This window comes from Nelumbo lutea, chromosome 2 (assembly GCF_056320005.1).
Source record: "Nelumbo lutea isolate HS-2025 chromosome 2, American lotus-T2T, whole genome shotgun sequence".
In the NCBI taxonomy this organism is placed as follows: Eukaryota; Viridiplantae; Streptophyta; class Magnoliopsida; order Proteales; family Nelumbonaceae; genus Nelumbo; species Nelumbo lutea.
The window spans coordinates 113,138,906-113,210,994 of record NC_142685.1 but is presented as its reverse complement, the minus strand read 5'-3'; the positions used below and the strand labels follow the sequence as shown (position 1 = coordinate 113,210,994).

Below are 72,089 nucleotides of genomic sequence, written 5' to 3'. Positions count from 1 at the left end.
GTTCATAGTTTCTTATACATCATACATAAGAAAGCGATTACATTTTTTTTCTTCATTACTCTTTATATTTCCCTATTCCATGGTTCACTTTATGGTATGGTAGGTAGGGGTGCTTCTTGGTTAGGTTTACCAAGGTTCATATTTTAACACGATCGGGCGTATCGAAGCAATTTTTTAAAAGTTCGATATATTTTAAACATTGGGCCTTACCTAAACCCATGGTTTAAGGTCAAATTAGAAACCTTAGGGTTAAAGGTTGAAAAATATGAACTTGGTCCAAAATCAAAGTTGCACAAATGGGCCTTAATCATTCTAAAGATTTCGTGGTTGGTAGGAGTGCAACTTGGGTTAGCCCAAGTTAACATATTTACACTAGTTCAGGCCGGGACCTTTGGGCCTGGCCCTTTTAAAATTTGATAAACTCAATCCAGACTCGCCCAAATTGCACCTCTAGTGGTTGGACTGTAGAGTATTTTGGAGGCCCAATGGGCCATAAACATTTGTAAGGCCCCAAATCAAAGTTGGGATCTCTTATAAATCATGTGAATAGAAAAAACCTGGGTAACCTGTAACCGTTAGATTGAAGGAGCCTTATTGATGCACTGTGCTATCTCATGCAGGGTGAAGAGGGTTTTGATTTTGTGTTCGTGGACGCTGACAAGGAAAACTACATCAAATATCACGAAATACTGATACAATTGGTGAAGGTAGGAGGAATTATTGCATACGACAACACCCTGTGGTTTGGCTCAGTTGCATTTGCAGAAGATGATGAGATGCCAGAAGTCTTGAGAATGCACAGGGAGTCCATGTTGAAGTTAAACAACTACTTGGTTTCTGATCCTCGAATTGAACTATCCCATCTTTCTATTGGTGACGGCCTTACATTATGCAGGCGTTTGTATTAATCGGTGCAAGATGGAGAGAGAGAGAGAGATGAGTTAGATTTCTTTTTCAGTGTCATGGAACTGAAGCTAAGGCATTTAGCAGCAATGATAAAATAAAGATTTATTTTGTATGAAATCCATTACATTTCTATTATTTAACTTTCATGGGATTTATTAAGCGAAAATTAAATAATAGAAATGGTCATTTACTAAAATACACCTTATAATTTCATGGATTTACTAAAATATACCATATAGTTAGCATTTTACTACACCACTTATAATTTGCAATGAATTTAATCAAACTTTCATTAGTTGACAGTGGAAAATGATAGTGTTGATCTTAATTTTCATTTAAATAAATTTAATCAAAAGAAAATAAAAATAAAAATACCATTTTTGCCCTTAATAAGGCATAGGCAACCACTCTATTTGCTATATTTGGTCAATTTTGTTTTTTGTACAAAAAAAGTGTTCAGGGTATTTTTGGAATAAAAAATTATGGGCCTAATGGCAAAACAAACACTCCTTAATGAAAGGTTGATTAAGTAAATAAGTTGTAAAATATATGAGATGTTTTAGTCAAATGAAAACTATAAGATAGGTTTAAGTAAATATGTAAAACTATAAGGTGTGTTCTAGTAAATGACCCTAATGTTGCATTTGGAATCAGTGTAAAATGTCATTAGTGTAAATAATACACTCATGACATTTTACACTGAACCAGAAAGTGACCGTTGCTTTTTTGAAAATAGTGATGGGTGGAGGAGTGTAAAGATTTACATTGATAAAATCAATGTAGTTTTTACATCGACTACCGATGTAAAACTTTAGAGGCGATGAGGTTTTACATCTATTATCAACGTAAAACTACACTCCATCCAAATGCATGCAAAAAACTGAACTACAATGTAGTTTTATGTCGATAATAATTACACCCTCTTTCTAAACGCATATAAAACCGAATCGATGTAAAACTTACATTGGTTCTTGATTTACATCGCATCTAAATGCAACATAATAGAAACACATAAGAGTAAACAATTGTTTTATATTTTCAACTTTTGAAATAATTAATAATTATTCATATTTTATATACTACTTTTAATAAATTTTTTATAATACAAAAATAACAATAATTAATTTCAATTATGTTTATTCATCTAACAAATGAAATCGACCAACCCGATCAACTCAACTCGAGTTGGTCGGTTTTCTAGTATTTTAGGTCGGCTTTGGTTCAAAGATTTCCTAATTCAACCAAGTTAGATCAGTTTCACTTTGGTCATTTGTAAATCAACCAAAATCGGACAGCCTAACCATGGATATATATTAGTATTTGTATTTTAAATATAATTTTTAATATGAAAAATTAGAAAATTTTCCATATTTCTTAGTCTAAAATGTTGTATATCATAAATCTAATTTATTTATTTATTTATTTATTAATTGCACTATAATTTTTAAAATTAAATTAAAATTTTAAGTTTAAATCTTTTGAATCGACTAAATAAACCAAAAAATCAACCCAAACTGATACAGCTTGAATGGGTCAATTTTTACAAAAGGTCAGTAGATTTTAACCGACCAACTCCCTAACTTGACTAGGTCAATTTGGTTGACCAAATAGCCTATGATCGAACCGGACCAACTTATGAACACGGATAATTTCAGCAAAATTAATACTCTCATCTCTAATAAATAGCAATAGTTTAATCTCCAATAATTATTAAAAATTTATAGTGAAAATACACAATTATCAAAAATATATTTATAATGAAAAAAGTACAATAATTACAAAATACAATAAGTACTAAAAATATATTAACTTATTCAATAAATAGTATAATCTCAAATAACAGTTTAATCTTTAATAAATATTAATCAATAAGTTATAAAAAATGCAATAAATACAATAAGTACAATAAATAAAATTTAAAAATTTCAATAATAGTAGCTTAATTTCCAATAATTATTGAATTTTTTTTGTTAAATAAAAAAACAAAATAAATTTATGCATAATCATTGAAAATACATTTATGACAAAAACCAACAAATAATTACTGAAATACAATAAATATTAACTTTAGCATATACAATTATATAATAAATACAGATTAAGAGTTTAAAATTATTATTAATAAATATTAATTTTTATGAAAGTTATTTTTTCGAATTATTACTTGATATAAGTGAAAATAGTTATTATAATATTATGTAAAATATTAAATTATTATTAATTTCAATATTATGTTATAATTATTTTTCTACTTTGAAGATTTTTTTTTAATTTATTACATAATTTTGTTATTTTAACTATTTAAGATATAGTTATGCTAAGTTTTTAGGTATTTAAATATTTAAATAATCTATAAAATATTTAATTTTTTTTTGTTATTTGAATTTTATTTTTTAAGGCTATTACATATTATTAAATATTTGAAAAACATTTAGATTGATAATCTGGAAAAACATAATTTAAATTTTTATTTCATAATTTCGTGATAAATTTTGTAAAAATACAAAATTAATTTTTTTTTATGTTTTTAATAAATATTTTAAAGTTATTATATAATTTGTTAGCATATTTAAATAATTCTAAAATTTTTTAACCCAAACTTTCTTTAGATAGATATAGATAAAACGTAGGGGAGAGGAAAAATAGGAATTAGAGATTCTTTAGGAGAGAAACAATCTACTAAATTAGAGATAATTTTGGAGATAAATAGGAATTAGAGATAATTTAGAAGATAAATAGGTATTAGAGATAATTTTGCAGAAAGTAGGGGATAGTGGGGGAGGTAGTTTAGGAGAAATGATTATTTAGCTTATTAGGAAAGTGCATCTCATTGGTTGTTTAAAAAATGACATGGAATAAAAAAATAAGAAATTCAAAAAAATGAGAAAATTTATTCAATGCCTTGTTTTAATATATACTTGCACGAGACTTATTAAGCGAAAGCTAAGTAATAAAAGGGCTATTTACTAAAATACCCCTTATAATTTCATGGATTTACTAAAATCTACCCTATAGTTAGTATTTTACTTAAACACCACTTATAATTTGCAATGGATTTAATCAATCTACTATTAGATGATAGTGGAAAATGACAACGTTGATCCTAATGTTCATTTAAATAAATTTAATCAAAAGAAAATAAAAAATAAAAATACCATTTTTGCCCTTAATAAGACATAGGCAACTACTTTATTAGCTATATTTGGTCAATTTTGTTTTCTATACAAAAAAAAAATAATGATATTTTTGAAATAAAAAATCATGGACCTAATGGCGAAACAAACACTCATCAATGAAATGTTGATTAAGTAATAAGTTGTAAAAATATATGGGATGTTTTATAAAAATGAAAACTATAACGTAACATTTAAGTAAATATGTAAAACTATAAGGTGTGTCCTAGTAAATGACCTTAATAGAAATACATAAGAGTATACACTTGTTTTATGTTTTCAACTTTTTAAATAATTAATAATTATTCATATTTTCTATACTACTTTTAATAAACATTTTGTAATGCAAAAATAACAATAATTAATTTTTGTTATGTTTATTCATCAAACTAATGAAATTGACCAACCCGATCAACTCGATCCGAGTTGGTTAGTTTTATGGTATTTTAGGTTGGTTTTGGTTCAAAAACTTCCCAATTGGATGAAGTTGGATCAACTTCACTTTGGCCATTTGTAAACCGACCAAAATTGAATGACCTAACCATGGATATATATTAATATTTTATATTTTAAATATAATTCTTAATATGGAAAAGTAGGAAATTTCCCATATTTCTTAGTCTAAAATGTTTAATATCATATTTCATAGTCTAAAATGTTGTCAAAATGGGCTATCCATTTGGTTCGAATGGTTGGATCGTTCAACCCAGGAATCGGACCTGTAACTGCTTCAATGTTCGGTTTGTTTTAAAAACCTTGACCATAAATACAACAAGTACAATAAATTATATTTAAAATTTTCAATAATAGTAGTTTAATCTCTAATAATTATTGAAAGTTTTCTATTAAATAACAAAACAAAATAAATTTGTACATAATCATTAAAAATACAATTATCACAAAAAATAATAAATTATTACTGAAATACAATAAATATTAAATTTAGTATATATAATTATATAATACATACAAATTAAGAGTAAAATTATTATTAATAAATATTATTTTTTTTGAAAATTATTTTCCCAAATTATTACTTGATATAAGTGAAATTAGTTATTTACAATATTATATAAAAATATTAAATTATTATTAATTTCAATATTATGTTATAATTATTTTTCTACTTCTTAGATTTTTTTTAATTTATTACATATTTTCTTTATTTAACTATTTACAACCAATTGAGCACCGAAAATCAACCCAAACCAATACAACCTGATTTAGTTGGTTTTCACTAATGGTCAGTAGATTTTGGGTAACCAATTCCCCAACCTAACTAGGTTGATTTGGTTGGCCAAATATCCTACAACCAAACTAAACCAGGACGTGATCAACACCCCTAATTGAAAATATATTTATAATAAAAACTATACACAATTACTGAAAATACTATAATTATTAATTTTAGTATATTTAATATATAATAAATATAGATTAAGATTTTAAATCTTTATTAATGAATATTAATTTTTGAAAGTTATTTTTCAAGAATTATTAATTGATGTAAGTGAAATTGGATATTTAAAATATTATTTAGTTATTTAAATAATATCCTTATTTAAACTCTATAATTTTAATTATTTATTGAATTTAATAATCAATAAAAATATATTTTATTCTATTATTACATAATTTTCTTATTAATTTTGTAAAAATATTAAATTAATATTAATTTGAATATTATGTTATGATTTTTTTTTCATTTTAAGATTTTTCTATTTTATTTCATAATTTCGTTACTTTAACTATTTAAAATATAGTTATGTTAAATACATTATTAAAAATATTTAAATAATATATAAAATATTTAAAAATAATACATATTATTTGAATTTAAAATATTTAGTTATTGAAATATTGAAATAATTAAATATTTTTTATATTATAATTTATATATTTCTAGTATTTTATTATTTACGATATATAGTTATAGAAATATTGAAATAATATGTTATTTTTAAATTTTATATTTATAATGTTTGAATAACATTTAATTTGAATAGTATGGAAAGTGATAATTTATATTGTTAGTACATAATTTCGTGATGAATTTTGTACAAACATAAAACTATTAATAATATTAATATTATTAAATATATTATAATTATTTTGTGTGTTTTGAAGAAATATTTTAAAGTTTATACTATTATTACATAATTGCATTATTAATTTTGTATAAACATTAAATTATTATTAATTTGAATATTATGTTATGATTTTTTTTAAGATTTTATTTTTTATTTTATTGCATAATTTCGTTATTTTAACTATTTAAAATGCAGTTATGTTAAATATTTCATTATTTAAAATATTTAAATAATATATAAAATATTTAAAATACTCATTATTTGAATTTAAGATATTTAGTTACTGAAATATTTAAATAATTAAATATTTTTTCTATATAATTATTTATCTATTTTTAGTATTTTATTTTTTAAGATATTTAGTTACTATTATTTGAATAACTTTTAATTTGAATAATCTGGAAAATCATAATTTATATTGTGAGTACATAAATTCGTGTTTAATTTTGTAGAAATATAAAACCATTAATCATATTTTAATTATTATGTAATTAATTAGTTAAAAACTAATTATCAAAAAATAATTTATTTATTTTAAATAAATTACTATTAATTTAAATAAATCATTCATTAACAGAAAATAATAACTAACCAGTGGAGGGGCCCTGCTTCATAGGGGCTGGAATAGAATCATTGACCCGTTGACCCATTGACTCGGTCCTTGGCCAAAAACCGTTGAATCGATCAATGACCCATTGGCCTGAGTAGTTGAACCATTGGCCCGTTGACCCATTCAATGGCTTTTGTCCATTTTTTTTTATCTTTTTAATTGGGAACCATCCACGCAAGTGGTTCCATTTTATTCAAATCTCGATCCCTAGCCAAAAATCATTAAATCAGTCAATGACCCATTGACACGGGCGGTTGAACTGTTGACCTGTTCAATGATTTTTGGTCATTTTTCTAATGTTTTTAATTTTTATTGTCAAAACGGGTCATCTGTTTGAACTAAACAGTCGAATTGTTGACCCAAAACCGGTGGCCATAACAGTTCTATTTTCAGGTTGTATGATTCACATGCTCGAATGACATAACACGTATGGTACGGCTTAATGAACCTCATATACTCAATTTTTTGCCTGTAATTTTTGTTGTCAGAATGGGTCATTTATTTATTTATTTTTTATTCTTTTAATTAGGAACTGTCAAGGCAACCAGTTCCATTTTACCCCAATCCTGGTCCCTGGCCAAAAATCGTTGAATCGGTCAATGACCCATTGACCTGAGTGGTCGAACCGTCAATCCATTGACATGTTCAATGTTTTTTGGCTGTTTATATATATATATATATTATTTTTGTTGTTAGAACATGTCATTTGTTCGAATAGGACGATCGAACTATCGACCCAAAAACCAGTGGCCAAAACAGTTCCATTTTCGTGTCGTATGAGTCACATGGTCGAATGACATAACATGTATGATATTACTCAATGGACCTAACATTGTCAATTTTTTGCCTGTAATTTTTGTTGTCAGAATGGGTTGTCCATTCGAACCGGACGATCGAATTGTCGACCTGAAAACCGGAGGCCAGAACAATTTCGTAATTTTTTTCTTGTGATTTTTTGTTGTTAGAACGGGCCATCTATTCGAACTGAATGGTTGAAATCTTGACCCAAAAACCGGTGGCCTAAACGGTTTCGTTTTCGAGTCATATGAGTCACACGCTCGAAACATAAGACGTATGATTCTACTTAATGCACCTCACAAACTCAATTTTTTCCTATAATTTTTGTTGTCAAAACAGACCGTCTGTTCGAACCGGATGATCAAACTTTCGACCCGAAAACTGGTGGCCAGAATGGTTCCATAATTTTTATTGTTAGAATGGGCCATCCGTTTGAATCGGACAGTCGAACCATCGGTTGTCAGAACATTATTAACAACATTAATCAATAATAGTAAGTAATTATACTATTTAATTAAATAATCATTGATGATAGTTTTAATAATATTATTTATTTCTTTTTAATATAACAGTAAATATTAAATTTATGAATAGGATTTAATAACAATATTTATTAAAATAATAATTACCAAAATTAAATTAAATTAACAGTATTTATTAGTGATAGTCAGTAATTATAATATTTTATTAAATAATCAATAAGAATACTTTTAATAACATTTTTAATTATTTTTAATATAACAATAATTACTAAATTCATTAAAAGTATTTATTAATAACAATATTTATAATTTTAATTTAAAATAAAATTAAAGTAGATATCTATTTATTAAAAATATTTATAATAATAGTAATTATTAATTATAATCACTAATTATATATTTATTAAATTACTGTAATAATCAGTAATTTATAATAACAGTAATAATCATTAATTATTAAATTACTGTAATAATTAGTAATTACTGTTTTTTTGTATGACAGTAATTACTGGGTTGCTTTCAAATGGGAATCTACTCGCACGAATAGATTCCATTTATTACATGGAGAGAGCACCCCTATCCAATATTATCCTATTAATATATATACTAGCGCGGTGGCCCCTGCGTTGTAGGGGCTAATGAGTATAGAAAAATAAATCTTAAAATATGAGACTTTTTTCTTTGGAAGGGCTACGAGAAGAGTTGGTTGAAAGGTAAAATTATAATGATTGTTGGGTCATTTTGAAGACACCCCATCCTCGTAGTTTACTATAACAAATACTTCTTGTAGTTCAGTTTGAAATAGTCAACAAATTAACCAATATGAGTAATGTTTAAATAAGCAAATTGAACTAAATATTAATTAAGGTGGTGTTCGGTTTCATGGAACATCCATCATATATTGAGTTTTGGTATGCACCATGATTGCTTAGGGCGTTCGGTTGGTTCATGGTGTGGACCAATTCACACTATCTCGTGGATTGGTCCACACCACAGGCCAATTTATCATCCGTGGGTTTATCTCATGGATTAAACCACACCATGCTGTTGTATGGGATGAGGAGTTATCCCTTACTTTGCATCTAATATTTACCGTTGCATATATCATGCTATTTGAATTTGCATGAAAAAGTCAAGGTTTTTAAAACCAACCCGGAGAATGATCCGATCAGGAGTCCAATTCTCGGGTCGAATGGTCCGACTGTTGAAACAAAAAGATCAGCCTATTCTGACAGAAATAATAAAAAGCAGTCAAAATTGTTGAATGGTTCAAACAGTTCAATCGCCCAGGTCAGCGGTTTGCTGACGAAATCAATCTTTTTTGGCCAAAATCCTGTTTTGGCGAAAAATGGAACTAGTCACCTAACTAGTTCTTGGTTTTTTTTGGTCCTACTGTCCGATTTGGTCCAGTTTTGAAAACCATGGAAAAGTATTAACATTTAATTGGATAAATATATATTTTATTATTTGTTATTTTATAAGGTTTCCAAAACCGACTCGAAGAATGAACCAGTTAAGGGTTTGGTTCCCAGGTTGAACGGTCGAACCTGTTCTGACAGAAAAAATAAAAAAAATAATAAAAGATCGACATCTTTGAATGGTTCAAACAATTCGAACGGTTCAACTGCCAGGGCCAATGGTTTGCTGACCAAATCAATGTTTTTTAGTGAAAATCAAGTTTTGGCGAAAAATGGAACTGGTCACCTGACTGGTTCTCGACTTTTCCGGTATGCCCGTCTGGTTCAGTCCGGTTTTGAAAACCATGGAAAAAGTAATAACATTTAATTGAATAAATGTATATTTTATTATTTATTATTTTACAAGGTTTTTAAAACCAACTCGGAGAATGAAACAGTCAGGGGTCTGGTTCTCACGTCGAACGGTTGGCTTGTTTTGACCAAAACCATTGAACAGTTTGAACGGTTCGAATGGTTCAACCACTCGGGTAAGCGGTTTGTTGACTAAATCAACATTTTTTTTGGCCAAAATCCAGTTTTGGCAAAAAACGAAACTGGCCACCTGATAGGTTCCCGGTTTTTCCAGTCCGATTGTCCGGTCTAGTTTTGAAAACCATGGAAAAAGTAATAACATTTAATTGGATAAATGTATATTTTATTATTTATTGGTTTACAAGGTTTTTAAAATCGACCCGGAAAACGAACTAGTCAGGGGTCCGATTACCGGGTCAAATGGTTGGCCTGTTCTAACAGAAAAATAATAAATAATAAAAACTAAAAAATGAGCAAAATCATTGAACCGTTCAAATGACAAGACCTCTGGTTCATTATAGGATAGACCTAGGACCAAATTCCATTACCACTAGAGTTGGGGGTTAAGGGGATAGAAAATTGACTGTTATGTAGTTCTATCTGTTGTATTTACCCAAGGGAATTTGAGCAACTTAAAGGGTTTTTGAGAACATGGTTGGTTTTGTTTTTAAAAATAAAAACATGCCCTTAAAAAAATCATATTATCAAACACGCCCTTAAAAAAATCAAAGAGACCATTACTGAGAAATATGACATCAGGTTTTTGTTTTTCTTCATTTTCTTTCTTTCTTTTATGTAGTATAAATTATTATCACCCTCAAAATCAATGACAATGCTACAAGCAAAGGTGGGGCCAGAAAATTTCTACTTAGGGTAATGAGAAAGTTATATATATATATATTAGGGGTGATTATTATTGGGTTATGATTATTATTGAGCACATGTCCATTGTAAGCTTAAGGGGTAATAATTTGTAGTTTATCTTTTTTCACTCCTTGCACAGTCAGGTAAATGATTTCTTAATCTAATGGGCTTTATAGGCAATATCCCTGGATACAAATATAGAGGTTGGGGACATGTGGCACAATACTAACTGTTAGTGATGCATTAGTGGAGATTCTGGAGAAACATCTGTTAAGCATGTTGTAGCCTTTGGAGTAAAGTTGTGAATCACAGCCCCCGATGTATTATTGATGTGAACGATATGATGTTAAGGAGTTATAAAATACACCCAAAGGTTGTGATTTCAGAATTTGTTTTTAATTATTTGATAAATCCAAAAGGATGTTACACAAGTAGTGATGACAAATTTTCTAATTTCTCCCAATCGTATGGGTTCCCCATGGGGGATTGGGTGAGGATGAGAATGATTTTCCCCATGGGGGATAGGGTGAGGATGAGAGAGCACTCCCCATCCCTTACGGCGTCTGATCTCCATCCCATGAGGATCCCCACTTCTATATGTTTGTATGTATATATGTATATTAATATTTTTAAAAAATATGATTGAATATATTTTTATCTTTTCTTAATAGAATTATAAATTATAAATATTTTATTTTTAATTTTTAATTGAAAAAATAAAAATAAAATAATTGACATTATGAAAAAATATGAGGAGTGGAAATCCCGATGGGGCGGGGAGTGACTCCTGGCATTCCTGTACAAAGGCAGGGAGTAACACGTTTGCAAGAATGAAGAAGGCAAATTACATTAAGATAGCGCATAGCGGATTTCCCATGCCAGTCTTATCTCTAACTGCCACTATGGGCCCTATGCAATTAAGGCATGAATTATTGGTCAATTTGGAAGAAGTATAAATGTAAATAAGTACAGTGCAAAAATATATAAAATATAAAGTTTTATAGTATACTCTTTCCAAACTGAGCCTTAGATTCACTTTGAAAATTCAAAAATACAAATGCAAATATGAGCTGGAAGCGGGCCGTATGCATTTAAGGCGTGACTTATTGATTCCACATAAAGCATGCATTGAGCAGGCTTTATAAATTCAAACTTTCTTCTTCATCTATGCATTTGCCTTCATTTTGCCTTGCATTTCATCAATATTTCTCTCCAAAGTACTAAGCCATGGGATCAGACGGCATTTCGAGCAGCATCCTCCAAAGCGAAGCTCTCTCCAAGGTCTTCAATTATTGTATTCTTTTACGAGAATCATGGGTGTTGATGAGTAAAATTAAAACCTCTCAAGATAGATTTAATCACCTTGCACTATTATCAAAAGGTCGTAATTAATATGCCTTTTTCATGTTGCAGTATATCTTAGAAACAAGTGTTTATCCAAGGGAGCATGAGCAACTTAAAGAAATTAGAGAGGCCACAGCTGAGAAGTATGGCTTCATGTAAGTTTACTCTTTGTTCTTCTTCCTTTTTCTTAATTTGTTCCTTTTAGTAATGAGGTTGCTTTAATTTGGAGGTAAATAATTAATTAACAAGATGGTTTAAGTAATCTTCAACTGTTTATTGGGAAACATGTACATGATATAGGAGCATAATGAGCTTGGCGCCAGATGAAGCACAGTTCCTATCAATGCTTTTAAAGGTTATGAGTGCCAAGAAGACATTAGAGATCGGAGTGTTTACTGGCTATTCTCTTCTCACCACTGCTCTTGCACTGCCAGAAGACGCCAAGGTTGGTTACTCTCATCCTACACCCCCAATACTATTTTGTTTTTGGTTGGCAGATGGGAGTTTAGAAAGAATTTACAAGGGTTGCACGCAACCACGGTTGCAGAATATATATATTTTTTTGGTTTTAGCCTTGGGTTAGAACCGCGAATTACACAGTCCGGATCAGATGGGGACACACTATGGGCCATTCGTTCGGTTCGAATGATCGAACTGTTCGACTCAGAAATCGAACCCTTAATCGATTTGTTGTCTGATTCGATTTTAAAAACCTTGATTGAGATTATATGTTTATGTAATATTAATTATTAGTTGTTTATACTCTACACTATTTACTTAGTTAAATTTAACAATAGAATATGTGAAACTTTTCTTTGTAGGCAACAGCAATTGATGTTGATAAGAAAGCCTTTGAGGTAGGGTTGCCATTTATCCGGAAGGCTAGCGTGGAGCACAAGATCAACTTTATTGAGTCTGATGCCATGGTGGTAATAAAGGAAATGCTGAGCAATGTGAGCTCATAGTTCCTTATACATCATACATAAGAAAGCAATAATATTTGTTTTCTTCAGTATTCTTCACATTTCCCTATTCCATGCATGATTCACTTTATGATAGGTAGGGGTGAAAAATCAAATCAAACATTAATAGTCTAAGTTAAGATTAGGGTTGAAAAATCAAAGTTTTTATTTTGCAGGGTGAAGATGGTTTCGATTTTGTATTAGTGGATGCTGACAAAGAAAACTTCATCAAGTATCATGAAATACTGATACAACTGGTGAAGGTAGGAGGAATTATTGCATACGACAACACACTGTGGTTTGGCTCAGTTGCGCATGCAGACGGTGATGAGATGTCAGAAGTTATGAGGAAGTACAGGGACTCCATGTTAAAGTTAAACAGCTACTTGGTTTCTGATTCTCGCATTGAACTATCCCATCTTTCCGTTGGCGATGGCCTTGCTTTATGCAGGCGTTTGTATTAATCTTCACTAGTTTGAGTGCAAGATGATGAGTGAGGAGAGAGAGAAATGGATGGATTATTAGCTTAATTAGAATTGTTGCATGGAAGCTTGGACGTGGAGCTTAAGCAAGTAGCAGTATTATAAAATAAATATTTTTCTTCAGGCAATAAGTAGTTAATGGTCATTTTGTACGAATTCCACTCCTGAGCTCTTAAAATCAACATCACAAGGGTGATCTTGTACCGCTCAATGCATTAAAGGCTTAAATTTCACTTGCAGTGCTGAAACCATTGACAGCCTATAGAGAGAGATCCTTGAATAAATGGTAATGCTCGGGATCTCCTATCCATACCTACCCACATGCATTGGGAACATCTAGCGGTGGCAATTGGACGGGTTGGGTTGTGTTTGGATTGGGTTGAGCTTCAATCTAATTCATCTAACCCGTTGACCTATTAGTGAAATTAAATGAATTGGGTTCAACCCAAACCTACTTTAACCCAATCTAATCCACCTAAACTCATTAATCTTATATTTATGTATATAAAACAAAAAACTAGCTCCCTCTTGACAAATAAGTTGGTCATAGCTTAGTGGTAATATTAGTTGTTATTTACATAAGTGGTGAAGAAAATTAATAACAACTTAAGGAATTAATACTTGTATCTTTAGTGGTTAACCCAATGGTTATTCACAACCCAACCCATTTAAATTGACCCAATGGGTGATCAACCCATTTCCAACCCGCCAAGTAAATGGGTAAATTGAGTGGATTGGGTGGATTTAGCGGGTTGGGTGAAAAATTGCTACCCCTAAGAACATCTCCCCATTCATGACAGCATACAAGTGGAAGAAATGTTCATAAGTATGGTTATAATGTCCTATGAGTAGGCATGAGTAAGAGATCCCAAGTGTTTCTTTTCATATTCAGAGTATATCGTTTTTTTTTTCCTATAAGTGGGAAATGAAATACAACCAATGTGGGGACGCTTTTTCCCTAGATGTTGCACAGGTTGTTAGTGCATGCCTTCTAACTATAGGTCTTCTACCTTTCCTCATGAATGTAACCGATTGTTAGTGCATGCCTTCTAACTATAGGTCTTCTAGCTTTCCTCATGAATGTAACCGGTTGTTAGTGCATGCCTTCTAACTATAGGTCTTCTAGCTTTCCTCAATAATGGGCTTTATATTCCGTGGGGGATCCATATTCTTTTAAACTATCAACAAAAAAAATAAAAAAACAGTGTTTAATTATCTAAGGTTGCGTTCGGTAGAGGTGTAAATGCGAACCGCAGTACACTTTACACTCCGGTTGATATTTGCAGGCATTTGGTAGAGGTGTTAATATACCGGTGTAAAAGTCCATTCTTGTCAGAAAATTCATTGAAAATCAGTGAAAATTTTACATCACTAAAATCGATGTAAAACTTTACCGATCTGCCCAGCGGTTAAAGGGTAAAGTGTAAAACTCAAACCCGCGATCTGTCCGTTGCCCCTTATGTCGGGGCAAGGTTCTTTCGAGACAGGGTCATCTATTCATTATCTTCCTCTGATGAGAATAGAGAGGCGGCGACAACAGTGGTTGACCGTCGGAGGAAGATGATGGTGGGGCGTAGCCCTTTCTGCCGTGGTTGACCGTCGACGACAGTAGTGGTTGCCAGGGCAAGAACCGGTTGGCCATGCTCTGTACCCATCTCCTCTAAGGTTTAACTCCTCTTCACCTGAATATCCTCAGTATCTCTCCTCTACCATTGCCATGGTTCTCCAATTGACTACTGTGAGTGGCCATGTCATCGCCTTAGCTTTCTCGCCATTCATGGGGTTCCCAAGTGCCGTGGCAAGTCAGTACCTAGGACTGTTCAATGAAACCAACAATGGAGACTTTCTTCGATGGCGTTTTTGCCATAGATCTAGATACAATTCTTAGCCTCGAATTTGCTGATATAAATGATAATCATGTTGGGATCGATGTGAACAACCTTAAGTCGATTGAATCAACTCCAACGACTTATTATTCAAGCAAAGAAGGGATCAACAAGAGCTTGCACCTCATAAGCGGAGATCCAATGCAAGTTTGGATAGAGTAAGATGGTGTAGAGAAGCAACTCAATATAACATTAGCTCCACTTTATTACCCCAAACTTGAGATTCCCCTACTGTCGACCTCACTTGATCTTTCTTCTATTTTCATGGACTCTGTTTCTTGGCCGGCCAGCAAGGACTGCAAGGACTTTTACCTCAGTGATTTACCAAACGTGAATAGTGTTAAATGGGACAAACATCTGGTTCCCATTTTACACTCTCATGAACCCATCGATGTAATAATCCAAAGTGTAAATTTAGATTTACACCGTGATCAAATGTAGCCTAAGGGAATATATGCAACTTAAGCTTTGGAATTTTGAAGAGGGAAGTAGGTCAATGGAATTGTGGTTTCCATTGACTATTTCACCCATGTTCTTATTTAAAAAATGTGTAGGATCCACAACAAAATTGATTTTCTGGATATCACTTACTCGAGTAAGTGAGATACCCTTTCTAGACTTTGATTAGTTTTTTTTTTTTTTTTTCTCCACAAAACCGAGCTGGCATTACTATTTACAAAAGAGTTTTTATGCCTAACTTGTTTTGCAAGATCATGGGCTGGCATTACTGAGTTCAGGTTTACATACAGAATTGTAATATTTTCAAAAAAAGAGTGATGTTCATATATATGATCATATAAAGCCTATAGGTCCCATGTAATATGCCTGTTTGTTCTTTTCAACTTCATTAGAACCTCCTTGGAGTCCGAGAGCAAAAAACTTGCTTTAATACCCATACAAAAAAACTTTCGTAAACCTCTAATCACTGCCTAGAGCTCAACTGCTGCTGGTGATCTTGCCAAGCGTGGTTGTCCTTTTGACATGATAAGAGGAGACCTATGAGAGAAGATATATATAATAGTGGATGTAGTTTGTGTGGTGGCATTCCAAGAACCATCCACTAAGATGATCAGGAGGTCTGTAAGGAGAGCTTCTTGCAAATTCCAATCTGATTGCAGATTTGGTGGATTCGAAATTCTGAGTTCGATTTCTTTATAACTGTAACAATTTTCATCATTTCTCAGAATTTGGCGAGGGTCTGTATTCACTTTATTAAAAATTTGATCATTTCTTGCGTCCTATAAACTTTTGAAAGTGATACATATCTTTGCAATATAGTTATACATTAGAACTTTATTCTGCAAGTGAGAATCATGTTGCCACCACCATTGGATTAGATCCTCTTGGCCACAGTTCAGAAAAATTTCTGGAACAAGACCAACCTGGGCCTGCATCCAAACAGCCCTTGAGAGAGGGCATTGCAAAAAGTGGTACTCTTGGGTCTCTAGAGATTCCTTACCCACGTAAATAAAAACAAAATCGAAATGGTAAATACTCCCAAAATATACACTTAGCCCGGTAAATTAAACAAAAAAGAATATGGGCAAGTGCATTTATCGAGGTAAGTGCACTTACCTAGGAAAGTAGGTTCAAATTTATTCTTTTTTTTTCTTCAATTAATTTTCTTTCTTTCGGAGGGTTGCTAGTGAACTTGACAGTTTGATCCTTGGCTACAAGCCAAGTGGACAATTTATGATTAGGGATGAGCGTTGTTGGGTTAAAACTGAAAAGCGAACGAAAAATTTTGGTCTCAGTTTTTTGGTTATTTCATTTCGATTATTTCTGTTTTATAAAATATCGGTTTCAGTTTCGATTTCGATTTTTAGGTTTGAAAATTTGGTTGGACAAAAAACCAAATTAACCAAACTTTATTATCTATATAATATATAAATTAACATATAAGACATATATAATATATTATATATTAAAATATATAATTTATTATATATTGTAAAATGTATATATTTTTAATATATAATACTTATCTAATATGTACAATATATATTAAAATATATATAATGATGAAATTCAGTTTAAACCGAAATAACAAAAAGCCAAACTGGAAATTTTGGTTTTAGTTGTTTCATTTTTTTTATTATTATTTCAGTTTTGATTCGGTTTCATTTAAAATTTTGATTTATTCGGTTTGGTTTTTAATTGAATAAATTCACTCCTATTTATGATCAATTCAGCCATTTGGTTACATGACCCTTGACTGCAAACCATTCAAAATTTGAAAGAATAAGAGAAAAATATAAAAAAGCATAATCAGGCATGTTAAAGCATATATCTCTTGTTATTGTTTCAATTTTTAATATTAATGTTATTTACATTTTTTGTTCTTTTCTGTATTTTCTTCTTTTTCTTTGTCGTGTTTTTAATTTCTATTTTCCTATAATTTGTTGTTGCATTCTTTTTCCTTCATTTTTTACTTTTATTTTCTATAGTTTCCTATATTTTCTTTATTTTCATTTTTTGTTGTATTTTATCAATTTCTTTTATAATGGCCCATAAAATGACATAAAAGGCAATTAAGGGTTTATGAAGCATTTAAACACCCAAAGACAATTAGTCACATCAAATGAGAATCTCAATTGCAAATATGGTAGAGTCTCAACAATAAAGTGTTTGAGAAATGCAATCTCAACAATAGTGTTTGGAACCACCCCTACCTAACACTATGAAGATCAATGTAGATGGAGCTATAGGAACTCATAAGGCAGGAATACGAATCATGATCACACGAGTAAATGAGCAATTCCTATGCCAAATTGCACTTCAATGGAGGCTGAAGCTCTTGCTTTTTATTACGGATTGCAGTTTGCTGTTGAATTATCTTCGCAACATGTTTTAGGAGACGACACTTTAAATGTCACAACTCACAAAGTTTTTATTGGTGTGCTCTATCAGTTTTTTCAACCCGTAGTTGATCCATCCGGTTGAACCATTTGAACTATCACCCAATCATAATTTTAGGTCTACTTTTAGTAAAACTTAGAGGACAGTCAAAAACTGTTGCCTTGGTAAAAAACAATCCAATCCGGATGGTCGTTGGACCGTTGATCCATTCGACTCGGTGATTAGGTCGCTGTACACAAAATGTGTATGCAAAATTTGAGAGGCCATAACTTTGCATTCTAATGTTTATTTGAGATGATTTTTTTTTTATTTTGGGTAACCTTTTGAAATATACCTGTCCCAAGGATCCATAAGCGTCTTGTCCTACTATTTTCGTGGAAAAACCCCTTTTGGTATCAAATTGCAAATTTTAATATTTTATAAATAAAAAATTTTAAATTGAATAAAAAGCATAAATTAAATATAAAATAATACATACATTAGAACATAATTATACATTGTTTTATTAATAAAATACATGTACCGGCTAGCCTCATTTAAAGGTCATTAATTCATATTGTAAGGGTGTTATGAAATTGTTTATTATATCAATAAAAAAAAAAAACAGAAGTAAGAAAGTACCTTACAATTGGCATAAGTGTCAATTAATATGAGTTTTATTTCACTACTACTTATACATATTTTAGCTTTTTTCATAATAAATGTTAGGAAAATGTTAGGAATGGCAATTTCTATCCTACCAAGTGAAAAACTACCCTTAGCTGTCACACGTAGGTGTGGGTACAAGAACAAAAAGTCAACTATATATGAAAGTCAACTTTATTTTTTCCATGGTAGATACACCACTCATCCTAACATTCACAAATTTTCAACAAAATAAGGAGCCGTGGAGGAATGGGGTTGTCACCTATTCGGATTTTCTGAATGCTTTACCTATTTAGTGGGTTGTGGAAACAATTAAGTTCATGGGTTTTGATGGTGCGCAATCCGGTCACTCCTATTTGGCGCTTGTGTGGCTCCTGAAAAGTACCTGAGATGGAGAAGATGAAAAATCCCCGGGGGCTTGCCCAGTGGGAACACTCCGATGCTTAAGTTAGAATTCTGTGAAATATGCAAAGAGAGGATGAAGGCTAAGAGTGCAGATAGCGCGAGTATGTGGAACTTACCTCTGTTCCTTGAGATTGGACTTCTTATAACAGAATTCGGTTGCATCAGGCCCACTAGCCTCTGATAGGGCTGGTATAACCGCCACTGTCATCCTGCCGCAGCCGTTACTAGCAGCGCTGAGGTGGCACGAGCGGGGCCGTCATTGCATGGTACGTGCCTGTCAGGTGTAAGGCACCCTCTAAAGGTGGCAGGCATGACACTGTTTGACGAGGGTCATCTGTTTTAAATTTTCGTTGTCTAAACGTGTCATCTGTTCAAACTAAATAGTTGAACCGTTGACCCAAAAACCGGTGGCCATAACGGTTCTGTTTTCAGGTAATATGAGTCACATGCTCGAATGACATAAAACGTATGGTACTACTTTATGAACCTCATACACTCAATTTTTTGCTTGTAATTTTTCTTGTTTGAATGGGTTGTCTATTTTTTTATTCTTTTAATTGGGAATTGTCCAGGCAACTAGTTCCATTTTACCCCAATCCTGGTCCCTGGCCAAAAACCGGTCAACGGCCCATTCACCTGAGTGGTCGAACCGTCAACCCGTTGACCTGTTCAATGGTTTTTGGCTGTCTTTTTTATTTATTTATATATATATATATATATGTTTTTTTTTAATTTTTGTTCTCAGAACAGGTCATTCGGTTGAATAGGACGATCGAATCGTCGACCCGAAAACCAGTGGCCAAAACAGTTCCATTTTCGTGTCGTATGAGTCACACGGTCGAATGACATAACATATATGATATTACTCAATGGACCTCACACTGTCAATTTTTTTCCTGTAATTTTTGTTGTCATAATGAATTGTCCATTCGAACCGGATGGTTGAACTGTAGACCTAAAAACTGGTGGCCAGAACAGTTCCATAATTTTTTTCTTGTGATTTTTTATTGTTAGAACGGGCCACCTGTTCGAACCGAATGGTCGAATTGTCGACCCAAAAACCGGTGGCCAAAACGGTTTCATTTTTGGGTCATATGAGTCGCACGCTCGAATTACATAGCACATAAGATACTACTTAGTGCACCTCACAAACTCAATTTTTTCCTATAATTTTTGTTGTCAAAACAGACCGTCTGTTCGAACCGAATGATCAAACTATCGACCCAAAAACCGGTGGCCAGAATGGTTCCGTGATTTTTATTGTTAGAACGGGCCATCCGTTTGAACCGAACGGTCGAACCGTCAGTTGTCAAAATGTTATTAACAACATTTATCAATAATAGTAAGTAATCATACTATTTAATTAAATAATCATTGATGATGGTTTTAATAATAATATTCAGTTATTTTTAATATAACAATAAATATTAAATTTATGAATAGGATTTAATAACAATATTCATTAAATTAATAATTACCAAAATTAAATTAAATTAACAGTATTGATTAGTAATAGTCGGTGTGGCCCTCTGTTAAGGGATATTATTGGCATGCTTCTAGCATTTGTCACATTTTCTGATGAACTTGATGGCATCTGCCTTCATTGTTGGCCAATAATATCCCTGTCATAGTGCTTTTTGTGCGGGAGCTCTGCCCCCCAAATGTCCGCTGCACAGACCCTCATGAGTATCGCGGAGTACGAACTCGGCTTCGGTAGGTCGCAGGCAACACAGGTAGGGGAGCGTGTAGGATCTCCAGTACAACCGTTCGTCTATTATGACGTATTTGGCTTCCTGGCGCTCTACCCTTCTGGCCGCATTGTGTTCTGCGGGGAGGGTCCCGTGTAGCAAGAAGCTCATGAGCGGGTCAATCCAGCTCGGCACTGCTTGAACGATAGGAGCGGCCTCCTCTGCCCCCCCCCCCCCGACAATGCTAGGCCAAGGCAAGTTCTCTATGTACATTGTTCTCATAGTGATATCGTTGGTGCTGGCTAACTGGGACACGGCGTCGGCCTCAGCTTTCTCCGACCTCAGGATTTGCCTGATGAAGTGTAACTGGAAGTTGAGCAGGGCCTCTCTTACTTTGGCTAAGTAAGCAACCATGGTTGGTTCACGAGCTTCGTAATCTCCTGTGACTTTGTTGACTACGAGTTGGGAGTCGCTGCAGATGACGATGTGCTTGGCTTTTTCTTCCCTGGCTAAGGCTAGTCCAGTTATCTACACTTCGTATTCCACTTCATTGTTGGATGTTGGGAACTCGAAGCGTAGTGCGTACTCCAATTTCGTGCTGCTTGGGCTGTGTAGGACTATTTCGGCTCTGCTGGTTTTAGGAGCCATCTACGTGAAAGATCCAAGGCTCCTCATCCCAGTTCATGCTTGGCCTAACTAGGAGAGATGCCACACCGGTTGCTACTTCACGGGGCCGAGATTCAACTGGCTCGGGAGCTCCAGGCTCGCCCGAACTGGGGGCCTCGTGCTCAACCGGCATAGGAACTTCGGAGCTGAAAGTGCACTCGACAATGAAATATGCTAAGTCTTGGGCCTTAATAGCAGTTCGCGGCTTATATTGAAGATCGTACTCGCTGAGATCAACGGCCCATTTCGTCAGTCGACCAGAGACCTCGAGCTTAAGTAAGACTTGCCTCAAAGGTTTGTCGGTGAGGACGATAACAGTATGAGCCTGGAAGTACGGATGGAGCTTTCGAGCTACGATGACCAGTGCGTAGGTTAGCTTCTCTATCTCTGGATATCTCATCTATGCTCCCTACAATACTTTATTAACATAATAGATGGGTCATTGGACCCGATCTACTTCCTTTATTAGTACTGAGCTGACCACCTCGTCACTTGCCGAGAGGTACAGCTCTAAAATATCGCCCTCTTCAGGCCGGGTTAAGATTGGCACACTAGCGAGGTATTTCTTGAGCTTAGCAAATGCGAGCTAGCAGTCTTGGGTCCATTCGAACCCTTTGCTTTTAATTGCATTAAAGAAAGGCAGACAGCGGTTCGCCGACTTGAACATAAAGCGGTTCAGGGCGGCTACGCGACCATTCAACATCTGAACCTCCTTCAACTTTCGAGGTGGTCTCATATCTAAGAAGACCTTAATCTTATCCGGGTTGGCCTCAATGCTGCACCGGTTAACGATCTATCCTAGAAATTTGCCCGAGGTAACACTGAAGATACACTTGTTTGGATTCAATTTCATGTTAAATCGTCTCAGAATTTGGAAGACATAATGTAAGTCTGGTATTAATTCGTGTGTGAATTGAGTTTTGACGACAATGTCGTCTACATAACACTCTATTTTTCTGCCAATTAATGGCTCAAACAATTTATTTACAAGCCTTTGAAAGGTTGCCCCATCGTTTTTCAACCCGAAGGGCATAACCTTGTAACAATATAGATCGAACTTTGTGATGAAGGTAGTCTTTTCTTCGTCCGTCGGGTCAATCCTGATTTGGTTATAGCTCGAATAGGTGTCTAAGAAACTCAGCAACTCGTGCCCTGAGGTCGCATCCACCAGGCGGTCGATCCTGGGGAGTGGGAAACAGTCTTTTGAGCAGGCTCGGTTTAGGTCGGTGTAGTCGACGCACATGCCCCACTTGTCGTTATCCTTCTTTACCAGCACGGGGTTGGCTACCCAGCTCGGGTAATGAACTTCTCTTATGAAGTCGGCTGCAAGGAGCTTTGCGACCTCCTCGTTGACTACTTTCCATCACTCCGGGGCTAAGTTGCATTTCTTCTGTCTAACGGGCCTAACTACAGGATCAGTATTGAGCTTGTGAGTTATAAGATTAGGGTCTATACCGGGCATCTCTGTCGTGGACCATGCAAAAACATCTAAGTTTTGAAATAGGAAACTTACCAGTTCGGATCGTAGAGGTTCCTGGACGGAAGCACCGGAATGTCCGAGCTGGGTCTGCTACTGAAGTCAGAACAGCGACTGTTTCTTCCGTCGGTGCAGCTCATTCCTCGCTTTGCTCCGTAGGCCGCTCCAATTCGAGGTCGTCGGCCACCTTGGTCTTCCCTTTTAGGGCGGTGACATAGCACTTGCAAGACTCGAGTTGGTCGCCTCGTGCTACCTCCACACCGAAGTCTGTAGGGAACTTCGTTGCCAAATGATAAGTGGAGACCACCGCCCGTAGGACATGGGTGATCGGCCGGCCTATTATGGCATTGTATGGGGAGGGGGTCGCGACCACCAGGAAGTCATGGTTGAGTCTGACCACGCAGGGCCATGTGCCAACTTCCACAGGTATTGTTACTTTCCCAAGGGGCCTGACTTCTTCTCCGCTGAAGCCCACCATGTGAGTGTTCGTGGGCCGCAAGTCACTTCCCTACAACTAAAGCTGGTCGAACGTGGCTTTGAAGAGGATATCTATTGAGCTACCTGAGTCAACGAGGACGCATCTAACCTCGACATCATTGATCCTTAGTTTTATGACAAGTGCGTCGTTGTGGGGGTAGTGGACCCCTCGCGCATTGTCATCCGTGAAGAAGATTGGTTCTTTTGTCTTCAGCCGCTTCAGAGGATTTTGTTCTTCCTTGGCAGCTTCGCGAACTGACGTCCGAGCAGCTGCTGAGGTACAACCTACAACGATTGAGCCTCCCACTATCATGTGGATGGTGCCCCGAACCGACCTGTCTTCCGGAGGCTGCCTCTATGACTGTACGGTCGGCCTGCTGCTGGACTCGGGAGCGTCTTTACCATGCTCCCCTTGTCGACCTGCCTTATTATTATTATTATTATTATTATGTACAAAGTTCCTTAAATATCCATGACAGATGAGCTCCTCTATCTCGTCGTAGAGGTTCTTACAGTTCTCGGTATTATGACCATGGTCTCTGTGAAAAATACAATACAAATTCTTATTTCTTTCATTGGGATTCCCCCTCAGGCGGGGTGGCCACTTCACGTACGGGGCGTCATTGATTGCCATCAGGATTTCGGCCCACTTCGCGTTCTGTGGGGTGTAATTAGTTCGGTCCGCTACAGGAGCTCAGAACGGCTGACCTAGCTTTGCCCCCCTGGCAACTCGGCACACTCTCACCCTTCTGGTTGATTTCTTCTTCCCTGGCTATGAACCTGTCTGCAAGCTTGAGAAATTCAGTTATGGTCTCCGGCTGGTTGACTACCATGTGCCACTTGAATTCTTTGTGCGTCACGCCCTTCTTGGCTACTGCAAGGCGCACTGCAGGGTCTAGGCGCGGTATCTGCATGCATGCATCGTTGAACCGCTTGATATAGCCCCGGATGGACTCTCCCTCTCTTGACTATGTTGAGAAGACTTTCCTCAGTTCGCGGGCATCGCTTGCTGGTGACGAAGTGGGACGTGAAGGCTTGCGCGAATTGCGCCCATCTTTTTATCGATCCAGGTGCAAGGTTTCGGTACCATGTGCGGGCCACTCCTCTGAAAGTGGTGGAGAAAGCCACGCACATGCAAGACTCACTGGCCCTCACCAGGTGCATCCGCGACTGGAAGGCGTCTACATGGTCATTTGGGTCGAACGACCCCTCATACTTGTCGAGAGGGGCGAGCTTGAAGTCCTTAGGCATTGAAACAGCTAGGAGCTCAGGAGATAGGGGGGAAGGAACAGAAAGAAGGGGAGCTTTAACTTCACCCAAGCTTACCTCTTCCCAACCTCTGAGCTTGGGCAGGTTGTGGGTGGTAGATCGGCAAGCTCGACTGCGGCGTCTTTGCTTCTTGGCGGGCTCCGCATTGGTACTACTCACCTCCGTTCTGTCAGAAATGGTTTGCGCAGGAAGTAGCTCTGGCCACTCGTGATGGCTGTGGACAGAGGGATCCTGCTTGGAGTCTGCGGCCAGGATCTCGAACCGGTTCTCTAGAAGCGGGGTTTCAAACTTTGATTGCCGAGGTGATGTAGACCTGGCAAGCTGGGGTCCTCCCCACCTGACTTCCCGCGGCGAGACCGGAGTGGCCGGTCTTTCTTGTCTGCCGCGGGAGGAGGTTTGGCTCTTAGGGGGGTTTTGGGAAGCTTCTCCTTGACGAGAAGGATGTTCATCCTGGAGGCAAGACATAGCTCGCTGCGAAGCTGGGTGCCGAGGAGGGAGCTGAGGCTGAGGTAGTTGAGGGAATTGCTGTTGATAGTGGTACTGGGAGACATGTTGAAGCACTTGCTACTGGTAAAGCTGGTGTTGCTGGAGCTGCTGCACTTGGGCTTGCATGGCCCGCATGCACTGCATCAAATCGTTGAGCTGGTTCTGACTAGTCGCCAGAGGGGCGGCAATCGGTTCAACAAAGGTCGTTTCAACAGAGGGGGGAAGGGGAACACCCACAAACGCCACTGCTCACGGCACGTTCAGGCTAGGGACTCCATCCACCGAGAGGGGAATGGTGAACTGCCCAATGCAGACCGTGGGAACTTGGGGTTGTTCCCTGGTGTTATCCATCTCCATGCTACGCCTGGCATTGTTTGAAGAAGCCATGAACACTGATTTTTCAGAGAAGAAAGAATTGTGAAGGTTTAGATGAAGGATTTTAGAAGCGGTTCCCACAGACGACGCCAAATGATGGTGCGCAATCCGGTCACTCCTAGTTGGTGCTTGTGTGGCTCCTGAAAGGTACCTGAGATGGAGAAGATGAAGAATCCCTGAGGGCTTGCCCGGCGGGAACACTCCGACACTTAAGTTAGAATTCTGTGAAAGATGCAAAGAGAGGATGAAGGCTAAGAGTGCAGATAGTGCGAGTATGTGGAAGTTACCTCTGTTCCTTGAGATTGGGCTTCTTATAACAGAATTCGGTTGCATCAGGCCCACTAGCCTCTGATAGGGCAGGTATAACCGCACTGTCATCCTGTCGCAGTCGTTACAGGCAGGGCTGAGGTGGCATGCGCGGGGCCGTTCATTGCAGGATATGTGCCTGTCGGGTGTAAGGCACCCTCTAAAGGTGGCAGGCACGACACTGTCTGACGAGGGACATGGCTGTTGTCCCCATATTTGTGGGGTACGATGGTCGGGCAAGAGATCTTCCTACGATATGCCGAACTGCTCTTTCGCGAGTTACCCTGTGCCGAGCTATCCCACAAGTGGCAAGCTGCCCGTGGCAAGCTACACCGAGCTGTCTGGCTTGAGGTGTCTTTACCTCGAGGTATCTAGAGGCGGATCGAGGTGTTCCTGTTTGGGAGTGGCCCAAAATCCACTAAGAGGAGCTCAGGCATTAGGAAAGGTCTGGGGGCCCCGAGCTCGGAGGTAGATCGGAACGCCTTAGCCTCGGGGAGGAGGTGCAGGTCAGGTGGCTCTCAGCGAGTAGCCTATCCCGTCGAGTTGCTAGGCTAAACTCGATGGACCCTTCCCTCCGAGTTGCAGTTGCGCTTGCTATGATGTCATGCTGAATTATTGCTTAATCAAGGTCACGCCCACATATACCCATGCTACGAGTTCAGGCCAAATCATCATCGACCCCATGTATTTTATTCATGGCAGCCCCATGTAGTTTATTACCCGCAAAACAGGCAAGTGTTCGGCTACACCTTGCTCCCGTGTAGGAATGAGCTTGTCATACCCATGCCAATAGCCAGGAAGAGAAGGTGGAGACAGTTGGCCGCACAATTATTAATTGCTCATAGTACTGTGACTTCTGCCTTCCCATACAAAATCGAATTGGCGCCTCACAGCACCTCTCACCCATCATGAACATCTCCCCGTGACAAATACGAGAGATGTTCTCGATATACATGTGGTACGCTTGTGGGCCCCAGTCTGATCTCAATGGCTGTATGCATTTAGCCATGAATTATTGGTTCCACGACCCGTAACACAGCAGTCAGATCCACGCAACCAGTGATAATAATGAATTATCAAACCCAAGAAATCAATCTAAATTGAATCTCAGATTTGGTTGATAAAACCACCGGTGAGTGGGATAGGCAGAAAATTCAGGATAATTTTCTAGGCATAGTTACCAGGAAAATGTAATTTGAGTTAAATTTAAGATTTCATTTCAACATAATCGGTCCTTGCACCCATCTTGCATAGCCACATGTCAAGAATATCTCTCCTAATCTGTTTTCATTCATGGGGAGAGATGTTCCCAATGTACGACTTCAGGTGTTGTGGATTAGGTGTAGGTGTGAAAAGCTCCCAATTAGGGGTGCAACTCGGGCGGGTCCAATCCGAGTTCGAACCGGTCCAACTCGAATTTTTTATAGATTGGACTTGAATTGTCGGTCCTTTGGCTGGGCTCAGGTCCAAGAATTTGGATTTTTTTATATTTTTGGGTTGGACCTGGGCCTAGCCCTTAGTTCAAACCCAGCCTAAACCCAACTCAACTATAAATATAAATATATATATATATATATATATATATATATATATATATATATATACACGTGCATATAAAAATGTATATATACATGTATAATTCTAGAGTGGGTACATTGACCCACTCAAGCCCGGCCTGGTGTCAAACCCAACCTGAGTGCATTAAATTATGTTGTAGGTTGGGCTCCCATTAGGAAGATTGGGCTTGACCTTGGGCTTGGGCCTTAAGCCCAAATCATAGGATTGGGCTTAGGTTGACCATAAACTTGGCCTAAGCCGTCTGACTTGCAGCTCTACGCTGAATGCAGGACTTCAAGTGCTGTGAGGCAAGTGTGAGGCCCATTTAGTGCATTTCAGACAAAAAAAATGTTTTTGTCATGATTAACTCTGGCAAGTGTGAGGCCCATTCAGTGCATTTCAGACAAAAAAATGTTTTTTGTCATGATTAACTCTGAAATTCGAGAAAGGAGGGGTTTCTTGAAAAGTCAAATTGATGTTTCTTGAATCACCCTTATCATGGCACATTGAAATTTGGAAAAACTTATTACTTTTCTTATAGTTGTCATCATAAATATATTATAATATTAAGTTGAATCACTTTATACGCCCAATCAGCTTGCATACCACAATGCACACCTACTATAATGGTGCATTGGTGCTTAGTGCCCTAGCAGTTTTTTTTATGTGATATTGCGCCATAAGAAACAATATTTCGAACAAAAAAAGAAAAAAAAAACAATATTTCGAGCGATGGGATCTGCAAACAACAAAAGCTGTCCCAACTTACTGCCAACTTGACCTGTGTCCACACATCTCACCACGAGACCACAACCCCACCATATCTATGATGTGTGCACACAAATTATGTTGTAACGAGTTGGAAGTATGTTGGACTAAAACCCACCACATCCCACCGTTGCTTGGCACCAAAAAAAAAAAAGGCCTGGGTTGGGGTGACAAATGGGTGGGTTGGGTTGAATATCAACCCACCCATATTGATCCACCAACCCATCACCAGTGCTTCTTAAAGGGTCATAACCCACCCATATTGACCTTTACCCACCCTCACCCATTCTAATCCACCTACCATCACCTATAAATACAGAAATGGGTCAAATCAACCCATATACCAAAAGAAAAAACTTTTAAGAAAATAAACTCTCTCGAGTCTACCACGTGCTATAAATGGGTCAAATCAGCCCATATACCCAAAAATAACATTTTTGAGAGAATCATCGCCCAAGGCCGCCACGTGACAAATATGACTCGGCCGACCCGTATACCCGAAAATAACATTTTTAAGAGAATAATCTCTACCAAGCCTACCATGTGGCAAAAATGGGTCGAGTCAACCTGCATACTCGAAAACGCAAAAAATATGTAGAAAAAATACCAAAACATTTGTATAAAATAAAAATTTTTTTCAAAAAATACTAGAAAAAATATAGAAAATACCAGACAATTTGCAAAAATATAGAAAAATTTACCAGAAATTGCAAAAATTTTGTAGAAATAAAAATATAAATAATATATATAATGATTTTTAATTTAAATATTTGTACAAAAAATATAAATAATGAAATAATTATTTTAATACTTGAAATGAAAATTTGCACATGAATATTAATAAAGGAAATAATTTTAATTTGAATTATTATAATAAAAATATAACTAATATCATATGAAAATTATTTTAATTTGAATTAAATAATATTGCATTTATTATGTACTACATATTTGAGAATATAATATAAATTGAACCTATCAATTTCACTAATCTACATTTATATAGAAAAATATTTTTTTTTATTTTATAAAATCTATAGCAATAAAAATATTAATAATTGAATCATTATTTTAGTAATTAAAATTTATGAATTTTCATATGATATACATATTCAAAATTTTAATAGGTTTGATATGTTTTAAGTTAATATTATTTGTTTTTATAAATTATTAATTGACATTTTAATTTACATTTTATAATAACATATTTATTGTTTACAAAAATTAAAATATTTTTTATCAAACATTTGAGAATTAATTTTTTAGTTGATTTTTTTTGTTAATGTTAAAAATTAAAAATAGAAAAATAGAAAGTTGATATAATAATTCAAATGTAATAGTTGCAGATGTTTTGTGCCTTGGACTTTAATAGAAAAGAAAGTAATAATGGATTTGTACATGTATTAATTTATAAAAATCCATATAAATTTGTCTTGGACTCTTGATTGATGGATTACGAATAAAATTGTATAATATCTATACATCCATATATATTAATTGTAATTTATTTTTTCACATCAACCATTAAAATATACAATACCTATGTATTTATACATTATTTATAGTTATTTTGACATTAAACTTATTATTAATAATATATTTATGGAATTTGTATACATTTTCCTACCATGTCCAAGCACTTCCATTTTTTTTTGTGTATATTCATGCATTTTCCAAATGCATTTGTATCCAAATTGTCTGATATAATACCTAATACTGAAATTTTGATCCTTACTTGTGAATAGGAGATCCAAACTGCTTCATTTCATATTCCAACTGCTTCTTTTCATATTCATAATATATCTTTCTTCGTTCTTTTGATAGATTGGAAATAAATTACAACCAAAGTGTGGATGATCTTTCCCTAAATGTTGCACACAGAAATATAAAATAAAGAAAATCACTTAATAGAAGAGCAACATCAAAGATCCCTATTGAGTGGCCGAACTAGGCTAACCAGTCAACTGCAAGTTGGCTTCCTCATGCACGTGCCCGAATGTAAGTCAGTGGATGTCTTCTACAGGTCTCGTAGCTTTCCTCAATAATGGGCTTTATATTCCATAGGGTTTCCATATCCTTGTAAACTATAAAACATGAGCCTAGCTAGAGTTTACTTCAACTGATATCCTCCCTCTTATGAGCAAACATTGTCGCAATTTTAATTGTTTCTAAAATTGTCTAACCCTACACTAAATTGGTCGAGCATCTTTGTATTAAAAACAAGTGTTTAACTACCCAAGGGAATACAAGCAGGCCACTTCTTTTTTGGGATTTTGAATAGGGGAAAGTTGATTAATGGGATTGTGGTTTCTGTTGATTAATTTATCCATGTTCTTATTTCAAATATGTGTAGGACCCATGGAAAATATAATTTTTGGGAGTACCACTTAATCACTTACCCCAATAAGTGATACCCTTCTTAGACATGGGTAAATTGAGTTCCCTAAGACTGTATTTGGTTTGAAGGAAAAAGTAGGGAAAGGGAGGGAAACGCAGGAAAACCTATACAAGATTTGTAAAGGTTTTCTTACATTTCCCTTCCTTTCCCTACTTCTTCTATCAAATCAAACATAGCCTAAGTAGAGGGTAAATAAAAAAATAAAATAAAATGATCAAAAGTTCCCCCATAAGATACATTTACCCAAGTAAATTAATCAAAAGAAGACATGGATAAATGTACTTACTCGAAAAAGTTGTAAAAAAGTAAGCATGACTTAAAGAAAGAAATTAGAGAGGTCACTAATGAGAAATATGGCATCAGGTAAATATATTCTTTTTTTGTTCATTTTATTTTCTTTCTTTCAGATGATTGCTTTGGAGGTGAGCTTGACAGTTTTGATCCTTAGCTACAAGCCAAATGGGCAATTTATGATCAATTCAGCCACTTGGTTACATGATCTCAGCTCTTAAATTCAACCTCTTAGTTATCAAATTACAAGGATGATCTTGTATAACAGTCGTTGATTTTAAGAAGGAAGGTTCTGAATTTCAACAGCATCAAATAGCTAGGCACTGTTGTCACCGTTAAAATCAAAGACAATGCTACAAACCTACAAGTACACATGTCCTATGCCGAATTAAATAACAACTTCAACAAGATAAAGAAAAAAGAAGAAGGTTTTAAAAGGTTAAAGGCAAAGATGAGGCGGATGGGACGTGGAAACATTCGCAAGCACCAAAAAAATCTTCTGTAATTTATGTTCATGCATAGGTAATAATCTTAAAACCACCAAAATTCTTGTCATATCATCTTATAAATTCCAAGGTTTCTATTTTATTGGAAAGTAGAATTCAAAAAACTTAGGGTCCATTTGATTTGTGCGGGTAGGGGTCTGGAATTTGATTTGTAATGGTTCATTTTCATTTCAACTGTTTGGTCGGACCGGGCAGAATCAAAATCAAATTCCCATTCTTGGTGGAATGACATTCCCAATACGAGGGAATGATCATTCCTTTCCCCTTCCCTAAGAATGAGAATCTATTCCAGTCAATTCTGATTTCATTTCCAATTCCCACCGTAAACCAAGCGGAGTAAAGGTTTGGATGGCCCAATGAGCCCTAATCTTTCAAACCTGTAGAGCATGATATATTGTAAAGGGTCCAAGTCAAAATTCCTATTTATCTATATCTATACTACCTATAAAAGGAGCCAATACCCTTTTTTTCTGTAATTTTTATTGGACATTTTTTACTATTTTGTCTAAGTATACAACGGGTATAAAGAGGACATATATATCATTTACTCTCATTTCAGAAACTACCCATTTATAATCGTTCAAAAACTGACAGGGTATTGGAACCATGTATTATAATTGTTTAAAAACTGCCCATTTAATATTTTAATTAATTTTTAGATAAATAAATTATAAAGAATGACCATAAATTATAAATAATTATGTCTTAAAGACCTGAATCAAACTTAGGATCCCTTATTCATTCATTATTGTAAGTTCTAACACATGCAAGGTGAAGGTGGTTTCGATTTTGCACCAGTGAACGCTGACAAGATAAACTATATCAAATATCACGAAGTACGAAGTACTGATAGAGTTGGTGAAGATTGGAGGAATTATTGCATTCGACAACACATTGTGGCTTGGCTAGTTGCACTTGCAGAAAATGACGATCAGATGACGGAATTATTGAGGATGAATAGGGACTCCATGTTGAAGTTAAACAGCCACTTGCTTCTGATTCTCGCATTGAACTATCCCATCTTTCTATTGGAGATGGCTTTACTTTATGCAGGCGTTTGTATTAATCAGTTCTAGTTTATTTAATATATATATATATATATATATTAAATAAAAGGAGATAAAGTAAAGGTTTATCGTAATGTATCCATGCCAATGTATCCACATGTGAATGCCTTTCAATAAAATTATTTCAATTATCGTAAGTCTTATTAAATGATATATGTGATACAGCCCTAATTAATTTATCAAACAACAGGGAGCATTGATCAAAATAAACTCTTGATCGTAAAATCTGCATATCAAGAATCTCCATACCAAGAAATCTGGTTGAGGTTTTCATTTGATCCAGTGATCTAAAGGCTGTGTTTGGTTTGAGCAGGGGTGGAGCTAGTATTTTTTTTTTAAGGGGCCCAAAAATTAGTAAATATGGATGAGGGGGCCAAAAGATAGTAAACATGGATAAGGAACCAAAATATAGGTGAGACTTAAATGGGTATTGTGGGGACTTCCAATGCATAGGGGGATCATGGCTCCCCTCTATCATCCCCTAGTTTAGTCCCTTGGTTTGAAAGAAAAAGTAGGGAAAGGAAGAGAAAGGTAAGAAACCCTGTACAAACCTAGTATAGGTTTCACTATCTTTTCTTCCAAACCAAACACAACCTCAAGTTAAAGATTTGATTTGTTTTTAAGGGATATGAATTAACAATATGGTTATAAGGAGGAAATTAACTTGATTTTAGAGTAGGGTCTGTTTGGTTTTCAAGAATAGGGATCTGGGTCATTCGGATTCCAATTGTTTGGTTGGACAGAATTAGAATCCTATTTCCATTTCTTCTGATGGAATTGCATTCTCTCACTTGAAGGAGTGGTCATTCCCTCCCCCTCCCTTGGGAACAAGATCCTATTCCATCTTATTCTAATTTCAATTCTAATTCCGATTCTTGTCTAAACCAAACAGAATAGGGGAATAGATCATTCCAGTTTCAATTCCAAGGGATTTTGATTTTAATTCCAACTGTAACCAAACATATCTTTAAAAGTTTGGTCTATGCCACTCTTTATCTGATTGGGAGGCAATTTACATGCTCCACAGAGAAGTTTTCTTATTTGAGGGATTTGCATTAGCTTATAAATTAGCACATGAAACCAAAAAGACTTTGGCTTTCCCAGTTCAATAGCCTCCGCCATCTACAAGGCTCTCTCATGCTAGACGTTACTCCAAACACTGTTGCTTTTATATAAAGTGCCTGCTTGGGAGGTTTTAAGCTAGCAGTCAAGTGGCCATCAGCTATGTTGGGTCAAAACTCCATAAAATCAGAACTAGTTGTCTCTCAGCCCGAAATAGTGCTTTCATCTAAAGCTTTTTTTAGAGAGCAAGGATTAGCTGAACGCAATAGATGTTCAATGGGATATGGAACCAATTATAAGGTTCCACGCCAGTAATAAAATACATGGGACCCGCACCTTTCATAGTGGGGCCCATGAATTTATTACTGGCACGAACCTTATCATTGGTTCCATGGCCTGCTGAACAGGCATCGCATTCAGCTAATCCGAATTGTCATTTAGAACCTATTTGGCAGGGCTTCAGCTTTGGTTGAGTTGTTTTCATTGAGTGGCTTTTAAGAAGCTATTAAAATTAGTTTCATTGGAAAACGGTTCCTAAGTTGAATGAATGCATGTTGTGGCTTTTCGGGTTTTGCAACAAACACAACTTTTGTGTGGGGCCCACTTTGCAAAGCCTGAAGCCATAGTGACTTCTCCAAATTAGTTCCATCAAAGTTCCAAACCTCCCAAATGGGCTTGAATTTCATAAACTAACATATAAAGGAGAGAAAGCCAAGACATCAAAGGCTCTCAAATGTATGTCATTCATTAGAAACTTAAACCTACTAGTAACTATGCATATGCTTTGCACATGACAATTTCAGACGATGATAATGATAGCAATAATATATCCAAAATTTTTTATAAATTTTATGTATTTTTTTTATTATTAATCATATGCAAATTGCAAAATCCAAATCTGAACACCTCACCCAAATATGTGATAATCGGATTGAATTGTAAAATTTCAAGTATCATTGACAAGCCTACCTGCTTAGTTAGACTCTTCTTTTTGTAATGTTTTATCTTTTTGGTGTATCTTTTGCTCATTTATCAAAAAAAAATGTAAGGTTTAAATAGAGGGAATTGGAGTATTTTAGTCAAAAGAAAATTCCATAATCTTATTTATATTTTTAATAATAGTGTAAATATAGAATTATAGATGTGCTCAACTTTTTCTATAACTTTTTTTGTGTTTCTGTGTATAAAAATAATTCCGATATGTCATCTTACTTTTTGTTTAATATGATATTATACATGTGTTTGAATATTTTTTTACAAAAGTTATTTATTTACTTTTTGTATTTTATATTTTATTATTTATTAACAACATTAAATGTTAACACATTTAACCCAAAAGTTGAACTAGTGATCTTTGCCAAATAGTAAAATAATTCAATTCCAAATTATTTATTTCATTTTCATTATCAATAAAAATAATTCATGTTTATTAGACATTTTTTAAGTTGATTAATAGAAATATCATAAATGTGTTAATTTTTTTATTTATTTCTATTTAAAAATTTTTATTACCTAACTATGACTTCATAAGTTGATATATATATATATATATATAGGGGGAGTTTATATTGTTAAAAATATTGGCATTGATCTAATTAGTAGCATTTATTAGTGAAAAATAATTTAAATATAGGATTTAATAAGAGAAAATGAGAGTTAATACCTTAAGTATAAGAATGAGGTGGGAAGTAATAATTAAAACTACATTTTCAACCCTTACGATTAGAGATTGACTAAATGCACAAATATGGGAATTTTAGGAGCCATTAAAGATGTAATAAATAACTTTTATACCATTTCTCAAACAAAGAAATAGAGGGTAATCTTAGTCCAAAAAAATTTCACTCTACATCCACACTTTTATATATGGTATAGATATGGATTAACCAATTAATCAAGTAGTCATAAGGATGAACATGGGTTGGGTCGGACCATATGATACCAAAGAAATATATCATAATTACCAAAATATTATTTTTATAATCAAAATTCTTTATAATTACATTGGATTTGGAATTTTAAGTAAACCTATTGTTCCATTTTATGGTACTAGTAAACATGTACGTGACAATATCTCCAAGACAAAACTATTTACAATTCATGGACAATTTTTTAACAGTTATAAGTGGACAATTTATTAACTGTTACAAGTGACAGTTTTTGGAGTGAAAGTAAAGGACATATATGCCATTTTTTATGCCCGTTGTATGTTACTTATATAAGGGGTAAAAATGTCTAATGAAAAATCCAAAAAATGGGGCTATTCGCTCTTTTATTAATAGTATAGATATATGGTTTATTTAATTTTATAAATTTATGCTAAATTTCTATACATTTACTAATATTTTAATTGAATCAGATCCAATTTGGATATCCAGATATATAAATAAATTGAACTTAAATCTATGTTTTTATATGGATATCAAATCGAATTCAGATCTGGGTTGGGATTGATTATACTCCATATCCCATTTGCTGCCTTAGGCCTAGCCTAAGATGTACATAATATATTCAGCATGTGGATCAGGCCGGATTGAAGGTTATTCCTGAGCCCTGACCCAATCCTGAGATTTAGGAAGTCCAACATTAAGCCCAATCTGCACAAACTTGACCTAGCCCCAAAATAAAATCAAAACCCTCGGGTTGGGCTTGGACTGGTCAGGTGGGGTTATTGAGTCAAAAGTACTGAATGCATGTTTGTATTTTGGGCTTCGGTTATCTAAGAGTTAGCCTCGGGGCCCGGGCCTAGCCCAAAAAATAAAAATCCTGGTATCTTGGGCGCAAACCCAACCCGGGACTGAAGATCTAAGGTCAATACATGTAAAATTTAACGACTTATTCACTTTGGTTGTATTTGATTTCATTGCCGTTTTCTAACAAAATGGTGCCACGTTGGAATCACATTTGATTTTAAGAAACGAAATATCAAAAAAACGCATGCATATGTTGTATGTGTTTTTGTTCCATGCCACGTTGGAGCCGCAGATATTGCTTCTGTTGTTTTGGTTGGACTTTCATGGGCATTTTAAGTAATACCCCCATAAAGTTATCCTCCAACTCAACTTACCATGTTCAACTAAGAATTTTATTTCAATAAACATTGGGGCATTGGGAGAAATCAGAATTTGAAGTTACTCTCAATACATCATGCATATAAATCTAAGTACTTCTATTTTTTAATATTTATTTGATAAACATTGAAACTAAATAGTGGCTTAATGCATAATAAACTCAACGCCTAAGTGGCCTTGATGCACAATAAACTAATGCCAACGCCTACTACAGGGGCAGAGCTAGAATTTTTTGTTGAGGGGCCAAAACTTAAAAAACATGGATAGGGGGGCCAAAAGCTAGAAAAAATGGGTAAGGGATTCAATATAAGTGAAATTTAAATGGGTTTTATGGGAATTTTGAAGGCATAAGGGGGCCATGGCTCCCCTCCGCCACCCCCTAGCCGAATGGCTCTGCCCCTGACCTACAAAACCAAACATAGCCGTTGTAGTTACGTTAGCCATTTTCTCAAAAAAATAAAAATAAAAAAAAAAAGACATTTGACCATTTTCACAAAAAACGGCCCATCTCAAAAACCAGTGTTTTCAACGCTTGTTTTTTTCGCAAAACCTTTTCTGGTATGATGACCAATGTAGATCCTACACGACAACGCCCAATGTATAAACGTTTTCTCAAAATCTCAAAAAACACAATACCCTTTTTCAAAAAAAAAATTCAATGAAACCAAACACCTCCTAAGAGTTCAGTAAACAACTTTGGTCGTTATGACTAGCGAGGAAGCCCTAAGGGAAAAATAGAAAAATGCCATTTTAAATACAATAATAAATTAGGTTATATTTTTAAATAAAATAACTATAGTGAGTTCCAATCTGCTTTAGGGTTTTCAATAAGTCATGACTAAGTAGAACTAATTATTTAATTAGGATCAAATCGTAGACCTGATTATATTGAAAACAATAGTTAAAATAATACAAATTTATTTATATGTTAATAAGTTACACATCTTTAACTAATATTATCAAATTTACTATTTCAAACAAGAAAGAAAAAATTATATATTTCATAAAATATTTGGTTTCGGACTCAAATCAATTCTGGACAGACGAGAATCAATCCGATAATTAATCAAGACAAAACCACATAACCAAAACCGTTATAAACATGTTCAGACAATTTAGCTCCATTAGGATAGACCCAACCCATTGGTTCAACCCTATTTTTCTTAAATAAATTAGTATTTATATAATAATTTGTTAAATTGAATAAAATAAATAAATAAATAAAATTTTATTGGGATGGGACTAGTATAGGCTATCTCAAACTAGACTCGACCCGTTGACAGTCCTACATATGGGCTCAAGGGGAGAGAATAATTTGTTAGTAAATAATTTCTAAATAAATAAATAAATAAGTGGTTATTAAAATCTTTATCTCAATGTCACATCTCCTTTATTTTACTAATTTATTTTATTAAAATAAATAATTTATTTAATTTTACTAAATAAATAAATGTTTAGATAATAATAATAATAATAATAAAATTAATTAATTAATAAATAAATAATTGAGATAAAGAATAGGACGAGAGAGAATCAAGAAAGAAGAGGGATGGCATTTTATTTATAGGATGGCATAATTTTAAATAATTGCATGTGGCACTCATGTAATTTTCGAATGCCATAGAGTCAATTACATAATGAGGTTTGCCTTATATGTAGGGATGGCAATTTCGTGGAAAATTTCAGGTATTCGACCCGTCTTTGACCCTAATAGGACCCGTTTATCAAAACCCTATAGGGTTTGGGACAAGTTTGGGATTTGACCTTAGGATATTCGATACTTGATACCCTAGATGCATGAACATGAACCTATTATATTATATGTCATGCACAAATTTATAAATTTTAAGTATTAAGATAATTATTCTATTATTAATATTTATTTGTATAAATTTATTGGGATTAAAATCACCATTTGATGTAAATTTGGATTTGATAGATTGTTCATTTTATTTAGTTATAAAATGCTAATTTTAATTTTTTTTTTTAATTTTTAGTTGGAATTGTTAACCATATATATGGATTGATTGTTTTGATGAACACAAAAGTTAATAAAATCTATTTTATTTCATTAAATAACACAAAAGGCGAGATGGCTTAGTGGCTTAAAGTAGTGTTAAGAGATTTGACGCTATCATTATTTGATCCGGGTTTAAGTGACACTATAAGCATTAAGAAATTTTTTTAAGTAGAAAACATTTGGTCAAAGGGTTTAATAGGTGGGATGGGTTTAACAGGTTTAGAACGAGATGGGTTTAGAAAATTAAGAGGAAAAATTAAGCAAATTTGAGACAGGTTTGAAATCAGGAATACATAAATAGGTTTAAAAATGAATAGTGCAATTTGCATGGATACCCTACCCATTTGAGAGGAAGGAGAAACTCTGTCAATAATTTAAAACATACTTGTGAAAAGAAAATCACGTCTCAACCTTCAAATGCCATCGTATACATATTCCCAATGCTTTTGTATATAGTTATAATTGGGCCAAGCCCAAAACATGGTAATTACGCCCAACTAGTGGCATCACGATCAGTGCCAGCTTTCCATTCGATAAATCCCCGCCTTCACGTGATTTTTCAATGTTGTTATAAAATGCCCCTGCTATTTTTCATAATTACGGGTGTATAAAAGTGGTTTCTTGTAACTTAAGAGCTAAGATGCTGCATTTCAACAACACCGAAGACCGAACAGCTAAGCATTTACACAGCGCTACAAGTACACGTGTCCTACCCCAATGAACGTGGTGCTCCTGGAAGTTATTTGTGATTACCCATATCACCCCAGGAACATACAATATTTCAATTTTACTAGTGGCTAGAGGAGGGGGATTCAGAGAAGTGGAGAAGGGTATTTTTGTCATTCTGCATGCACATGTGTAGGGCCCACCATCTTTTGGCGCCAAAAGCAGATGGAGGGATTGGCTGGAAGGGAGGGGACCAGTCTCATTATGTGATTTTTCTCTTGTCTGTTTTTTGGGTGAGAGAGAGAGAGAGAGAGAGAAGGGAATTTCACTTGAGCGACGGAAATAGTAGAGATTAGAGAGTTCGATCGAGAGAGAGAGGGAAGAGATGAGGGAGATCATAAGCATTCATATAGGACAAGCAGGGATTCAGGTCGGGAATTCTTGCTGGGAATTGTATTGCCTCGAGCATGAAATTCAACCAGATGGGATGATGCCTAGGTTTGTACATTATGTGATTTATTTTGGAAGCTTTCTTCTTTTATGAGTTTTGTTCCTGAATTGGATTTATTAGGTTCGTCATTGTAATTTTTGTTGCATTTTATGGTTTTTCTTGTTTGAGTACATTCTGGTCTTCAATATTATATTAGAAAATGTAAGTCAATTGGATCAAAATCATGCCTAAGTATGTATATGTTTATATCTCCGTTTCTTGTGATTTTTGTTGGATTTCTGTAAGTGAATTCATTAGATTTCTTTTCTGGTTATGGATTTGTTGGATTAATTGAAAAGCATGTTGTTTGATCTACATTATACTTTATGCACCATTCGATCTGTTATTTTCATGAATCTGTGTGGTTTATGTTCTCAAATTTGGAATCCATTTGCGAATTTAGAGGAAATTCGTTCCAACCTGATGGGCGAAGTACATTAGGCGAGTTTTAGACGGTTAGCTGCCTAAGTTGTCTTGGGAAAGAACCACATCTCCCGTATCCGTATGTCTATGGGTAGCAGAAAAATATTCTCATAGCAAGGTTACAAAATTGAAGATACATGCCAACCGATAAAAAGAGGAAACACTAGTACACAGACAAATGAGCAAACATCAAACAAGCAGCATGGGAAACACCATAGTTTACATGGAAAACTCATCAGTGAGAAGGAAAAAAACTATAGGGCAAATCTAGAAAATTTGCACTATAATCCAAATAGAAGTAATACAATTTTGATGGTTTCTCAAGCTTTTCCCCAAAACCTGAGGTATTACAACGAAATGGAGAAAAATATAGGGTTACCTCTTTGATGTATTACAACAACACAAGCGCTCACCACAAGAACCTTCACGAGAAAGAAGCCAACTACACCAGAACCCGGAGCTGCTACATGGTCAGAAATGGCATTCAAATGCTGAAAATGGTGAAACACAATCTCCTTTAAGCACCAAGTAAACCAAAACCGTTAATTTACAACAACACAAGCGCTCACCACATACACATAGTTTCCATTTTTAAATTTCTGTAATGCCATATCAAGTATTGGACTTATTTCAAGACAATAGAGGAGATACATTGTGGTTAGATGTTTTGATTGTTCTATTTGGCAATATCTTTGTAATGACTTTTTGCTTTTTTATTTCTAGGAGTGGAATTTTCTACCAAATGAAATGTGCTTAAAAATTTTCCTACTTTTAGTTGTTGTAGTTTTAGCATTTGTTTGAACCATGAAGGTATGAAATATAATTCTCTGTATAAGCCCATGGATATTGCAATGGCAGTTTACTCCAAAAGCCTGAGGAGTAGGGATGGCAACGGGGCAGATTCAGGGAGGGTTTTGCAAATTCTAGACCCTACCCACACACCTCCCTAGGCCTCTCAACCTCCACCCTCCCTAAAACCCGTACCTGTTTGATTTTCAGAACCCAAACCCCCCCTGCGCATAAAGTGCAAAACCCTCCCCAACCTTACCCACATCCAAACCCTCCCCCTCCTTGGAGTGACTGCACTAATACCCTCTTAAGAGGGATCAGGCTGCCATAGTTCCTTGCGGAATGCCAGTGATCTGAGAGAAGAGAGAGAAACTTGTGCCTGTTAGGGGGAGGGAGAGAGAGAGAGAGAGAGAGAGAGAGAGAGAGAGGCTGAGAGGAATGGGAAGGGTTTCCAAGAGAATGTTGGTGCAGGAAGGACTTGGGAGGAAAAAATGCCAATGGAGTGAGTGAGCTCCCTCTTAATTTCTAAATATCTATTATTTATATTTTCAATTTATTAAGTGGAGGTGTTTATGGAACTGTCCATGCCATATCATCCAAGGTGACCAGATGTCAGCCATTATAATTATAATTCGCTCTTAATTATTGCTTGATGATCCAGGTTGGTCATTGGTAAAGGTTAATTAAGTTCTGATTCAAGATGGATTAGACCAGGTCTGTGGTGGTTCAAATATCTATGCTCTTACACTCTGATTTTCAATCTATGATTCCACTCAGTCTGGAGTGGAATTCAATTATATTCCACCCCCGATTCCAGATGATCTAATCAAAGGTGGAAAGAATTTGGACATTGAAAATTTTTTTCTCTTTTCCCCATCTTTCTTATTCATCTTGTTTATAAATCCTTTGCTAAGATTATGATAGACAAGAAAGGAGCCAAAATAAGGCCCAATCCTAAGCCCATGTTCCTTACAGCCATACTTGGAGCCCACAAACAAGACAGCCCATGCACTGGGCTCTTTCCAGCTTTTCAACTCAAGTTGAGTTGAGGCCATGGAGATTCTCTCAATCAAAGATTTGATTTGACATCAAATCAAATGAAATTTGAGAAAATCTTTTACATAGATTCAGATTTCAATATCTTCCTTTTGTTAGCAAGCATTTCTTTGTTCAGTTACATTTGTTAAAAAAACACTTATCTTGTAAATCATAAAAAAATATTTGATATTCATCTATATATTTCATTGTAAAAACTCTTTTAAATGGATGAATGAATTTTAATTTCCCTTGCAATTTTATGGATTGGTGCTGACTCCATTAGGACCTATCCTTATTTATTGCAGGTAGTTTAATCCTTTCTTCTGTTGAATCTCTGTCTTATTATTTTGGGTTTGCTTTTCTTATTATTCTTATATCATTTTTTCAAATATCTCCCCAACTTCTTCATTCCTCTTCTTACTTTTATATCATTTTCTTTTCTTTCCCTTTATATTTTTTATTTCTAAATTTTTGCAATCCTCTAGGACAGCTGCCACCCTCACCAGCTCTTTCTATTTACTTAACAAACCTGTAAACCCTTCGTGAGCTTATCTTCACCCACTCATCAACTCTATTTTTACTTATTCAATTGATTACTTAATCTCTTTGTTGGGAAAATCAAGACTAAGTAAACTAACAAGCCAAGGGCTTTGTGGCATGTTTCCAGCTTGCTTAGAGCCCATTTCAGCCACCCAAATAGCTGTTGTTGTTTACATGGTCCTGCATCAGAATATCTACATTTTCCCCTTTTTGCCAAAGTTGTGCCTGTACAAAATTGTTTTATTTGGCGATATATTTTGGCATGCCTGAGATCAACAACTTTTCTTTCTTTCTTTATCATCCAGCAACAAGTTGAGTTGCAGCTTGATCGAAGAAATTTCATCTGTAAAAATGTCCAAAGTTATCCTGGAGGGTATTCGCCTATCCCAGAGATATCCTTAAGTTCCTTTCAGGTTGGTTGAGAAGGGCAGTTTCACAATTGATGTCTAACAAATTATGTTGAATTTGCAGTGACACTTCAGTAGGTGTTGCACATGATGCTTTTAACACCTTCTTCAGTGAGACTGGTACTGGAAAGCATGTACCTAGAGCTGTATTTGTTGATTTGGAATCAACTGTCATTGATGAAGTCAGAACTGGGACATACCGACAACTTTTTCATCCAGAGCAACTTATTTCTGGAAAGGAAGATGCTGCTAATAACTTTGCAAGAGGACATTACACTGGTGAATAACATGCCTTTTAGAATTAAATTTTTGGCACATTTCATCATGCTCTTATGAGTGGTTAACTTGGTTTGACATTGTCTTGCAGTGGGGAAGGAAATTGTAGATCTATGCCTTGATCGAGTGAGGAAATTAGCTGATAACTGCACTGGTTTGCAAGGGTTTCTGGTATTTAATGCCGTTGGTGGTGGCACTGGTTCTGGTTTGGGTTCTCTGTTGTTAGAACGCCTGTCTGTGGATTATGGGAAAAAGTCAAAGCTTGGGTTTACCATCTATCCTTCACCTCAGGTACTTGTATCACATATTCCGAAAGTTATCTTGTAATAGATTTAGGTCACATAAAAGGTAATGCTATCATACACTTGACATGTAGCCTGTAGCCTGTATCATTTGCTTTGGCTACGAGCATTCAACTCAGGTTGGGTCTTATTGTCCTAAATTTCAGGTTTCTACTGCAGTTGTGGAGCCTTATAACAGTGTTCTTTCCACCCACTCTCTCCTTGAACATACAGATGTGGCTGTGCTCTTAGATAATGAAGCTATATATGACATTTGCAGGAGAGCCCTAGATATTGAGAGGCCAACATACACAAACTTAAACCGCTTGATATCCCAAATCATCTCCTCTTTGACTACTTCCTTGAGGTTTGATGGAGCCATCAATGTTGACATTACAGAGTTCCAGACAAACCTTGTACCATATCCCCGCATCCATTTCATGCTCTCCTCATATTCCCCTGTCATCTCATCTGAGAAGGCATATCATGAGCAACTATCAGTTCCTGAAATCACAAATGCAGTCTTTGAGCCATCAAGCATGATGGCAAAGTGTGACCCAAGGCACGGGAAGTACATGGCCTGCTGCTTGATGTACCGTGGAGATGTTGTTCCCAAGGATGTTAATGCCGCAGTTGCAACCATCAAGACCAAGAGAACTGTTCAATTTGTTGACTGGTGAGCAAGCACGCATCTAATTACTTTTGACAAACTCATACTCGTGTACACACATGCATAGTATTATAGATGGGACATGCGATCTGATGGACCATCCATTTGAGAACATTACCAACGCCTAAATGGATGTGAATGGATGACTCTCAGGCTCTCAGCATGCCGTCCATTTTTCATTTCTTTGTGTTGAATGGCGAAAGGAAATGCTGAGTGGGGGTGGAAAATGGATGGTTTGGGTTGGGTGGGTTGGATGCAGGTCGAAGGCCAAGTCGTCCACCAACCACTGACATCTATCAGTAAAACATATTTCTAATATAAAACTATGTAAACCATCATATTGAGAAAAAAAATATCTTTGGGTTTCTCTATAATGCCACATGTCCTTGCCTTTTTGTTCAACCCAAAAATAAAAATTGGACTTTATTAAAAAAAGTTAGAGGGAAAGGAGAGATGAGAGGGAGAAGCCACATAAGATATAACCAATAGAAGAGAAAATCTAAAGGAGATAAGAGTATTGAGTGGAGAGAGAAAGAAAGAAAGAAATGGAAGAGAGAGACAAAAGAGGGAGAGCAGGGAGAAGGAATGGATGGGGGAGAGAGAGGGAGAGAGAGATAAGAGAGAAGAAAGAGTATAAACAGATAAAAGAAAGTAGAGAGAGGTGAGAAAACAAAAGTTGGGGAGAGTGGTCTTGTGGTACCAAAAAAAGAACTTTTGTGTGCTAACCGAAACGGATGCCCATAACCCAACCCTTTTTATTTGACCGATGGGGATGCGCAAACCCAGAGTTACAAGTGGATGGATTGGATAGGTCAGGTGGTTGGGTCAGAAATTGCCACCTATTGCTGACTTTGCCATATATTCACTGCATGTATAGAGGAGCTTTTGTTAATTTGGTGGAATATAGTGGCAATGGTCAATCTTGTTTTAGTGCTGCTTTCTCTCAAGTCTCAACTGATAGACCTCGGTTGGTGAACTACAGGTGTCCAACAGGGTTCAAGTGTGGAATCAACTATCAACCTCCAACTGTGGTCCCTGGGGGCGATCTGGCGAGGGTGCAACGTGCTGTATGCATGATCAGCAACAACACAGCAGTCGCGGAGGTGTTCTCACGCATTGATCACAAATTCGATCTCATGTATGCCAAACGAGCATTCGTTCACTGGTATGTGGGTGAGGGCATGGAAGAAGGGGAGTTCTCGGAAGCCCGTGAGGATTTGGCTGCCCTTGAAAAGGACTATGAAGAAGTTGCGGCAGATGGTGTTGATGATGAAGATGAAGAAGGAGAGGATTATTGAGTAGTTTACAACGTAGTAGTAGTGGTTTGTTTGCGGGTGCAGTGACTTGTTACAATTTGGTCGGTCATCTCTTCTCATTGCTACTCTGGCCTTTTCTTTGGTGGTTGTATTATTTCCCAGGATACCATTGTATCGGTGATAAAATATCCCAACTTATTTAGTCGGATTCAGATAAGCCTGGCACTCCTGTTTCCTGTATTGATAAATTTGATATGACACTTGATTCCCCCGCGTCTATCACTTAAGCTGTTGTATGTTATTTAGGGCCCGTTTGGTTTGCGGGAACAGAGGTTTGGAATCGGAATTGAAATGGATCATTCCAATTTCAATTGTTTGATTGGTCAGAATCGAAACCCATTATCATTCCCGATGCAATGGCATTTTTCTATATCCCTCTTCTTCCTTCTCATTCCAGCCAATTCCAATTCTGATTCAGATTCTTGTCTGAACCAAACAGATACCACTTTCGATCATGTGGGATTTTGATTCTGATTCAAATTCCAATTCCAAATCTGACTGTGAAGGTTAGAAATTTCTTACCAGAAAAAATAAAAATAAAAAATAGTCCAATGCCGAGCTAAGCCCAGACCAGACCATATTAGTCTAGTTTAGTGGCTTAAAAAATAAAATTAGTCTAATTTATTGCATTCCCTACTGATAAGCAAGGTTTCAAAGGGTGTTTGTAATATGTGGACATGGATGTGGCTAAAGGACTGAATAACATCTAATCATGAGTGTGGGTAAAACATTGTTTACACTCAACGTTCTTTTAATTGAAAAGACGAATGAATACCTGAATTAATTATGGTGTCGTGCAGAGGCTTTCAAAACAGCCCAAGCTGGCTGTTTTTTCCAAACATCAAATGGGATCTATTCAACGGTCAGTCCAGATTCTTGACAAATGGGACAGGTGGCCAGCCCCGTGTACTGGTAAGAGGAGACCGGATCTGCTCCTTACACCGGAATATCTTCCGTACTTATTAGTTATTATTCATGGTAGATGTTTTCAATGCACGGTGAATGGGCCTGTGAGGCACCCATTTGTGAGGAGCAGATCCCGTCATAGATAAGAGTATGAGACCCTCTGTGATTTGGCCCCCCACAACGGCGAAATCGGATCTGCTCCTTATGGAGTGCGTCTCACACCAACCTCAGAGAGCATGGCAGGCATGTATTGGAAACATTTTCTGTACAAGATCGCCAGGATTTGGCAAGTCTTTCCATAGTCTTCTGGGCTTCAAAAAGCTCGAAAGACCAAAAATTAGTCTTTTTTTCATTGATAACCAAAAGCTGAAAAGATGAAAAGACGTATGCGTGGAAAGACCCAAAAACACCGAATTTCTAAGTTACAAATAAAGTTTTCTGGTCTTTCTTTGTGATATATAGCCTCTGAATGTGTTTTTAAAAGCTCAATAGACCGAGGCACTGACCCTCTTACCAAACAACCTTTTGTCTTTAAAGAATGGTTTTCAAAATCGGACCGGACCAGAAAAACCGGGAACTGGTCAAATGGCCGGTTCTGTTTTCTCCAAAAACCGGATTTCCCCTCAAAACCATTGATTTTGGTCAGTGAACCGCTGAACAGGGCAGTTAATCATTCAAACAGTTTTGACCATTTTTTATTTTTTGTCAGAACGGGCTGAGTGTTCGGTTTGAATGGTCAGACCGTTTGACCCAATAATCAGACCCTTGACCGATTCAATCACTGGATTAGTTTTAAAAACCATGTTTTAAAGACAAAACCCCAAAAACTCAATAAATCTTTTGATTATCTAAGCTACTAAAAGATCTTTCTAAAAAGACTTGCCAAACACTACCATGTCATCATCCATGTAAAGTGTTCCCAATGCACAGCTGCGATGCACTGCGATGATGGTTTGTAGCGTGCTCTGTGTGAGCAGATCGGAACTCCACAACGGCATTCTCACAATACTTTTACCTTGTATTGAAGGTAAAAACATTCCACCAAAGTAATAATAGCAGCCTACTGACCCCCGTCCCCCACCTTTCTAACTCTCAGGCTTTCAGCACGCATGGGCATTGAATCCTTTCAATCTTCAAAATATTGATACGAGTTGAGGCAAATCGAGCTGTATCGATAGGTTTTAGGCCCGGTTTAAGATTTACCCACCCCCTGAACTGGTCAATACGTATTTTGATACTTTGAACCTTTCTTTCAACATTGAAACCTTTTTCTGAAAGACACAGGACAAAAATTTATAGGCATTGAAAGTCTGGAAGCCCTCATGATTCATGACTTTGGCCCATCTATCTAACCCTATAAACGGTGGTGTCAAACTCCTCATCAGTCAATAGGCAGCTGGGTACTCGGCCTAACAGTCACTCTCACACAGTCGCAAAGAATTCCCTTGTGCCGAATTTGATACATTACAATTAAATTAAATTATGGGATTTTTGGACTACAATCCCCCTCGGAAATTTGAATTGCAGCCCCCTCAGAATTCAATTCACCCCTACAGTGGAGCTCCTACAATTAAACACTTACCGACCCACCCCACGATCGAGATGTACACACCCATAAAGATAAAACCATTGTGACTCTCACTGAAACCGAACCGAACAGATCAAATTCGGAATCAGTCCCCAGGCTAATTGCCAAGACAGAAACTATGCCATTGTTGGTTAACATTGGGCCTGTCGGCTTACTATTTCCGGATGCCTTTCTAAAGCAGAAGGAACCCGGATGCTGCAATGCATTCATAAAGCTTGCTACCTAAAACACATGTCCCCTAGCTTTTCCAATCATTTTGAGCATCCAAAGCAACACCATTACCTGATTACCTCCTCAATCCTCATATGACACCGCATGAGATATTGCAACATAATACACCTATCCAGTTTGACAATAAGGTAGTCACAATATATAAAACAAGCAACATGTTGTGTTATTCATTGGAGCAGGGAAAAACATCTGTAACAGTACACTAGTCCAAGAGAAGTACACCATGGCAGAAACAGAAAACTTAATCATCCACACAACAAATTATTATTGTTCCCTTCGTGAAGACTGCCTGCCCAACTCTAAACCGGCATCTCTCCAGATCCATGCGGGAGAACCACAAAGTTTTTACCTTGATTCGGGGTGCGGGCATTCTTTGTCATATACTTCACCAGCATATTTCCAGTTAATAATCTTCCATATATTATTGAGATAGTCAGGTCTGACATTCTTGTACTGCATCATGACAAACCAAAAGTCAACAACAAAGAATGGGAAGCACCAGCTAGTTAAACTTAGCCAAGCATATTAGACTAACAAGAAAATATACAGCTGAGAATAAAGGATTAAAATAAAATCATTCAGTTAAATGCGTCGCATATGCTAGAATGAATGCACATCCAGACACTTGCATTAAGAATCCCCGTTCTGTGATATTCACAATTCTGACAAGCCGATCAAATGTTGTAATAGAAGTGCATAATGATCCAGTAAGATTAGAATAATTAGATCATTCTGCCGAATGTTTTCTCCTATTCAGCCATTTGGAAAAATGAACACACCAATCCTGACTATAAAAGAGAATTAGTCCTGGACAAGCCACATCTTCATTGCCAACTCCTGGTTTATCAATTATCATGAACAGGACCCACTTATTGTATGCATGAATGCGTGTGCATACGTGCACGCCTGTTTGTCCTTTTGACTGCATAAACAAGGCATCTTCAAACTGTCTTATAATTTCCAGTCTGACATGGAAAAAGATGATCAAATGAAATACATGCCCCCCAAATTGAAATTTTTCACAAGGCCTGATTTTACCACTGCCTAAGGATAATGATAGAGTGAAGAAAAAGAAATGGAAAAGGGAGCTTGGCAGGTGAATTGCTGAAGAACATGAATAATGGCAGATTTGAGTATCTCTTGTATGAATGATCTCAAAGACAGAACTCACCTGCAAGTAGTATGCATGCTCCCACACATCTATCCCAAGCAAAGGAACTAAATTTGGCCCCTTGGTAACCAATGGATCCTGTAACAAGCTAAATCAAGTTAAAACGATACACGCATACGATATGATGATGCACTATAATTATATCCTCTACAAGAAAAAGAATAACCATAGAACAAGATAGCTCTCACACAATAAACAAAGAAAATGCATATATAAGCAAGGAAAGATGCTAAACTAATCCCAAGTTAAAGCTTTCAAAATTTTCTCCAGTATTATCAGAGACCAAGTCCAGTGATCCAGTGAACTTTCTGGGTCCTGGTATTTAATGATATTTTTACAGGCCGAACAATTTAACTGCTGATTAAACTGGCACGCCTGTAACCAGTAAGCTTGCAGTTTTACATAAGATAGGGTTCTAAGAACATTAATTTATTCAAAACCTAGCAATGGAAGCTTGCAGCAGAAGCTAATACTCCAGACAGTGGTTGATTAAAAGACAGCACAGAAACCAATGCATTAAATTGGGAGGGGAGATGTTCCCTAAACTTTGTGATAGATAGACTACTTTTACCTGCAAAATCAAGCATTACAAATTTCCTAAATAATTGGTGTCAATTGCCATCCCTTACAGAAAGCAGAAACATTAGTCTTATAGGAGTAACATATGTTTTCTTTTAGATAAATTTGAGAGTTACATATATTTATTCTTCTTCATTTATCAATAAATTGCCTAAAACCATAGAAATATTGGTCTTGCAGAACTCTTTTGATAATGGGATGATTAGTTTGTGACATTTACATAGAAGGCCCACAATGAGTATACTTGGGTCTCCAAGCTTGATAACAAACTAAGATTCAAAGTACTCTTATGCTGAAAAAAAAGGTCATCCATCCATCCTGAAACAATGTCCTCTGAGGCACTAAAAATTCAACAACTTAATCTGTATACCAAATCATTACCAGAAAACATGATATGCATCGGAATACACAAAACACCAGTATGATTTCAGAACTGCGTAACTTCACCTGATTTGCTGTTGTTTCAACCACAAGTTTTTGTGATTCTTTATCCACGCCTAGCCACTGCCGGTTTAAAACACGAGAAGGAAGAAAAGGCAAGAAAGATAATTAACAGGTTGAAATTTGAACCACCTAGTCAAAGTCTCAAAGATAAGAAAATAAAATGAAATGAAACAACAGAACTTTAACATGGAGCCAAACTTACCACCCAACCAGAACCTTGCAGAGCAGCACCTTCTGCATTTACCTTTTTCACCAATGCTTCAAATGAACCAAAATGTGTGTCAATAGCCCAACCAAGGGCACCATGGGGGGGCTCTCCACCTCCTTCCTGCAAGAATGTTTTGGTAAAACATGCTTAGAACTCTTAACTTTAACAGCAAACAAACAAACAAACAATAAAGATAAACTTATGAGGTATAAGAATTGACTTACACTAGTAGGAATGAGATTTTTCCAGAAAATAGAGTGATTGATATGCCCTGCAATAAAAATTTACTATTATTCATTAGACTAAATAGAGAGTAAATACGACCAACAACAACAAATGATGATGATGATGTTGGTGGCAATACCAAGTGGACAAGTCTGTTAAATAATGCAGGAATTGACACATAAGAAACATCTGTAAATTATGGCAACATGTGCCTTAAAAAAATGGCTAACAAAGAAAGCAGAAGTCGTCCTAAATAGTAAATATGCTAGAAGGCAATATACGATGCATTTTCCTTGTTAAAGAAGAAAGCATGCAATACGTTCTTTGGAGAAGCGTTCTCCCAAAAAAATGTTCTCTCCAAAGAGCTAATAGTTGTCTAAAACTCATCTCTTTGGTTCTATCTCAAATGTTATCAGACACTGTATACAGTCTCCTCTGTTCAGAGGAGAATTTCATGTATCTTCAACAACTGATGAAACGCCAAGAAGCTAATAAACCCTTCTGGAATTCCTTTACCAGGCGCTTCACTACTCAATTTTGTCACAAATGCATTACTCAAGCATCGATCAGTAGATAAAGGTGTAACGAAAGGAAAGGGCACTTGCAAATGCAGAAAAAGGTCATAGTCCTCGGCATACCACGTTATCAAGCAACAAAATACAATGGATTGGAAAAGAAAGACTGAAAAAGACGAATCACAGGAAAGTGTGCTGTCACATTTAGTAGATTTAATAATAAATCCCCTATAAGAACAGTCATCAATAAATGAACAGAAATGAGAGCATATATCGAAGCGAATGAAAAAAAAAAAAAAAAAAAAAGCAATTACCTCCCCCGTTAAATTTGATGGCGGCCTGCAATTTAACCACTGCGGACGAATCGCCCTTGGCCATGGCTTCCTCGAGCTGCTCAAGAGCCTTATTGTAGTTGGTAATGTAAGTCTGATGGTGCTTCTGGTGATGGAGCCGCATAATTTCCACACTTATGGCGGGTTCAAGAGCACTGTAATCGTAGGGAAGATCAGGAAGCGTGAAGGTCTGCAACCCCCGAGCATGACTAAACCCTAACCCTAGACTTCCGAGGGTTTTCCGACTGATGACAGATCGCAAGGCCATGGCTTCTCCTGAACTCTTCCAATTTGATCAGCGCAAGGAAAACAAACGTCAAGTTTGGGCTTTTATATCAAGTTGGACGGTTGTGATTCTATACATCGGCGTACCTTTTTTCGGTAAATTATACATTACTAATTTTCTATCGTGTAATTACCCCACATTTTATTATTATAAAATCATCTCTAATATTTCATTGTAAAAAAAAAAAAAGATTGACCAACTAGACTACACTACTAGAGACTGCTCGTGTAATTTTATTTTTTTTACTTTCTTTCCATTAAATTCAGGGAGAAAAACGGTTCAGCAGGGACAGAATTTTTAACACTTTTTGGGCGGGCATGTATAGAGTGGGGGTTTTTGACATTTTGAATATTTATAAATTTATAGTAAAATTTAAAATTTTGCATTGGATCTATCCATATTTTTCTGGATTCCAATTGGTTCTTAGGGTCAAAACTTTCATTTATATTGTCATTTAATGGAATGTCAATTAAGTAAATTAATTGCAAATTATAAGAAGTGTATTAGTAAAATACAATCTATAAAGTAGATTTTAATAAATGTTGAAATTATAGGGGTGTTTTAGTAAATGACCCAAAAAAGTAAGGACCCTATAGGAGATTCAAGCGTTGATTAAAAAGCACAAATGATCTTAAGAGTATTTCTGGAATTTTCTAAAGACACAATTTACCCCTATATATTTAAATTAATTGATAAAAATGAGGGCAAATAGAGTAATCAATTTTTCATATTAAATGAGTTGAAAATAGGTAATTTAAATATATTCAATGCATGTATTCTCTCTCATTAAATTCAATATTTAAGTTATTAACTTGCATATTTGTTCATTGAATTATATATTTAAGTCATTTTTGTTTCTTCTCATCATTAAGTTCTATTAATTAAATCCATACTTAATAAATTAATAATTCAAATAACATAAAAGTTTATTCTTTTAAAATCTACCTAGCAAAAATAGTGTTTTCATCTACATGGTGGTAAGAAATTATATCATTTTGGGTCAAATAGTTTAATCCATGTTACCACGATTAAATATAAAATTAAAAAATAGTTAAAAGAAAAAAAATGAAATTAAAAAAATTGAAAACATTTTTAACATACATATTAAACAACAATAGCTATGATAAATAAGAAACTTGTTTTATTAATGATGTAAATGGGATGTAAATTTTAAAACCAACTAGAAATAAAAATATTTTCCTATTCTCTCTTATTAAATCCTATATTTAAGATATACTTTTCTCATCATTAAATTCTTGTAATTAAATTCACAATATTAATTTTAATTGAATAAGTGTATAACAATAAATATTTTGAAAGAGTAATTTAAAAACAAAACCATTTTCTTCCCTCTCGGTGGTGGGTAAGCAATTCGACCATTTGGGGGTCAAATGGATTAATAAATAATGTCATAATTAAATGATAAGCATTAACATAAATAACTATGAAATGTAAAAAGCATTTTTATAAATGATGAAAATGAAACGCCAAATTATAAATCTACCTAGAAATGAAATAATGTCATAATAAAATAATAAAATTTTTAATAATAGAAAATACAAAGAATCACAAAAATTAAAAAAAAAAGATAGACAAAATTTTGGACACATATCTAATGTTATATATTTATAAAAAATAAAATATTGGGTACATCTCTAATATTGCCCATTCATTATATTGAACAAAATAAAATTTTATACATAAGAAATGAGTTTATCAATGATAAAAATGTAATACAAAATATAAAGTTAACCTATAAAACAAACAATTTTTATTTTTAGATGGTAGGTTAGTGGTTTGAGTCAAATAATACTATGGACAAACAAAAATCAAGTGATAAGTAAAAAATATTTTATATAACATAAATGAAATATATAATTTAAAGAAAAAAGTATAATCAAAGTTAGTTTTACATTTAAAATTAGATTGCAGGTTGGTTCAGAAACCAATAAAACTTTGACAACCAGTTCTACATTTCAAATTATAAAAACCCCAGCCATGACATTGGAGGTTTATGTGGCTGTTGCCAATATGGAACTCTTAGTCCATGTTGGACACAACTAAAAACTATCCTAATACATCTCTTAAAATTATCTTTTCAATACACCTTACTAGACCTAGCAAAAAATTGACCCAACCCAACTCGAAAAAACAAGGTTAGGGTCTCATATTTAGCTACTTGGAAGTGAAAATGACCCAACCCGACACAACCCAAAAAAATCGATTGGGCTGGTTGGGTCATGGGTCAACCCGCTAACCCAACTGTCAAGTCTAATTGGGATTATGTGTGCATTGTTAGAACTTTCCACTCTTTAATTTCTTTTCTATTTAGTCTTTACTTTTTATTGTTTACTCATTGAATTGTTAAATGTTCAAACTTTTTATTTTATATTTAAAATTTTAAGGTTAATTCTTTTAATCTTGACATTTTTCATGTAGGGATGACCCGAATTGATCCATAAGTCAACCCTAACCCGAACATTTAGGATTAGGGTCTAGCATTTGATAACCTAACCCAAAATTCAACCCAACCCAAAATCAACCCAAAGTACCTTGACCCAACCCAATTGCCAGGTCTAAACCTTACATTTCCTATACTTTGAACCTTGATCTCTTATGAGATCCAAAGACCTCTGTATAACATCCACTAAAAAGTAGAATCAATTTCAATATTTGGAGGTCTGTTCTGGAATCTGGACTGAGCTTGTTAGATCCAAGCGGCTACGGTTTCCCAAGTATTAATGCAACTCAGCCCACCGCCCAGAAATCACCAATTTACAATCGAACTTAATGCCGCTATCTCCAGTCCACTGAACAGAACCGATACCAGAGTGCAAGAGCAATGACTTTATGTATGGAATCACGATGCCCGTGGGGCTATACACGAATTTAAATTTTGATACCATTAGGAAAGAGTTGACAATGGACTAAACTTTCTCTAATGAAATAATATATGAATGAATATATAATTTAAACTCCATAATTTGCAAGATCCTCACATTCCGAAGGGACAAAAAAAAATGAGAAGAAAAAAAAATACCAAAACTGATACAAGAATTGCCTAAACCACAATTCTCAACCTCGCGCACTGACCAACAAGGACCTCTCTTAAAGCCACAACTGCCATCTTTTTTCTTTACTTTTTTTTTCCTGCTCTGGAAAAAAACCTGGACTACGAATTTCTTGTAATATACACATACTAAACCAAAACTTTTCCTTCACCTGCACAAACTTTCACCCTCAATCAACCATCGAAATGACACCGGATTGCCAGAAAAATCCACACCAAGGGAATGATGGGTACACATTTATGGAAAAAGAATGGGTAATGAACATATATGATTGACACAAACCGACGGGACAGCAATTTCTCCAAGGGGGGTATAACAATATGCCCCTTTCATGCCAGCGAACTAAGATGAGAGAATGGATTGCAATGCAAGCTGTTGTTGAGGCTGCAACGATGACCAGGTTGATGCCAGGGTAGAAGGTGGTAATGTTTGCTGAAGCTGCCTCAACAAATTAATCATCCGGCTGGCGGTTTGCTCTGTTGCTAGATCTTTCCCCGCACATAGAACCTACACCCAATAAGGCAAAAGATTAAAATTCAAGAAATTAAGGAACGAAACCATCCAATCATAAAATTCTAGTAAACACTGATTTCCATTTGTTGTAATCAACATGTAATAGCCCCCCATACATATCCCACAGAAAAGAACAATTCCTGAGCGACTCATTTACCTGGGAAAGTAATACTCTACTAGGCTAATATGTGATGAATATTGCCCCTTCAATAATGTCGCTTTTTTGGTTAAATTGGTCATTTCACACCTTTACCTTTGGAATAAAAGAACATTGGTATGTGCTCGTCTGAGCAAGTATATCCCAAGTGGCGTATCAAGAAGTGTATAAGCCAACTTAACACCAATTATTTGAGTTTGGCTACAACAGGAATCTTATCCTGCCATTGTGCTCCATCAAATGCTCCATTGCCATTATCCTTTTCTATTATGTTACAATCATTTAAAAAAAAATGCCACCATCTAGAGGTGCCGTGTATTTGTAGATAATATTCTTAGCAATTTTATTTAAATAGATGCTATCATTAATGTCTACAAACCATCAAAATTGCATCCACTCCACGGTTCAAAATACTAATTATGCTCTTAGAGCCTCAATGTAATTGATATTCACATTTTTCATACTTGAAATAGAAACATTCAAATCCGGCACCTCAGGTGTTGGGGGAGTTTTCAGAAATGAAGGGAATCAAGGGACTATGCTAACAATGGGCTCAGATCCTCAAGGAGAGGCAGACTCGATCACAGCCGAGGTGATGTCAGTCTACAGGATTAAGGATGGCTAAAGCAGCAAAGTTCAACACTATACTAATAGAAGGGGACTCCATGGTAGTTAAAGATTGATTAAAGGATGAGAAAACAGGGTTATGGAGATTCAGATACAAACTCCGAGAAGCCCTAATCGCTGAACTGAATTGCTTATGTATCTGGGTTCCTAAATCTGCAAATGTTTGGCAGACAACCTAGCCAAAAAGGGGGTTAAAAGAAATGAGAAATTTCCGGGCTCGCTAATCATTTGTAATTCCATGCATCCATGTATGCAGTGGGTTGGCTAGCTGAGGCTAGATTGTATTGCTCTCCACTCCTTTTTCTTAATGAAATCTCTTTTTAGTTGCTGATCAGGAATATGTGCACACACACACACACACACACACACACACACACAATAGCATTAGAGCAAAAATAGAGTCGGTTTGGATTGGGTCTGGCTGCTCAAAGGGGTCAACCCCAACCAACCTGAAGTGAAGTCAGGTTGGCAAAACTCAGCCTTAACCTTAACCTGATAGTCAACCCAACCCAACCCTTTCAGGTTGGGTTCAGTCTAACCTACCCCAAGTTGCACCCCCAGTAGGGGATCAATGCTCGAAGTACAGAAACACATTTAAAAATAGTAACATTAGATGGGCAAGATCAATAAGTATAATATACCAAGCCCGGGGCTAAGGGTTAGAGCCACCCAAGTAAACATGAGACAGCCATAAAAAGATGCGCTTACCTCAGCAAATACCGCAACAATTTTAGGAAGATATTGGTTGTTAGGTCCCAAAAGCTCTCTATCAGACCTGAAAAAAAAAATAATAGATAAAACTTTTTTGATAGATAATTAATGGGTGAAATTTAACAATCAATATACTGCAAACCTAAACGGAAAAAATAAGTGGTGCAACAAGCGTAAAAGAACAAAGGCTAGAAGTTATTTTAGACCATCCATCCATCGCAATAAGAAATCAAATGCTTGCCTTTCTACCATAGAACACAGTTGATCATGCACTACTTTGGCTTCAATAAGATCACCTTTTATGGGCAAGCAGCTTAACCAGGCTGGAACAACCTGTCACAAAACATAGCCAAGTTACAAAATGGAACAGTGCATGTCACAAACTTCTTGTGAACGAAAAAACTACAGAACAGCCTACTTGCAGGAAGTTAATAAGCAAGAAAATTCAATAAGATGATCTTGTTGTTGCATAACCCCTTCTTCTGCCAAATATCTAGAGACCACATTGAGCACCCATTATTCACCTATGTATCGGAATGAATCACCTGCCCCCAGATACCAAGAATGCTGTTGAACTAACTTTAAATGTTCATTCATTTGACCACAAAAGGTCAAACCATTCTTTATATTTTAATTTTAACTAAGAATAATTCTTTGCAACCTTTTATACAGCAATACTTTGTGCAGTGCTTTTCAGTTTGCAATCAACATCAAGCTAACAGTTATGGTGCTGTTCCAATGAATGGAACATTAGATTTTCAAGGGCGAAAGATCCATGCTTCAAATACTTAAGTCAGAAAATTTATGGATTTATTTGCCTTGAAAACTTCATCAAGATAAAAAGGCTCCTGCAGCTACAACTATGAAATTTTAATTTTAGGAAATGAAAAGATTCTTGGAAGAGCATATTTTAATTAATATCAAAGTTTATGTATCACATAAACAATTGTGTCTCATACTCTCATTCAATATAGAACAGTCAAATGAGTAAATAGACATTTATATACAATACATTAATAGAATTGTGAGGTACCTAATAATGTTTCTCTGACAATATGATTTAGGAAATTTTTTAACCCATCTCTGACTACATGTTTCTCTGATATTCTCCCATTCTTTTTCTGTTAATTTCCTTTTCTGCTTTTTCATTTGGTACAACCAAATGAAATTTAATAGAACTGTATCTTAAGGCACAGGTTTTCAACTCCCAACAAGCCAGAGCCCCTTACATCTTAATCTTACAAACTAGCCCAAATGGCCCCTATAAACCCCTTGTTTAGCAAGTGATTCATTTGCCAATCTGCTAATCCATCTGAAAAAAGCCTCTACTTCTCCTGCCAGTGCCTTGATTATCCTCATAGTTGTAAATTAATAGCATCAGTGTTGACACACCCAACCAACCAATTTATGTACTGTTGCAGCTTTAAAAAAATCTAAGACAGGACCAGGTCCCTGCCTTTGTTATTATTATTTTAATTTTCTTATGTTTCATTATCCTTCATCAATCAAAAATATTTCTTCTCCCTTTCTGTCACTTAGTGAACATGGTTCTATCCCTTTATTTTTTCAAGTATAATCTCTTTTTCTATAAAAATTCTGCAAATATATTGAGTATAATGACTGAAAGCATCATTGCCTGGCAGCAATAGTGCTTTGATATGAACCTACAATCGGTGTTTTACTATTTATTTCAATGTAAAGGACAATGACTCATTATGGCATCATATATGTAATATAAACCATAGGGGGTCAGCTACATGAATTCTGTTTTGCCATTCTGATCCATGAAGACATGGCATTTTGTGGTATCTCCATATTACAAAAGACTATTCTTTATGAAGAAATGATGCCCAGCGCAACAATGCGCTCCCATCACCTTGCTTGCTAAGTGCCATGGAAAATATGTCATCGAGGTCATAACATGTTTAAAAAAATCATGTAACTCAACAATCATGTCACAAGTGGGCATAACATAAAACACACCAAGTAGGCAATATGTTACATGGCATCCAAAACATCAAAAGAAATTTCTGTGACAAACCATAAATATGTTGATCTAACTTCAACAAATAAATTCAATAAGACCAAGGAAGCAGAAGCATGTACAATCATTTTGTTGAAGAAAACAAAGAGAGCAGGTTTGAAGATAGAGAACTAACAAGAAGGATGAAAAAAACCAAGTTAGAAGTTTGCCAGTAATTGGTAATTAGGGATCAGTGTTTAAAAAGGACAAGGTGCAAGAAAAGCACAAGAGCTGTCAGTGCCCAAGGAGCAAGGCAAGACACACCACACACCCCTTTCTAAAGCAAGACACAAATCTCTACAAAATTCAAAAAAATAAAAAGCAAATACATAAAAAACGTAAATCTTAAAGTATTGTAGAAGAAGAGCTAAACACCTGAGTTGCATCAATACTGTCACGGTGGAATTGGCATATCTTTCCAAGAGCTGAAACAGCATTGTCGTAGGCCATTACATTATCCGTATGAAGTGCATTAGGATGCCTTATCACAACATTTAACCTTGAAAGAGCCTCTGCAAGAAGCAGAAAATAAAATAGCTCAAAACGTAACAAAAAAATCCATAATTCTTTGAAGATACACAAGCAGAATAAGCAGCATACCTCCAACAAGAGGTCTAAACAGAGAGCTACCAAATTCGGCACAAACACCAACTCCATAAACGGCAGCCTGCAAATATTGCGGGTCAAAATGAATAAAAGAAAAGTAAAATGAGTTCAGACAAAGAAAACCACTTCATGAGTCAGGATATTGTCGTTCAAACCTGTCGAACATCTGGATTCTCATCATTGCAAGCCTCCAACAGGAAGGGAAGATATGTATCATAATATCTGGTCCACCATTTAGAATGTTCAACACAATGCACTCAATTTTAATGATATGATTCAACATCATCAGCTAAGGGTTAGCACTTACTTGAGAGCAGCCTCCCGGCATTGCTCTGCAATGTCATCAAAAATGCAAATAGCAATCCTTCTTTCTTCAGCCGTTTTATCCTTACCCTATATTAATAAAAGCCTTGTAAGACCAAAAGAATAATTAAATAATTCAAATACAACCCTTAAAATTAACAAGTATTATCAACATTCAACATTTATCAAGTTCAAAAGAAAAAGGTAACAAAATCATTACATTTGTACTTTGGCATGAAAACAAACTCCACACAGTTCTAGAGAGATGTTTTATCTACTTTAGCCAAATTCAATGCAGATTCCCCAAAACTACCTTCAGATAGCTAGCCTACAAGCACTCACTAATCAAAGATCCATGTGAATGAAATCTCAAAACAGTTACCAGGGCAAAAACTTAGTGGGTGTTTTGGTGGATAAAGGCAATGAGGGACAGCATGTTTTGCAGCCAAGTAATGTAAAAAGGTTATGCTTTCTGTATTCTAAAGAGCATTATGTGAGGCCAACCACCTCCTTGGGCTGCAAGACTACTATTTGTACCTTTTTTATGGAACTAATAAAATTTTGCCACTCAACCATATAAAAAATCATTGGAAATAGAGAAATGTGAAGGAGATATGCTCCCCTCCACCCACCCCAATAATTACTTATTTCAAATAACAAATGAATAGTGAAAGAAGTAACTGGCTAGTAAGAAACCTTAAAATTTTCCAACTACAATAAAGTCCATCTATAAGCCTGCCAAACCCCTCCAATGTGTATCCTCCTTATTTAGAATTATATGATCTTCATCTGCTTTAAAGAAACAACCACTCAAAGTCTATTTCTGTTTACATATATACATTTATGATACCATCATCACCATTATAGCATCAACCAAGACCACACAAATGCAATATATCTTGAGATATTGCACCAACAATGTTCCATGTCTGTGCATACAGGCATATGTAAATGCAAATATATGTACAGATATTTACGTAAAGATTTGCATGTATGAAATGCCAATGCAGTTACAGACATATGTTTGTGTTCATTAGTATTATCCATACATTTTTTGCTTGGAACTATAAATCGTTCATGAAATGTAACATCATGTAGAAGCAAGGCCATAAAAGATGATAGATGGTAGGTACACTCTTTGATAATGAACTTACCCACATGGGTGTTATATAAGAAGAGAGCTCATCAAAGAAAGGTAAGAAAGACGCCTTGAATGTCTTGATCAAAGTGCCTAAACAGTCACCAACCTAGATGCAGGCAAAGAATCATAAGGCTAGAGATGTAAAAGCAGTACATATTGCCTAGAATATCAAAAATAATAGTAGAATACCAATATGAAATAACAATTAACATTAACATCCAAGAAGAAAGGATTTTGAAGACACACTTGGTCAAAGATTTCTTCTTCTTGCTCGTTTTCTTCTCTAAGCAACTCGCCTTCCTCTGCATCAAAATCCTCTGCTTTGGCCCTCTCTGCTCTTTCTCTTTTTCTGGTTGAACTTGCTGTAATTACTTGTTTTATCTCATCCACAATGGACCTCACCTGACCTTTATCCAGAAGTGGCCCAGAAATCTAAAACAGAAATACAAGAATGCTTGTAAGGTAACATCACAGGCTCCCTCACAAGGATGTAGAAAAATAGCCAACTATAAACTGCTTCCGATACTAATCAAAATGGACATACCCTACACATCTCTCCCTCCCCAAATAAAAGACACACCAAAGGGCAGGACAAACCTGTATGCATTCATTCAAAGCATCCAACATGCTTGCACAAATTTCTGTCTCAGGCTCCTGAAAGGCAATGCAGTTTAAAGAGTACTTCAATACCCAAATAGTCAAAACCATCTACCAACATTAAATATGTTGTAAGACTGAGTACTAACTAAAAACATCTAATCACACAGAAGGATGACCTTATGCAAAGCTTCCACCAAAGCAGGTATTATGTAGTCAGACAATTGCTTGATGTAAGACTCATTACGACCCTGAGCTTGCCCCTTCTCAATAGCTAATTTGGCTGAACGCAGTAGCTCCGGCATAGCTGAAAGCACATATTACATTCCCAACATCAAGAATCTTTATGGGAACTCAAATAGAAAATGGATGAAGTGATTTCAAATTAGAGTCAAGCTAACACCTGAAACAGCAGCTTTCCTAACTTCTTCATGAAAATAAAATTTGAGAAGCGGAACCAGAGTAGGCGCAACCTGCACTTCATATGTATGACATCAATTAGTGGCACTATCTTGTTGATGACCTAATGTGGAGAATCCATACCCAGTAAATACAACAAACCTGATCAATCCATGGAAAGAAGCCCTCTTTCAGTTCATCAGCATAGCAGCATAGCATGTTACAAGCTGTCGCCTTCTCCTCCAGGACACTAGTCTTGATCCCAATCCTTTTATCACCAAGAGTAATAGTTTCAATGCTGAAACAGAAATATAGGAATTAAAAAGCAGCAGTACAATCAAAAAAAAGAAACTTCTAATAATACCTAAAATTAGTAAGGGAGGGAGGGAGAGAGGGAGAGAGAGAGAGAGAGAGAGAGAGAACAAGACCATAATGTTGCCAATACATGGACCAAATAAAGTGGTTGTTTTTCCCAAATCAAAGTTGATTATAAGATTTAAATTAGTATCCTAAGCAAACAAAGTATTTCTAGATTAATGGTGAAACTACACTTAACTGCATCTTTGATTAATTGCTTTAAACTCACTCACCCACCCACCCCCCAAAAACTACACTTAACTTTTGGAAGGATATTCATGTGTAAATGGGCAAAACACTCGAGCACCAGGTAAAACCTTAACCTCCATCACAAACCTGTCATCATCGGATTCATCTATATCATCATCTGAATCTGCAGATGTAATGGTTACATCAGGTTTAAGTTGTGCAGATTGAAGCAATGGGGGCATAACAACACTCATGTAGGGGAGGAAATCCTGCCCTAGGCACTTGCAGAGTCTAGCCCATGCCTGCAACATAAATTAACCATTTATCGATATTCATAACAATAAATGCCACGTATTCATGGCCCATGATAAATACAGATAAGATATAACTGGTATAATAAAAAGCACCTGAAGCATGTAACTTGTGGTTGGATCATCTGTTTCCATCTGGGATCCTTGCAATGTCATAAGAACTTCCATAACCTTTAACAAAACAATAAAGGATGAGGACCCAGACGATAAATAATAGTGAAATTATCTGGTTATGATCATCAAATTTAACCATCACCTGCTTAGCATCATCCCTAAACTTCTCTTTTCCAACAGCCATACCAACCAAACTAATGCACTCCATGGATTTTGCACGAAGCATTCGATTAGACTTGTCAGTTGCATTAATCAAGATAGCTTTCAGGTATGGCATAACAGCATCATAATATTTTTGGAAGCGCTCCTACAGATAAAAATCACTTGTTGGATCAAAACCAAGTCAAAAAAAATTAAAAACTAAGCACATTTAAGGATCAAAAAAGTAGTACCTGTGACGAATCTGCAACAGATGCCAAAGCTGTCAAAGCCCCCTCTTGCACCATTTGCTTCCCATTCTGGATGACACAAAACATTCATCAAACAATCAAACATCTACAAAACCAAAGAACATAACCTTCTTTCATATATAAATGAAAATAAGGAAACAGATACACACATATGTATATAAAATATATAAGTAGTCACATGAAAATGATTGGTTCTGGTAATCATATACCTGTAGAAGTACAAGCAGTTTGCTAACTATCCCATCTAGGTAAGGCGTCAGAATCTCAGGAGTGCAATTCTCACTGAAGTTGAGAACTGCTGAAGCAGCATGTGCCTATAAAAGAGACACCCAACAAAGGACTGAGTAATTGCCACAGGTTCCCAAAAGAACTAGCAATTAAATGATATATTGGAAAAAATAATTACACCAAAGAATGTTAAGTCACACCTCAAGTTCAGGTGAAAACAAGAACACATTAAACAACAAAGTGAGAAACATATCTGGGTAAAAAGTGATTTACAGCCCAAAGTTTAAAAACAAAATGTGAACATATAGCAGAGACTAAAATACTTCTGCAATTAATATGTATAACTTGAAGCAATTATACAATTCAGTCCAGAGTCAAAGTAAATAGACAATACCAATGGCACGTGAACTAGTGTTGCCAGGCTTGAAGCAGACCAAACAGCCAGGCCATTCTAACTGGTAACCAGCAGACAAAATAGTTTTCAGATCATCCAATTCTTGGAAAATAGGTTTTGTAAATTGTAACTTAAATGTTTACTTTTTTATCAATAAAATTTATTGCTTCAGTATTATTCTCAAGTAAAAACTGTAAAATAGCTTTAAAAGTTAATCTGAATCCATTTTCTATATTTCTTTTATTTTCCATCTATGCTTTTTTTTATCAAGTCAGATGATCGAACCATTCAACCCATGACCTAGTGACCAAAACAGTTTACATTTCATTCCAAGTCTGAGAACTTTGATGGGACTGCTTTCTCAGGCCTAAGCATTAAAAACACAAAAGAACCCAATACATTAAGCAACAACACAGAATGTCATCTAGGCAAAAACAGGGAAAGACAAATGAAACATATAATAAAAGATGCAAAACACTTAATCATGCTATATAGACAAACAAACAAGCAGACGTATATGCACATATTATGGATATACATACATATAAGACATTATAAATTAAGGAATTATACATGCCCCTGGGCCCAGGCTTCCGTTGATGTAATTTGCCAAGCTCAGTACCAATCTCCTTTTAGCACCATAGTGTTGTGCTAGTTTATTCTTATGCTAAATCTAGACCCTCTCAGGCATCTTCCCTTCACATACAAGCCAAAGCAGTACATGGTTCACAAAAGATAAGGGTAAAACATTGCAAGAACAGACAGTGTTATTGCAATGGTAGCTCATGGTGGCAGTCATTGCCCAGACATCCTGGGTCTGTGCCTTTCTTCCATTGTTTCCTAGGGCATTTTGCCTTAGACAATGTGGTTTTTAAGCAAAACTGCCCAAAATCATTGATAATGCAATACTTTGACTTGACTGAACACAAGTGAGTTGACTAAAACAACCACTTATTGACTAAAAGGACCAAAGCCGGTGTTTGGATAAATAATAGTAACAACTAGGGCAAGCACTACATAGGCCATTGTACCTCCACAAAATGAGATTTTGAATTAAATGATACACCACCAGCATTTTGTTAATTACCATCAGGAGCAGTTATTGCAATCAAAGAAAACTAAAAGCCCATAAGAATCTATAGTATAACAAAACATGGCATGGTTAATTAATTAACCAAACAATGAGAAAATAGAGTTTGGTGGGTATAGTTAGCTAGTAGAGACAAAAAGTCCAATACCAAAAGTGTCATGTAATTGACATCACATATCCACTCCAGACAACCCATTTCCTATTGCACCCTGCACCCAGTGTTTTAAAAGTGTAAGAGGCAATTTGCGCCCAAGGCGCAAGGCGGGTGTGTGCCTTTTTGAAGCAAGGCACAAAAGTAAAAAATGCTTAAAAATCAAAAAAATGTCACAAATTTCAAAAAAGGCAAAAAAAAAGAAAGGTAAAAAAATAAAAAAAAAAACATAACATTAATAAAAAATATAAACTTAAATTTTAAAATAAATGTTTAAAAAAAACTATCATCTAAAATTAGAATACTTAAACATAACATGTAAAACATATTCAAATGAAACTTTAAAAACAAAACCAAACATATAAAGCATTTCCAAGCATGTAAAATCAAACATATGAAGCATGAAAGGACTGGCACCTAGTGCCTAGGCCAGGCACATACCCTAAAATGCACCTCGCCTATGCGCCTAGGTGCACCTTTTAAATCACTGCCTGCACCTTGATTACCATCAAGCAAATCAATTAGGATTATCAAATTCATATGTAATTGTACAAAAGGGATGGTGAAAATAAATATGCCCTGATTTCTCTCCATTTCCATCAAACCCACACGCATCATATAGACATATACTTCAACAGCTCATATGATGCATACATCATTCTTGTCAATGAATACCTTTTATAGGTAATAGGTGTATCAATAAATACCAGAAGAGACCCTTTACTGTTAAAGATGCTCCATATTCTGAAGAGTAATCAGATTAAGTTCCCTAATAAAAAGAAAATTTAATCAGTTATAGAGAGTTTAAATGGCCCCATGCTTAATGTCTTCTACTATCATAAATTCAAAAAGATAACAAAATTTGGAGTCAAAGAGTAGAAGAGCTGTGACAAGGATGTATACATGCAAGAGATATTTTAGGGGCTCAAAGTTTAACAATGGAAATCGCATCAACAGAATGGAATGGAAAACAGGATTCACTTAGCAAATCCTATACATAGTTGGGACCTTTGCTGATCAAAACAAAACCAAAAAAAATACTACATAGTTGGGAAAAGACTTGGATGAGAGTGATGACCAAGCGTGAATTATGAGTTTATGACTGACCAGGATGAGTTAAGTGAGTTAAAGAAGAGGGTTGAAGAATTTGAAAGAAGATATCCTGAGGTAAAAAGAGAAAGTGAATCAAGGCTTAAAGAGGCAGAAGAATCACAATCAATAGTATCCCGGTTGCAAGAGACAATTGAAATGTAAAAAAACTAAATACTACTAAGTCTCTAGTCAATTGACATTTTGACAATCACAAACGAATTTTGACTCCTTATCTTTGCCTTCGGACTAGAATTGAACTTGTCCAACTTGGAATCTGAGAACCAGGTTTTGCATCAGCAAGCTTTGGTTGCATCAACAAATGATGATCTCTCTGAAGCAGTGAAGATGTATGAATCTAAAATATATTGATCAAAAAAAATTATTGATCAAAATGACAATGGTATACAGTCTTTTCTATATACCCATTTAGAACCCTTTTCTTTTCCAAGACCCACTATATTATCTCTCTAGGACTATCATATGCTTACTCTAAATCAATGAACAACATATGACGATCTCTCTTCTTCTATCTAAACTTTCCTATCAATTGTCTCAAATACACACACATACACGCGATGCTTATTACAACTTTACCACACTGCTCTTTCTCCATTCTTCAGGCATCTTCTTATTATCTAATTAAATAGTTTAGTTGGTCATAAAATAATAAGCCTACTTCTCCCATACCTTTCGATACTTCTATTGGCATACCATCAGGTCCCCATGCCTTTCCCTTCTTCATCTTATTTAGCACCTCCTTCACTCTTCAGTGATTCTAATTTAATGAGGGTACATGCTATTTTTAACATTATTAGAGTTGCTAATTCACCTCCATTAACACCCTCTACATGTTGTTCACTAAATAGTTTTTCATTTTACCCCAACTTCATCATCTTTTACCAAGACTCTTTGATCTTCCTCTTTAATGCACCTGGCATGGTTTAAATCTCTACCTTTCCTTTCTCTCATCTTTGTTAGTTTTTAAATTACACTTTCTCCCTCTTTAGTGCCTAAGATGGTAGATTGTTTGTTGATAGAATACAAATAGAAATAAGTTGTATAATAAAAGAAAATAGTGGGGTTTTCCATTCACAGTTGAAGTGGCTGAACCGAAAAGCCTATTTAGTGAATAAGTTTTTGAGAAAGTTGTGGGCTCCTTAATGGATGTGGTGGAAATTAAGTAGACTATTATACCCTTGACTAATTTATTATTTAATTATTTTGTTTACTAAAAGACAAAGCAATAAATCTTCAGTACAGCATCTTCAGATATTATCAAACAGACCCTAAGGCTCTGTTTGGAAAGAGTACAAATACAAATATGTACAGTATGAATACATACAAAGAAATACAAAATACAAGGTTTTGCACTCTACATATTTGCATTTGTTGTCCTTCCAAACTGGGCCTAAGATTTTTTTTAATTGGAAACAGACCCTAAGGCTCTGTTTGGAAAGAGTACAAATACAAATATGTACAGTATGAATACATACAAAGAAATACAAAATACAAGGTTTTGCACTCTACATATTTGCATTTGTTGTCCTTCCAAACTGGGCCTAAGATTTTTTTTAATTGGTTGTGTGCTGGTATGGAATTGCCAAAGACAAACAGACATACTAAATAGTCAAGGTTGCACTCTTTTCTCTCAAAAAACAAACACTGTAATTCCCTATCCTAGCCCATCCATCCTTCCTTTTCTATATTCTCTAAACAAAGATTTTCAACTAAATGATCTATATCATTCTTGTATTGCATATTGGCAGTCTACGTTAACTTATCCTGTTATCCATGAGGTTGAATCAATACCTAACGGCACCAACCATGAGGTTGAATCAATACCTAATCATTCAATTAAGAGGCACTAAAAATGTTTACTCTGAACAACGACAACCAAAACCATACTGATTTTATCATCATCAGATGCAGAGTCATAATAGCATCCCAACTAGATGAATTCACCTTGTATAGTATATAATCACTATAGCACATCTCAAGCCCTCCTTTCCTGAAATATTTTTACCCAAACAAATAATAGATTCAACTAAGCACAAGAGGTAAGAAAATATTGATACTATTCTTCATGGCATATTGTGAACAAGGAAATGCTATAAAGTTATCGAACAACGTCTTGAATATCCTGCTAGACTATTTATTTCATATTTTTCAAGCTGAATACATTACAAGCTCAGCTTATGATTGAATTAGATTTAAAATGATAGAGATGTTTTTATGGTTTTATCTCTTGAAATCATCAAGACCTGAAATTACATGTAAAGCAAATGATAAATTTCATCCACAAGTAATATAGCTCAATAAAAGAAAAAACCAGTATAGTTTCATGAGAAATCACACTATGGTTGGTTATAAAGGTTTAGCATCCCATCATATTTTAATGGAAACGATAATAGCTGAAAGTAAATTGCTAACCAAAAGTCATCGCATATAAGCCCCACAAATCCACTAACCTGCACCCGGGGATTCTGGAAATCATCCATGGCAGCAGCTAGAGCAGGTAAAACCCGTTGATGGTATTGAACCTGCAACTCCGGACCCAAATCTGTTGACAATTGCCCAATTGCATTAATAGCTGCCCAGCGAACACGAGGATGTGGATCTTGGAATGAGTTCAAAACCATTGACACGATTTGTTCCAGATTATTTATCATTACCTGCAACAAGACAATGAACAAGAATAAAGAAAATAGCAACTTTATCAACCAAAAAGGCACACAAAAAAAACTTGTAATGGCAACAATACAACAATAAACAGACAGATTGTAGCATCAAAAGTAGCATCATAATAACAAGCAAGAACAATCAGACCAGTGATTAGTTATGGGTGACTTTCAAGTTTCAAAACTAAGTTCAAACCACGCAACCAACCCCACCACGCACACACGCACAAATGATAATATCCATAATATAACAGGTAGAAATTATACTAAAGAAAACTCAAAGGCAGAAAACAAGTAATTGAAGGTCTCACAGAAAACCGGTTAAAGATGAAGTATATCAAACAAAATGAGAAAGCATAACGTTAATACCTTTGAGCATCCCTCTGCAATCTGAGCAAGGGCGATGAGAGCTGCATGATGCTTCTGCCACTCTGGAGCAGCCAGGAATACAGGCAACAGTTCCGACGCAACAGGAACAATGGTATTCCCCCCCAGAGAAATTGATAGTCGATCCAAGCATTCTTGGCCCACGCTATAGTTACTAGTCTCTCCAGCATCCTCGTCTTCACTCTCTGCATTGTGCCATGCAGGATCGTCTTCAATGTCCAGAAGCATCTTCATCAGGATTCCAAACAATCTATGTATGAACTGAGGCAATTTTCTCATCATCCCCGGCGCTCTCTCCCTTGCCTCGGCAAGTGTTATGACAAACTCTATAGCAAGATGGCGTGTACCCTCCTCCAGTGAACCAGCCTCAGCAATCTGAAGCATTGCACCAACGACATCCACCAACTGTCGCCTCAAAAATTTGGGCTCCGTCCCAGCCAACTCAATCAGCAGTTCAAGCGCTTCTTGAGCAGTCGCCTCTTGGCCACAGTTCAGTGCCTCGGTCAAAGTCTGCATCATTGCCGGTAAAAGGTCTTGGAACCGATCCCGGTCCGAAGGACTAGAAAGACACTGGATAAAATTGATTGCAGCCCCAAGTGCAGCGATTCGGACATCGGAGTTAGACGACGAAGCCAAGCACCGTAAGAACAACGTGTGGAGGTTATTGAGGTGAGGAATTAGGGTTTCCCCGATGTATTGCGACAACTGAGCAAAAATCAACAGAGCAGATTCTTGCAACCGGGGTGATTCGGAAGTAACACACTGGAACATAAAAGGCAGAAGCTCCGGCCATCCACCATCAGGAAGAATCCCGGAAGCTAGCTCCGATACAGTATCGCAAAGTTTCTTCGATATCGACTTGGCTTCTTCTCGTTGCACGCAGGCGAGAAGATGAGACTTAAGCGCAGATTGCGTCGACGCAGATAGGCGAGGCCAGATATAAGAGTCATCGCGGGTAAGCTGCTTTCGGAGGAGAATCGCAGACATCGCCCGGACCTCAACGTGAGGCGAAGATTGAAGAAGTTGAGCAAGCTTCAAAGACAACGCATCGGGATGGTTTTGCTTGCAGAGGTTGAAAATCGTTTCGGCCTGGGATCGCTGTTCATTCCCCGACGACATTAGATGAGAAACTAGGGTTTCGAAGGGAGCGGGGTCAGGGCCGAGGATTGCCGCCAGTTGGGCTTGTTGGAATTGAGCCGACTCGGAATCCATGAGAGTGAGCTAGGGTTTGCTCTTGCTGGAGAACTAAGAGAGATAGACTGAAGACAATTGATGGAGGCGCTCTTTCTCTCTTCTCTCTCTCTCCCTCTCTCTGTGCCCCGAATAAGAGAAAAAGGGTTTCTCTTTTTAGATTGAAACGAAATTTGATTAAGATGGAATTCTGTGGAGGATAATTATGGTAAAACACATCAGACCGAGGTAATTAGCAATAATTGGGATCACCTTCAAATAGAATACATCCCAATACCCTCCCAACATAATCTCACACCGTGAAACTCATAATACCGGGTCTCGCCATGTACGAGATATGCGGTGTCAGATCATATGTTGGGAGTTTGTTGGAACATAATTTGTTGGATTCGATTACCAAATACCGAGTGGTTAAGAGTTTGGATAAGCCGAAAATGACCCTCCTCTCCTGTGTGACTCACTTTTCTATTTTGGAGGGAAACGGGGACGGGACGAACGATGACGACCCCCCGCCCCGCGAGTTCTGTCACCAGTGGAATATGCCCCCTGATGGGAACACGTGAGGGTCCTGTCGTGTGCACGTGACGGTCGCACAGGTTCTGAAAATATGAGTCACTACGTGATGGCTCTGCTAAATGCTGCTGTACTATCGTCCGTTGGATTGATTGACCGTGATGTTGCAATTATGTGATCTCTTTTGATTTGCATGTGGACCATGATTGTCTGCCCAGAGGAGCTATGTACTGTATTGGTTTTGAAACAGCAAAAAAAAAGGGAAAACAAAAGGGAAAGGAGAGAGATAATGGGAGAGATAGAGAGAGTACTTTGGTCTTAGTAAAGTGAGCCACTTTTTACACCTGGCTTGATTGGTGGCTGAGCTGGATGCATATTTATACAATGTTCCAGCAGCGACAGACAAACCTCTCTGTCTGGCCTGAGATTTCACCTCACAATCGAGACCGGATCTGCTCCACACAGCACGCTTCACACAACCCTCACAGGCACATCCCATGTCATTATTGATGGGAGATGTTCTCACTGCACGGTTGGATGTACCTGTGAGGTCGGTGTGAGACATGCTATGTAAGGAACAGATCTGGGCTCGCTCTTACAATCTGTCAAAAATAAAAAACAGGGTGTATTCATGGATGATAACATGACAGTCAATAAGTCATAACTTGCCACTTAGGTCTTTGGGATTGATCATCA

General features: G+C 35.9%; 5 protein-coding genes across 6 annotated transcripts in view; 3 read left to right on the top strand and 2 right to left on the bottom strand.

Annotated features, from left to right (window-relative positions):
- Nucleotides 1-1,023, top strand: part of LOC148872913 (flavonoid 3',5'-methyltransferase-like) — a 2,267-nt gene extending 1,244 nt beyond the window's left edge. Inside the window, exon 5 of the mRNA XM_088973864.1 lies at nt 621-1,023. Within this exon, the coding sequence (XP_088829990.1) occupies nt 621-908 (288 nt within the window). The 3' untranslated portion in view covers nt 909-1,023. The remainder of the gene's footprint in view (nt 1-620) is intronic.
- A 10,650-nt stretch (nt 1,024-11,673) lies between these two features.
- On the top strand, nt 11,674-13,608 carry LOC148872912 (flavonoid 3',5'-methyltransferase-like). Its single transcript, XM_088973863.1, has 5 exons — nt 11,674-11,973; nt 12,106-12,191; nt 12,337-12,481; nt 12,858-12,989; nt 13,175-13,608. The coding sequence occupies exons 1-5, from the start codon at nt 11,920-11,922 to the stop codon at nt 13,460-13,462; spliced, it is 705 nt and encodes a 234-aa protein (XP_088829989.1). The 5' UTR covers nt 11,674-11,919; the 3' UTR covers nt 13,463-13,608.
- Nucleotides 13,609-39,435: 25,827 nt separating this feature from the next.
- Nucleotides 39,436-45,864, top strand: LOC148872911 (tubulin alpha-5 chain-like). Of its 2 annotated transcripts, XM_088967937.1 has the most exons (6): nt 40,085-40,156; nt 43,011-43,078; nt 43,177-43,391; nt 43,480-43,679; nt 43,837-44,345; nt 45,322-45,864. In XM_088967937.1, exons 1-6 carry the CDS (start codon nt 40,100-40,102, stop codon nt 45,635-45,637), a joined length of 1,365 nt encoding a protein of 454 aa, XP_088824063.1. In that variant the 5' UTR covers nt 40,085-40,099; the 3' UTR covers nt 45,638-45,864. The 2 variants fall into 2 exon arrangements, with proteins under 2 accessions (XP_088824064.1, XP_088824063.1); XM_088967938.1 differs by lacking the exons at nt 40,085-40,156; nt 43,011-43,078 and adding an exon at nt 39,436-39,923.
- Nucleotides 45,865-48,520: 2,656 nt separating this feature from the next.
- MSD1 (manganese superoxide dismutase 1) lies at nt 48,521-52,156 on the bottom strand. The gene is made up of 6 exons (XM_088970713.1): nt 51,837-52,156; nt 51,007-51,053; nt 50,777-50,902; nt 50,578-50,634; nt 49,552-49,629; nt 48,521-48,833 (listed from the first exon to the last, which is right to left on the bottom strand). The coding sequence occupies exons 1-6, from the start codon at nt 52,120-52,122 to the stop codon at nt 48,726-48,728; spliced, it is 702 nt and encodes a 233-aa protein (XP_088826839.1). The 5' UTR covers nt 52,123-52,156; the 3' UTR covers nt 48,521-48,725.
- Nucleotides 52,157-55,073: 2,917 nt separating this feature from the next.
- On the bottom strand, nt 55,074-71,391 carry LOC148872909 (uncharacterized). Its single transcript, XM_088970326.1, has 20 exons — nt 69,672-71,391; nt 69,093-69,296; nt 63,879-63,983; nt 63,652-63,717; nt 63,402-63,566; nt 63,242-63,316; nt 62,982-63,136; nt 62,451-62,586; nt 62,293-62,362; nt 62,069-62,196; nt 61,890-61,946; nt 61,539-61,724; nt 61,306-61,398; nt 60,156-60,241; nt 60,004-60,070; nt 59,843-59,909; nt 59,618-59,754; nt 57,461-57,552; nt 57,217-57,283; nt 55,074-55,718 (listed from the first exon to the last, which is right to left on the bottom strand). Exons 1-20 carry the CDS (start codon nt 70,899-70,901, stop codon nt 55,554-55,556), a joined length of 3,351 nt encoding a protein of 1,116 aa, XP_088826452.1. The 5' UTR covers nt 70,902-71,391; the 3' UTR covers nt 55,074-55,553.
- Between the last annotated feature and the right edge of the window lie 698 nt (nt 71,392-72,089).

Coding starts and splice junctions, on each gene's coding strand:
- LOC148872912 (XM_088973863.1), top strand. CDS start 11,920: ATGGGATCAGACGGCATTTCGAGCAGCATCCTCCAAAGCGAAGCTCTC. Junction 12,482..12,857: donor CACTGCCAGAAGACGCCAAG/GTTGGTTACTCT, acceptor TTTTCTTTGTAG/GCAACAGCAATTGATGTTGA. Junction 12,990..13,174: donor TAAAGGAAATGCTGAGCAAT/GTGAGCTCATAG, acceptor TTTATTTTGCAG/GGTGAAGATGGTTTCGATTT.
- LOC148872911 (XM_088967937.1), top strand. CDS start 40,100: ATGCCTAAGTATGTATATGTTTATATCTCCGTTTCTTGTGATTTTTGT. Junction 43,392..43,479: donor TGCAAGAGGACATTACACTG/GTGAATAACATG, acceptor ATTGTCTTGCAG/TGGGGAAGGAAATTGTAGAT. Junction 44,346..45,321: donor ACTGTTCAATTTGTTGACTG/GTGAGCAAGCAC, acceptor GGTGAACTACAG/GTGTCCAACAGGGTTCAAGT.
- MSD1 (XM_088970713.1), bottom strand. CDS start 52,122: ATGGCCTTGCGATCTGTCATCAGTCGGAAAACCCTCGGAAGTCTAGGG. Junction 51,054..51,836: donor CATCAAATTTAACGGGGGAG/GTAATTGCTTTT, acceptor TTTTTATTGCAG/GGCATATCAATCACTCTATT. Junction 48,834..49,551: donor AGCATGCATACTACTTGCAG/GTGAGTTCTGTC, acceptor GTCATGATGCAG/TACAAGAATGTCAGACCTGA.
- LOC148872909 (XM_088970326.1), bottom strand. CDS start 70,901: ATGGATTCCGAGTCGGCTCAATTCCAACAAGCCCAACTGGCGGCAATC. Junction 63,567..63,651: donor CTGTTGCAGATTCGTCACAG/GTACTACTTTTT, acceptor TTTTATCTGTAG/GAGCGCTTCCAAAAATATTA. Junction 60,242..61,305: donor CTTATATAACACCCATGTGG/GTAAGTTCATTA, acceptor TTATTAATATAG/GGTAAGGATAAAACGGCTGA.